Below are 72,089 nucleotides of genomic sequence, written 5' to 3' on the forward strand. Positions count from 1 at the left end.
TTATATTTTTGAATAATTTTTAGAAAGACTCGAGGCAGCTCAAAAAGAATTTAGTGAGCTTATGCAGCTATATGAAAAAGGAGAAATACATATATTCACACATGTTGCCTCATAGACAGGTGTGAAGTGTGTTGGTATTATTTTTATAAAATTTAGTCAGTATTATTTAGTTTTTTTTTTGCATGAAGATACAGGATCTGTTGCAATGCAAACACCATCTGTGTCGCAACACTTAGACCAGGTAGCTATTTTCTGCAATTCAATTACAAGCTGTTTTTTTGCCTAATGTGTGTTTTCTATCAATTTTATTTATGTTTATATTTTCCTTGCTTTTGCAGATCTCATCTGATGCATCAGAACTTCTTCCAAAACCTAAGAGAAGGAAGATTTCCAATTCTCCTATGTGTGACACCAGTGATATCCCCAACTTCAATTTATGTTCATTTTCACTTGGTAGTACACAAGGGACTGATTCAGAAGGTAATTTTGTTGCTGTTGTTGTTCGTGAAGAGACACAAGAATGTCGTGAACAGCAGGTAGTTGGTCAAGCATCTGCCACGATGGCTGTAGTTTTTCCCCCTACTGCTGAACAACAGCAGTTAGTTGTGACAGAACAACAGGAAGAGCAAGCAAAAGAAAAATCAGATAAAAAAGGGAAAAGGATTCGTATGGAGAGTATTTGGTTGATATCTCCTTATGTAGTTTATAAAAAAAAACAAAGGGGGCAAGATTGGAAAGTAGGAAAGAATACAAGAAAGTGTCTCTTCCATTATGTTAATCAAGACGGTGGATTGATCGAAAGATTTACAGAGTGGTTGGAGATGGATGCCAGTAAATATGATTCCAATCGATTCAGATTAGCTGGATTTGATATTGCAAAATCATTCTTTACCGAGCTTATGGATCCTGACTCTGATCTTGCGGATGAAGTAAGTTATTAAGTTTGTTTTTTGAATTGGTTTTCAACTGTATTTTCCAAAACTTCAGCTTATTTTTTATAGTTATGTTTTTGCACTGTAATTTGGAAAACTTTAGCTTTATTCATAGTAAAGTACTGAAGTTTTTTAGCTTATTTGCTAAAACTTCAGCCTAACACTTCAAATTAAATATGCTTAAGTTTTTGTCATGTTGTTTGTAGTTTTGTAATGTGTTTTTTCTAAACTTCATAGTGGTAATTTCACATGTTATCATTTGTTGTTGTTCATTTGCAGCATATTGATGTGTCCATATATTACTTGCGCAAAAAATATTGATATCACCTTCCACGTTATCCAAAATCAAGTTGTGCAGTAACAGATTAACTTTTCGATCAATATATGACTAAGCTGGATGGTATTCATTCTTCGGAAGAAAAGATGAAGATAATTAACAAAAGGAAGCAAAAGAGAATGCAGGATCAAAAAAAGAGCAAACCAAAGAGAAAGAGGATATCCAAACAACAGGCTGAAGAAGAAGAAGAAGAAGAAGAAGAAGAAGAAGAAGAAGAAGAAGAAGAAGAAGCGGTTATTCAGCCACTTACGGACTTTAGTTGGTTTGAGGAAGAATCAACGAATGAAAAGGTGGCCAACTACGTAAAAGGCCTCGACCTTTCCTATGGTATCTCATGGGCATCTGCTAGAAAAGTATTTTTTCCATTTCGACTTAAGCCAAGGACGGGCCAGACATCTACGCACTACTTTTTTAGAATTTTGAACTTTAAAGATAAATTTATATATGTGTATGATTCCATGGGCAGTGTAACATACGATCGTGCGCTTGAACATGTCAGAATTTATGCCAGGTTGATCCTACACTGTCTCAAATGCTTGGATTTTGGGGCACACAATAAATTTTATGGGGAAAGTCCTGTGGAAAAATTTCAAATTATGTGGATGAATACACCGCAATGGACTAACATGTACGTGTTTCGCATATGTTTTACCATGCATCTTATGTTTATTATTTTTAGCCCTTGTGTTAACTATTCTTCAATTTCTTTTTCATGTGTTTTTTGTAGTGTTGATTGTGGTATATTTGCTCTTAAGTTTATTGATATGCAGTTGAAGAAAGAAGATGTCTTCAATTTCGATCAAAGTCAATCATTGACATTCAGGAGAGAATTGACTGTCAATCTTTGGGCTCATGGAAAGTGGAAAAAAGATAGCAGCTATGAAACTCTAGAAGAACAAAAAGTACATGATTATGGAGATTTTTAAGAGACTTTGTGTGAATTTTTTGATTAGAGGATTGGTTGAACATAATTTGGATTTTGTGAATATACATTAATTATTTTTTTAGTTCACTTTTGTGTCATACAAATATGTTTGTGTCTTTTATCATGAATTTTAAGTACATTTTTGTTTGAAAAAACTTAAGCATGAAGTAAATGACTTCTGCTTTTTGAGCTGAAGTTTTGGTTAAAAGTCATAACAAAACTATTGAATCCAACACAAAAACTTCAGCTTATCGGGTGCTGAAGTTTTTAGAAATATACTAAAAAACTTTAGCACATTGGGCCGAAGATTTTTGAAAAAGCTTTACGACAAAAACTATTGAATCCAACACAAAAACTTCAGCTTATCAGGTGTTGAAGTCTTTAGAAATATACTAAAAAACTTCAGGACATTGGGCCGAAGTTTTTTGAAAAAGTTTTACGACAAAAACAATTGAATCCAACAGAAAAACTTCAGCTTATCAGGTGTTGAAGTCTTTACAAATATACTAAAAAACTTCAGGACATTTGGCCGAAGTTTTTTGAAAAAGCTTTACGACAAAAACTATTGAATCCAACACAAAAACTTCAGCTTATCGGGTGCTGAAGTCCTTAGAAATATACTAAAAAACTGCAGGACATTGGACCGAAGTTTTTTGAAAAAGCTTTACGACAAAAACTATGGGATCCAACATAAAAACTTCAGCTTATCGGGTGCTAAAGTGTTTAGAAATATACTAAAAACTTCAGCACATTGGGCCGAAGATTTTTGAAAAAGCTTTACGACAAAAACTTTAGCATGTTTTGGTATTTCTTTTAACTTGATACTTATCTTTTTTGCATTTTCTAGCTACTTTTTGTCATTTATCACCTATATCACCTACTTTTTGTGGCCTTATTTTTTACTATTTGTTTTATTGCATTTATCAACTACTAGCATTTAGCATTTATTTGTTTTGCCAACTACTTATCTTGTTACATTCAATTTCTGTGAACAAAAAATAGTTAACAATCTCTTCAGCATTTATAGATATTAAATTGATTAGTTGCACTCTTTGGCTATATTAACAATCTCTTCACTTGAAAATTTCATAGTCATCCGTAGACTTCGATCATATTTCCTTAAATTTGTATTCAAAGAAAAATAAGAAAATGTTGGCTAAGACATGCTTATTGGGTGTAGCAGGGAGTTCTTGGGGAGCAAAGATAGTGAAGGAGAAGTCGAAATACTTCATATGTGAAGGAGAGTTGCCAGAACAAAAACTCGAGCTCCAGGACAATTTGCTCTTTTTACTAGTTGATAAATTTAACTTTTAGGAAAAAGAGCAAATTTCTTGGGGCTCGAGTTTTTGATGTGGCCACTCTCCGTCACATATGAAGTATATTGGACTTCTCCTTCACTATCTTTGCTTCCCACGAATTCCCAGATGCACACCAGTAAGCATGTCTTTGGCCAATATTTTCTTGTTTTTTTCTTATGAAAGAAGACGATAGTTGCTAAAAAAAATTATAGTACTAAACTTCGTCAACCTGTGTCAGGTGCTCGTATTGCCGATCCTGTGAATCAGTTGAAGACATAGTGAAGGTTCATGGAATGTGGTTAAGAAAACCAAGAAGAGCAACTAGGACATGACTATGGAGAATATGAAGACACTCTGTGAATTTTTTGAATAGAGAATAACTTGTAAGCAAAAAACTAATTTTTTCTTTTTTTCCAAGGATGTAAGTGAAAACAAAATTGAATTTTGTGAATATACATTATTTTGTGTGAATTATGTGACTTGGATTGATTCAAATATGTTTGTGTGTTTTTCCATGAATTTCAAGTATATTTTTGTTGAAATTCAGCATGCTAAACTTGAGCATGAAGTAAATAACTTTTTGCTTTTTAAGCTGAAGTTTTGGTTAAAAGTCACAACAAAAGTGTCAAATATACGACAAAAACTTCAGCTCATCACTAAATACACTAAAGCAGTTTCTACGTAAGTTATTTGAAAAAGCTTTACGACAAAAATTATCGAGTCCAGGACAATAACTTTAGCTTATCAGGTGCTGAAGTTTTTATAAATGCACTAAATAACTTCAGCACATTGGGCTGAAGTTATTGAAAAAGCTTTACGACAAAACTATTGAATCCATGATAAAAAGCTTCAGCTTATGATGTGCTGAAGTTTTTAGAAATGAACTAAATAACTTCAGCACATTGGGCTGAAGATTTTGAAAAAGCTTATGACAAAAACTTCGGCATGTTTTGGTATTTTTTTAAGTTGATACTTATCTTTTTTGCATTTACTATCTACTTTTTGTCTTTTGTCACCTATTTTATCTTTCATTTAACTTTTTTTCACTATATAGTAAATGATCCGAAAAGATATTTTTCAGGCTGAAGTTATTTTTTTACTATAGAAAAACTGTGGGTTTTATTAGGGCTGAAGTTACATTTTTTTTTTTGCATTTACCACATACTTGTTTTTACCACCTACTTATCTTGTTTCATTCAATTTCTCTGAACGTAAAGTAGTAAAAACAGCTAAAAAGTTACTTTTACATTTATAGATATTAAATTGATTAGGTGAACTCTTTGTCTATATTAACAATCTCTTCACTTGAAAATTTAATAGTCATTCATAGACTTCCATCATATTTCTTTAAATTTATATTCAACCTTAGTCTTTCAGCTTTTGTTAAAGAAAAAATGTCTGGTGCAAGCAGAAGTAGGAAGCCTAATATGGATGAAATTATGCAGAAGTGGGAGAGTTTGAAGTGTGAGTGGTACAATAACAAAGCGATGGCTAATCTTATGCTTTTGTGGGATCAAATAAAGGCTGATTGGGAGAGAATCAGACCAAAGCTCTTTGCAAATGAATCATCCAAGAACAGGCTTAACCTGGAACATAGTTGTGGAGGTTATTCAACCTCGTTCGACAAGGTTGTGTAGCAGTTTGATAGTTTTCAGTTTCCCAGCTGGAACGACTATTCCAAGCTGCAAAACAACCTGAAGACTCTTCTAACTCTTACGGACAGAGTAATCGTCGAACAAAGTCAGCTGCGTGATGAATTCAATAAGTTGAAGATTGATCTTCTTGGATTCAGTGGTCTTTTGCCCGACTACCCTATAGTTATCTCCGATACTGATGATGATGAGATATTTAGAGAAATTGAGGAGTACTGTGATGATGATGATGATGATAATGGTGATGATTGTTAGTGTTTGTAATCCTTTTTTATGTTTTAATTCTATGCTTTTTTGTTTACTTCAGCCCATAGAGCTGAAGTTTTTAGGTTCATTTTGTATAATTTCAGCCTAGAGAGCTGAAGTTTTGTTTGTACTTTGTTTGTTGTTCTTATCTATTTTTATATCAATGTAGTTGTCATCCTCTTTGTTATTAGCTTTCTATTGCATTATCCTTGTTATTTGTTGGTATTTGCTTTATATTTCTTAGTTGCAGTATGGTTCTTAGTTTTTATTATGTTCTTTTTCTATAACTTCAGCTTAGAGATGTTGCAGCTTTTGTTTGTACATGCATTTCTTTTTGTGTGTTGTACGTGTATGTGTGTGTAAGTGTGTGTGTATGTGTGTGTGTGTGTTTAAGGGTATGTATTTCACATACTGTAAGCTGATGTTTTTTGTCGTAGAAGTCATTGCGTACTTTTTTAAAATGCAACCAAACATGTAAGCATGCGCAACAAAAATGAGTGATTTGTACTTTAGCAGTATATAAAATAGTCCAAGAGCTTATTTTTTTTATTCCTATGAAAAAAATCACATTTCAATTATGTCATACAATAAAGAAAGTCTAAATTTAGACCAAGGATTATTGAAGGTTGGAGTATTTTTCAGTGTGTTTCTTGGAATATGGATGAGGTGTTGGAGAAGACAAGCAAGTTATTTTTTTATGCCCAGCTTGTTTACATCGACTGCATTTGGTAGACTTGAATAGTACTGATTCAGTCGCAGGTATATGCCTCTTCTTTTGTCTTCTTCCTTGTAAAATCTCTACATCGGGAGGTTTTGTGATCTCAGATTGTACATTTTGTGGTATATCCCATGATTTTTGATCTCCCACGGTATTCACATGTCCTTCATATGTTTTCAACCATGTTTCCCTTGAATACTAATTTGAGCAGTAATCAGATTTCTGCAAATATCTCTTATTTATAGCAGCAATTGCATGTGACAGGGCAGTTCATCAAGTTGGAATTCCAGGCAGTCACAAGTTCTCTTCTTTAAGTCCACAATGAATTCGATTCCTTCACTATTTATTCTAAACAACATTGATTCAAGGTTGAACACCTAACAAGGAATAAAAAATTAAGACAAACTATATTAGTATATTTTTGCTTCAAAATGAAAAAGTATGAAATTTTTTAAATGTAAGCAGTAAATACTGCAACAAATATAAAAAGCTGAAGTTAATAAATATACTCACAAATATTTTTCAAGCCAAGTCCATCTTCTTAGTCATCTCTTCTTCTGCCCATATTGATACTCTGTGAAAAGTTTCATTTGCCTTTTTTCTTCGTTCGTAAAACCACTCTCCCAACTTTTCTTGGATGAAATCTAACATTCTTAAAATAGGCATTTCTCTCCCTTCTAGTAAAACGGAATTCATTGATTCTATCATGTTTATTGTTAGCATATCATAACGTCGCCGTGGGAACCACGATCGAGCCCATCTCTCAGGAGGCTCTTCCATTATGTAATTGTATGTTTTCTTGTCAATACTTTTGAGTTGGGACATTAACTGATTAAAATCTTCACGTTTGTATGACCTTGTAGCACTTTGAAAACGATTTATTACCGTGGCTTTTGCATGTCTTTGCTTTAACTTTTTCTCAAAGTGATAGAGGCAGATACCATAGTGAGCTTCAGGAAAAACTTTTCTAATCCCATTTGCGATCGATTGGTTTCTATCTGACAAGAAAACCAGTTCACGATGGACTTGAATTGTTTTTTTCATTTCCCCGAAGAACCAAATGTATGCCTCATTGTTTTCTGAATCTGCTACACCAAAACATAGAGGAAAGATTTGATTGTTTGCATCCTTTGATACAGCAACAAATAGAATACCACGATATTTTGACTTTAAAAACGTTGCATCTACTGCAATAACAGGTCTACAGTAGGACCAACTAGCTATTGATGCCGCAGGAGCAAAGAACATGTAAGCAAATCTGTACAGTGAAACACAAAAAAAAAACAAATCATAAGATGCGAAGTTTTTCAAATAGGAACATTTGAAACTTCAGGCTGATGGTTAGTATTGTTTTGCTTACCTATTCTGCGCATCTCTTTTTATGCTTGTGTATGTTCTTGGGTTTTTACCCACCATCATGTGTAGGTATGAAGGAAGAATCTGGTAGTTCTCTTCAGGTGTTCCCCTTATGCAAGCAATAGCTTTTTGAATAGCACGCCATGACTTGTGATAACCAATGTCAATTCCAAATTTTTTTTTCATTTTATTTTCTACAAAGGCTGGTGTAACCTCTATCTTTTTGTCTCGAACATGTTCTATAATTTGTTCACTTAAAAAATTTGATGTAGCATGCTTCTGATCTGATTTTCTTGCATCAACCGAGCATTCATGGATGTTATGATATTTTATCACCCTGAATAGTGTGAAATTTTTTATTCTGGTAGCACGTACATTCCAACCACATTTGTCCACGATGCATTTCATCTTGTATCTCTTTGAACATGATCTAACAGCAGTGAATTCAACTTTCTGGTTTATCTCGAAGCTGCAGAAAAATTTAGTCATGTTTTGTTTGTTCTCAAAAATTGATCCAACTCTTACTTCCTCAGGCAACGCATCGTGCCTAAGTATTTTACATGGTGGAGATTCTTTCAGCTTTCTCCTCACTCTTTTTCTTGATTTCTGAGAAGCACAAGAACTTTCAACAATTTCTTCAATTCTATCTGATGTTATCGGTATAAGCTCCATGTTTACTTCATCTTAGTTGTTGCTTATCATTGCAGAAGGTAACAAAAAGCTTTGTTGGATTGTGTGTTGGTTGTTAATTTGCATTATTAGTTGTCCTTCTTCTTGGTCATTGACAAACTGGTATGAATTTATTGGAGGAGGGGGTAATTGTTGCAGCATTATATATTCTGAAGTAGCTGTAATTTTAGAAGGTTGTTGCTCGTTGTCTACTTCCATTATTGGTTGTCCTACTTCATGTTGATAATCAGCAAAAGGTTCTGAATCTATCGCATATGCAAGCGATTGTTTGAATGCTGCAGATTTTGAAGGATGTATTTTTTCAATGATGAAATGGCAATTCTTGTAAGGTGAATCAGTTGTAAGCAAATGTATACAGTACTGAGTTCTTCATCTGAAGTTACAAGAATTCTTTTGCTTGTATTTAGTTTGATATCAAACCATACTTTTAGTGCATATCTGGTTGAATCAATATTTGCAACTTCACTAATTTTCTTCAGGAAAGTATTGAATGATATGTGCTTATTAAGTAGAATAAGTTTTGTATCATGATCCAAGTATTTGAAATCAGGAGTCCAACTCGCATTGAAAGTTATAACAACGCAAATCGAACTCATCCTGCAGATTCATGTTAGTGGAAAGTATTAGGAAAGTGAACAGAAGAATTTTTAGGTTGTTTGTGCTGAAGTTTTTACAAATGAACTAAATCACTTAGGCATTTTCTGCTGAAATTTTTTGGAAAAAGATGTATGACATAATTAATGAATGCTGCACAGAAAACTTTAGCTTATTAAGTGCAGAAGTTTTTAGAAATAAGCTTAATAACTTCAGCATATCAGCTGAAGTTTTTTTGAAAAAACTGTATGACAGGGATTCATGAATGCAGGGAAAACAACTTCAGCTCATTAGGTGCTGAAGATTTTAGAAATGAACTAAAGAACTTCAGCACATTGGACTGAAGTTTTAGCAAATGAATTCAACAAACTTTAGCATGTTTCAGCATTAATTGCATAGAATACAGGAGTAACCTACACAATTAAAGTAATAATTATATTGCGTTGGGGGTATGTGTTAGTGTAATAATTACATTCCTATCACATTCATGCACGTTTTTCATTAGACAATGTTTAAAATTCTTCTTTGCCTTTTCATATACCTTGCAGAAGTTTTTTCCCCTATATAAGCACGCTATTCCTTGTGAGTTTATTCACTCAAACATATATATTTTAGCATACATAATAAAATACAAAAAGGAAAAAATGGATGTTGTCATCAGGCAAATAGTGGAAGAAATCAAGCAAGACATTATAGAGGCTTTTGAGCTGAAACTGGATGACCTCATACACAAGTACGACAGGGAGCTAGAAGAAATTAACAACAAGCTTGATATGTTTGTGATGTATGCAAGATTTGATAATCTTGCTGATGAAGATGCTCGTCCATCTGGTAGTGACGACGACGATGATGATATGGACGATTAGTTTTTCTTTTTGTTATTTATATAGTTTAATTTATCTTTTTTAATATTTAATGAAATATTCAATTTTTGTTTTAAGTTTTTTTTTGCGTTTTTTAATATTAATTCTATTCAAAGTCGAAAAATAGCAAAGGAAATGAACTATATAAGTTCAACAGGAATTAACAAAAACTAATCCGAATATTAAGCATTTTTTGGTATGAAGTTTTTTCAAAAAATCATAATAAAATACACAGTGATTGATGAAAACTTCAAGCATGAACTAAAAATTCTTTTTAAACTTAGAAAATAACAGAACAATTAACAAAAACTTATCCGAAAATTACATATTGCACGACAAAATATTAAGCATTTTTAGCAGATGAACTAAAAAAACTTCAGCATACAAAAAATTATATGAAAAATGTTTTACATATTCCTGAAAACATAAGCATTTTTTGGTATGAAGTTTTTCCAAAAAATGATAATAAAATACATAGTGCAGGAGGAAAACTTCAGTTCCATTAGCCGAAGTTTTTACAGATTAACTAAAAAACTTCAGCACATGTGCTGAAGTTTTTTGTGCAATATGAAATTTTAATTTATGTTTTATTTTTTTTTTACAGAGTGTAATAGAAAAACTTCAGCTCCTCCTGCTGAAGTTTGTAAATATTAACTAAAAAACTTCAGCACATATGCCGAAGTTTTTTGTGCAATATGAACTTTTAATTGATGTTTTATTTTTTTTTACAGAGTGTAATAGGAAAACTTCAGCTCCTCCTGCTGAAGTTTGTAAATATTAACTAAAAAACTTCAGCACCTATGCCGAAGTTTTTTGTGCAATATGAAATTTTATTGATGTTTTATTTGTTTTTACCCGGTGTAATAGGAAAACTTCAGCTCCTCCTGTTGAAATTTTTAAATATTAACTAAAAAACTTCGGCACTTATGCCGAAGTTTTTTGCGCATAGGTGTTTTAAATATTAAAACACTCATATAATGTTTTAATATAATTTTTTCTTCGTTGTGTTATTTGCCAGCTCGTTTTGCTTAATTTTTTAGATATGTACTAAATAACTTCAGCTTGTTTTAGCATATTTGTCGGATTAGAATGTTAGAATTCATCGTCAAATAGATTTAGAATGCAAATTCAGCATATCAGTGAAGTTCGTCAAACAACTTCAATCAATCAATCAGAAAACATGTAATTCAAAAACTATTTTGAATTCTGAAGATGAATTTGAACACTTACAATGTATTTTGGAATTTGGAATTTGGAATTTGAATCTGGTTCAAATTTGGTTTGCGAGAGGCGATCTCAGGAGAGACGGACTGATGGAGGAGATACGAAGAAGATCTGGAATTTAATTCTAGGTATGATTGATGCATCTTTTATATGTTTTGGAAGGGGTATAATGATCATATTATTACGGATTTTTTGTTAGTTGGTTACAAAATCAATAGTTTTTAAAAATAAGGTATAAGTTAAAAGGTGGCATAAAAATAGAATACGGCTGCAAATCGCCCCATGTGATATGAGAAAAGGGTCAAAGCTTATTAAATTAGGATTTTTTTTTATAATATAAGCTGTCAAAAAGATTTCATTTTGCACGGCTTTGATTCTTCGTTTTCATTTTTTTCCCTAAACCTAAACGATTAATTCTTCTTTCTTCAATCCAATTTTACATTAACTAGATGTGCATTGCCCGTGCTCAACAAATATTTGTATACATACTATATTCTCCCCGAGATTTACGAAGAAATGAGAAGATTAGGCCTACAGAATACTAACTTTAAGAAGCTTGCGTAAACCGACACTCTCAATTGATTGGAAATCAAGTGGGTGCACCTTGGAGCAATTTCGTTGGTATATGGCTAATAAGATGTTGTTTTGAGGTAGTAATGATAAGAACGCAGTAAAAAACTTAAAACTATGGACTGAACTATATATAGCTAAAATTATTAACCGAACCATATGTTCTGATACTCATAGAAAACCTCCCCTTAATAAAATCAAAATAAATTATTGCCCAAAACTTTGTACTATAGGCAGAACATGATACTTTTCTATACAAATTCCAAACAAACATCATTGGCATAATAGGATAGGTTTATCTACAATATGTGCAAAAATCACAAGTATACCAAAAACCATAAAGAAATATTTACATCTACAAAGACATCACAAGCACGTCAGACTTCATCATTTTCTATGATCAAGAGCGGTAGTCCAAAGCTTCGTAGCCAGACTTTGCCAAAAATCATGGAATATAAAGTAGCTTTGCAGTACCTTCATGAAATAAGTAAACATTAATAACCAAAAGAAATAAGAATGACAGGTGTGTAGAGTGTAGATATTGGTGAGTTATAAAGTAGAAGGTATGTTTGCAGCGTCTCAATTGGTTGTCTGTGATCCAGCTGAACTGAAGTGCTTTAGTGCCTCACTGTGACTGTTATAGCAACTACATTTCAAAAGCAAAAGATAAGGACAGATTACCAAATACTCTTAACACTTTTTTTGGGGTAACACATACTCTAACTCAATATTACCGCTGGAACATGAAGTTCCATTCCAGCTATTCAACTTTTAATTAAAGAAATAGTCCTACGTTACTTAATCCTTTTTTCACTTACCAAATTATCATATACAAAGATTTATAACACTTAAAAGAGTCATGCATCTATGAGAGGCATAGAAAAAAAGGCAACCAACACAGATATCACCATCATCCAGCAGGGTGCTGACACTAAACATTTTGCAACTAGGAGCCATAGTTAACCATGTGACATACTCTGACATTATTTTTTCTTCTCACTTTTGAGCTGATTATGCTGATACTACAATTATGTGAATTTGAATGTCAAATGTATGTTAATTACAGTACGTGTCTTACACATGGCGCAGTAATGAATATCTCTAATTAACACATTTTCCCTCACAGAAATAAGTATATTTTAAACAATCAGTAAATTTAAGATATTACATTTTATTCTAGTGTTTAACTGTTGTAGTAGCAGTATGTGTTGCAATTGATAAATGGTCTTTTCTTCTTTCTTTTCCGTATTGGAAAGAAAATATAGTGAAGGAGGGTTACAGTACTCCTAATATACCAATAGAGCAAGATGACAGAATATGGTGCAAACAGAATAATTAGTATTGACATGCTACCTCCACTAAGTAAGATTTAGAATGAGTAAAGATTGTTCTTTGTTTATGGCAAAAACTGTTGAAACAACTTCAAGAAAATGACACATTGCATAAATCTAAAACATTGAGGGCAATGCAAAATTGCTAAAATCAGCATAACCATCCTCCTAACTTCTTAATGACTGATTACCACCAGTATAAAATATCTTTGTACTCTGCTTCAAGTTATTCTTAAGAACAGGGAATATGCCACAACCAAAAAGAATAATCTAGCCTATTGAAACTAAGGCACTTTAAAAAGTTATCTAGAAAGTGCAGAACAGAGTAAAAAGAAGATTTTCTTTTTTTATATTCCTACATAATAAACCAATAGAGCAAGTCACACTTGATTTTGCATGCTGCAAAAGATTATGTAAAAGAGGTAGGAGTTATTCAATTAACAGGGCTGAAAAATTATATATATGTGTGTGTGTGGATACGGTAGATGAAAATTTAAAGATTTCATGAGCTTACAACTTCTAGACAATGCTGCAGAGCAAGTTTTTGGGCCTTCTCATCCTCTAACAATGCTTTTTAAACCATGGCAGCTCTTGTACATGCTCTAGCTCACCGCGAAATGATAGTTTGTGGTTTCTCCATATTGACAGATGACATAGAACTCCTTTTAGAGCTGAAAATCCAAAGTCCCCCAATTTATATCACACAATAAGCTGGATAATATCAAGATTCAATTTCAAAAGTAAGAGTGTAAGACTACAAAAGATAGCTCTTTGAAACCAGGCAGTGTTCATGGCTGAAACGAACACAACAATGAGAACCAAAGACGGTTAAGGGATTGATTGTGTGACTTATGGTTGTCTAGGTATACACTAAAGTTCGACGGTTCAAAGATATCAAATCTACCGATTGACCGAGTATATCCGACATAAGTTCACTACGGAAAGTTCAAAGGGAAACCTACTTATCCAGATGCAATTAATTCTTGTTTGCAAATCACACAAGTTTTTCATGCATACTTCCATGATATAGCCATTCCCCATTCATGTGGGGGATTGTTGAGTTTTTGTTTAAGATGAAATAGTCTTAAAATTAGAGTGAATGGGAAATGGGATTTGGATTCGGATTTGGTCAAATGATCGATCGATTGATTAATTTTTTGGACCAAATTTATTTGTTAATAGTGAATATTAACGTGATATAATCCGTGTTTGTAACGGATGTTTTCCAATCCGTGTATTGTGTTGCAACACTAAGCAACAATGCAGCCTAGTGCACCTCCCACAATGGTGCAAGTGTTCCTCCCACCAAGCAAGTGTATATACCACCATGTAAGTGCTTTCTCCATGATCTAGTGCTTGTTGCACCATGGAAGGGGCGGATTTCTCTCAAATAACTGCTATAAATAGAGCATAAGTTGGAGAGAAAGAAGAACACATCGGAAAAAACACTTGAAACACTCTGTATACACTTAATATACACTCTGTATACACTGGATATACACTCTGCATATACTGGATATACACTCTGTATACACTGCGTATACACTGGAAAAACGAATTGCAATTTGATATTCTCTTCAGTAAGAATTCAACATTGGCTATACTTTGCATTCCTTCCTCTCAGAATTTCCATTCGACTTCTGAGTTGTCCTCCTTATTCTGCATTGTTTTTAACTACAAACAAAGCATCCATAAGTGTGATTTGTTGCCGAACTTTGTGTTCGTTGAAACACTGGGGTTTGAAGTACCGCTACACCAGTGTGTAATTCGTTCTATCCTGGGAGGAAATAATCTATAACCTTGGGTACTAGGAGGGGATTAAATTCCTTAAGGAAACACTGTGAATTCAGTGGGCTCGAATTAATTTCTGTTTTTTATTTATATTTACGTTTATAAGCTAACGTTCTAATTTTCAGAATCATTATTTACAAGTACAGAGGAACAACACTAACAAACTACCAAGCAAGAGATTCATAGAACTCACAAATATTGGTATAGTTACAACTGTCAGACTTGTGAAAGCCATCGATGTATGCATTTACCCATCTCTCTCACCATAGAACTGCACGATATACATTTAAAAAAAAATGCACTACTTTAGAAATGCAATTTCTAAGCTCAATCCACGCACTGAATGTTTAAATAGCAAATATTAACCAAGCACAAGAACATAGGAAATTTTAAAAAAGGTATTGGGCAAGCAATAAAGGCCTAGAGAAAGAAAGCTCGGTAACTTAAACTCAGTTGGGGAAGGAAAAAGCTTGGTGGAATTCTAGGGATTTCAACTTCAATAATAAGCAGTTCCCCCTCCCGGAGCTACAAAAAAATTTCATCTAGGTTTCGTTTCATCGGAATCAAACCACATGCCAGCACAAAGCTGGTAAACTGAAGTTATGTTACCTTGCTCATAAACCTGTCAAATCATGACTTCATAACTGGAATATGCTTAAGAGAATCCACTTCTAGAGCTTTTATATATGGTTGCGGCATGACATAGTGTAGAATTTCCAGCTTCCACCATTTGTCCAGTAATGTAAAGACTTCCCTTTAAATAAAGCATATAATATATATACACTATAAAATATATTCTATACTTCTTACTAATTATTTCTTAATCTTTTTAACATGTCGAGATTAAGAGTTGAATTTTGAAACGTCTATCTATCTGCTATTCAGAAAAAATTAGTTATGTTGGAATTCTCCCTTGTGATACTATGTAGAATAATCTTGAATTTCTTACATTACCTAAAAGTGAACATAGAGAGTTGACAGTGATATGCAGTTCCGCGAAGGAGATCTGGTATGTCTCTGTATTATTTTACTCGTTTCTTTTGAAATTCATTCTGATTTGTTCTATCAAGAATGTGGATAGCTGAAAAGAGGCTTATAATTTCATTGGATAATAATTTGGTATTGTCATTAGAAATCTGAAAAAATAGCCACTATGTATCTTAAACAATGATCCTTCATTTTTTAAACCAACTATGCAAGCATACCTACACACAAAACGTCAACAAAAGTTAACCAAGCCACACCAAAGACCAAATAAAAGAATAAAAAGGTTCTCTAGGTGGACTTTGTGCAAATTACTATTTCTTTTATTTCATTTTCTTTTCTTTTCTTAGTTAGATTTGTAATATATTTCAATACCAGATCTCATTAGATTCCAATGTCAACTTCTAAATCCTCTATCACAGATTCCTTAATCAGATAAAGAAAAAAATTCAATATCGAATTAGATCCTAATGGAAAATACCAATCCTTTATCCAACTTTTCTTAATCAAATACTCTTTAGACTCCAAAGCACTATACTGTATTCACAATTCTTCATTCCCAAACCTAAAACAAAGGAGAAAATACTGAGAGAGCATGGAATAACATATTATATCCTTCCCAACAATAGGATAAAATCTAAGTTCAGTTGATTTAGGCATATTATCAAACACATCTGGTCCATCAGTGTACAAATAAAACATACATCTGAAGGTCCAAGACGAAAATATCCAAGGGAACAGAGAACCTAGAAGACAGTGCTACCTCCTCTGGATGAATGAGACTGGAGGGGGAGATTGATGATGTCCATCTCATTGAAGAAGTATTAGGCATGTGCCTAATAAGAGTTTTCTTTGGTTTGGTAGCCAACCTTGTTGACTTGGTTTGGTTGGTAGCCAACCTTGTTGAATTTCTTTGGTTTGGTAGCCAACTTTGTTGAATTGTGAAAAGTGTGTGTAAATTGTCAAATATTGTAGGCTTTAGAGGGTGAAGCTTTGGCTATAAAAGGAGAGCTTCAACTCTCATTTCTTCACACCAACAAAGAGAGAAAGAAAGAGTGAGGTTTCACAGACAAGGTATAAGAAAATAGTCTGTGAGGAAAATAGAGAGTGAGCGATATTGTAGTGAGGTGAGAATATCAAAAGAGGGTTATTTCTTTTGAGTGTTGTAGTGGTCTTTGGAGTATTTACCTCCGACCTACAAAGTGTAAAATTCCTTACTATAGTGATATCAGTTGCTCCTCTCGGGGTCGTGGTTTTTTCCCTTATTCAGAAGGGTTTTCCACGTAAAAATTTTGGTGTCATTGTTACTCTTTTATTCTTGTTAATTACCGTATCTCGGTGCTACATTATTATTCCGCTTTATTACCGTGAATATTATTTTGGTAAGGGGTTTATTCCCAACAACTGGTATCAGAGCACAGGTTCTGCTCGTTCACTGAAATACTATTCACTGTCGGTAGTACTATACTTGGTGAAAAATAAAAATGTCCGGAGTAAAGTACGAGGTAGCAAAATTCAACGGAGATAACGGTTTCTCAACATGGCAAAGAAGGATGAGAGATCTGCTCATCCAACAAGGATTACACAAGGTTCTAGATGTTGATTCCAAAAAGCCTGATACCATGAAAGCTGAGGATTGGGCTGACTTGGATGAAAGAGCTGCTAGTGCAATTAGGTTGCACTTATCAGATGATGTGGTAAATAACATCATTGATGAAGACACTGCACGAGGAATTTGGACAAGGTTGGAAAGCCTATACATGTCCAAAACGCTGACAAATAAATTGTACCTGAAGAAGCAGTTATACGCCCTACACATGAGTGAAGGTACGAATTTTTTGTCACATTTAAATGTGTTTAACGGACTAATCACACAGCTTGCCAACCTCGGAGTGAAAATCGAGGAAGAAGATAAAGCCATCTTGCTATTGAACTCGTTGCCATCTTCGTACGATAATTTGGCAACAACCATCCTGCATGGTAAGACTACTATTGAGTTGAAAGATGTCACATCGGCTCTTCTACTCAATGAGAAGATGAGAAAGAAGCCTGAAAATCAAGGACAGGCTCTCATCACAGAAGGTAGAGGCAGGAGTTATCAAAGGAGTTCGAACAACTATGGTAGATCCGGAGCTCGTGGGAAGTCAAAGAACCGATCCAAATCAAGAGTCAGAAATTGCTACAACTGTAATCAACCAGGTCACTTCAAAAGAGATTGCCCAAATCCAAGGAAGGGCAAAGGTGAAACCAGTGGCCAGAAGAATGACGACAACACAGCCGCCATGGTGCAAAATAATGATAATGTTGTCCTCTTTATAAATGAGGAAGAGGAATGCATGCACCTGTCAGGTTCAGAGTCGGAATGGGTGGTTGACACAGCGGCATCTCACCATGCCACACCGGTAAGAGATCTTTTTTGCAGATATGTAGCAGGTGATTTCGGCACAGTGAAAATGGGTAACACAAGTTACTCAAAGATTGCGGGGATTGGTGACATTTGTATCAAGACAAATGTCGGATGCACATTGGTTCTAAAGGATGTGCGGCATGTACCTGATTTACGGATGAACTTGATCTCGGGAATTGCTTTAGACCGAGATGGATACGAGAGCTATTTTGCAAATCAAAAGTGGAGACTCACTAAGGGATCATTGGTGATTGCAAAGGGAGTTGCTCGTGGCACGTTGTACAGGACAAATGCAGAAATATGCCAAGGTGAATTGAACGCGGCACAAGATGAGATTTCTGTAGATTTGTGGCACAAAAGAATGGGTCATATGAGCGAGAAGGGATTGCAGATTCTTGCCAAGAAATCACTCATTTCTTATGCCAAAGGTACAACGGTAAAACCTTGTGACTACTGTTTATTTGGTAAGCAGCATAGAGTCTCATTTCAGACATCGTCTGAAAGAAAATTGAATATACTTGATTTAGTATATTCTGATGTTTGCGGCCCAATGGAAATTGAATCAATGGGCGGTAACAAATATTTTGTTACTTTTATTGATGATGCTTCACGAAAATTATGGGTTTATATTTTGAAAACCAAAGATCAGGTGTTTCAAGTTTTCCAGAAGTTTCATGCTCTAGTAGAAAGGGAGACGGGTCGAAAGCTAAAGCGTCTCCGAAGTGACAATGGAGGTGAGTACACTTCAAGGGAATTTGAAGAGTATTGTTCAAGTCATGGGATCAGACATGAAAAGACAGTTCCTGGAACCCCACAGCACAATGGCGTAGCCGAGAGGATGAACCGCACCATTGTGGAGAAGGTGAGAAGCATGCTCAGAATGGCTAAACTGCCTAAGTCATTCTGGGGTGAAGCAGTTCAGACAGCCTGTTACCTGATCAATAGGAGTCCATCAGTTCCGTTGGCGTTTGAAATCCCAGAGAGAGTCTGGACCAACAAGGAGGTGTCCTACTCGCATCTGAAGGTGTTCGGTTGCAGAGCTTTTGCACATGTACCAAAAGAGCAGAGAACAAAGCTGGATGATAAATCTGTTCCCTGCATATTTATCGGATATGGAGATGAAGAGTTCGGGTACAGACTGTGGGATCCTGTAAAGAAGAAGGTCATCAGAAGCAGAGATGTAGTCTTCCGAGAAAGTGAAGTTGGAACTGCTGCTGATATGTCAGAAAAGGCGAAGAATGGTATAATTCCTAACTTTGTTACTATTCCTTCTACTTCTAACAATCCCACAAGTGCAGAAAGTACGACCGACGAGGTTGCCGAGCAGGGGGAGCAACCTGGTGAGGTTATTGAGCAGGGGGAGCAACTTGATGAAGGTGTCGAGGAAGTGGAGCACCCCACTCAGGGAGAAGAACAACCTCAACCTCTGAGGAGATCAGAGAGGCCAAGGGTAGAGTCACGCAGGTACCCTTCCACAGAGTATGTCCTCATCAGTGATGAGGGGGAGCCAGAAAGTCTTAAGGAGGTGTTGTCCCATCCAGAAAAGAACCAGTGGATGAAAGCTATGCAAGAAGAGATGGAATCTCTACAGAAAAATGGCACATACAAGCTGGTTGAACTTCCAAAGGGTAAAAGACCACTCAAATGCAAATGGGTCTTTAAACTCAAGAAAGATGGAGATGGCAAGCTGGTCAGATACAAAGCTCGATTGGTGGTTAAAGGCTTCGAACAGAAGAAAGGTATTGATTTTGACGAAATTTTCTCCCCCGTTGTTAAAATGACTTCTATTCGAACAATTTTGAGCTTAGCAGCTAGCCTAGATCTTGAAGTGGAGCAGTTGGATGTGAAAACTGCATTTCTTCATGGAGATTTGGAAGAGGAGATTTATATGGAGCAACCAGAAGGATTTGAAGTAGCTGGAAAGAAACACATGGTGTGCAAATTGAATAAGAGTCTTTATGGATTGAAGCAGGCACCAAGGCAGTGGTACATGAAGTTTGATTCATTCATGAAAAGTCAAACATACCTAAAGACCTATTCTGATCCATGTGTATACTTCAAAAGATTTTCTGAGAATAACTTTATTATATTGTTGTTGTATGTGGATGACATGTTAATTGTAGGAAAAGACAAGGGGTTGATAGCAAAGTTGAAAGGAGATCTGTCCAAGTCATTTGATATGAAGGACTTGGGCCCAGCACAACAAATTCTAGGGATGAAGATAGTTCGAGAGAGAACAAGTAGAAAGTTGTGGCTATCTCAGGAGAAGTACATTGAACGTGTACTAGAACGCTTCAACATGAAGAATGCTAAGCCAGTCAGCACACCTCTTGCTGGTCATCTAAAGTTGAGTAAGAAGATGTGTCCTACAACAGTGGAGGAGAAAGGGAACATGGCTAAAGTTCCTTATTCTTCAGCAGTCGGAAGCTTGATGTATGCAATGGTATGTACTAGACCTGATATTGCTCACGCAGTTGGTGTTGTCAGCAGGTTTCTTGAAAATCCTGGAAAGGAACATTGGGAAGCAGTCAAGTGGATACTCAGGTACCTGAGAGGTACCACGGGAGATTGTTTGTGCTTTGGAGGATCTGATCCAATCTTGAAGGGCTATACAGATGCTGATATGGCAGGTGACATTGACAACAGAAAATCTACTACTGGATATTTATTTACATTTTCAGGGGGAGCTATATCATGGCAGTCTAAGTTGCAGAAGTGCGTTGCACTTTCAACAACTGAAGCAGAGTACATTGCCGCTACAGAAACTGGCAAGGAGATGATATGGCTCAAGCGATTCCTTCAAGAGCTTGGATTGCATCAGAAGGAGTATGTCGTCTATTGTGACAGTCAAAGTGCAATAGACCTTAGCAAGAACTCTATGTACCATGCAAGGACCAAACACATTGATGTGAGATATCATTGGATTCGAGAAATGGTAGATGATGAATCTCTAAAAGTCTTGAAGATTTCTACAAGTGAGAATCCCGCAGATATGCTGACCAAGGTGGTACCAAGGAACAAGTTCGAGCTATGCAAAGAACTTGTCGGCATGCACTCAAACTAGAAGACAGTGCTACCTCCTCTAGATGAATGAGACTGGAGGGGGAGATTGATGATGTCCATCTCATTGAAGAAGTATTAGGCATGTGCCTAATAAGAGTTTTCTTTGGTTTGGTAGCCAACCTTGTTGACTTGGTTTGGTTGGTAGCCAACCTTGTTGAATTTCTTTGGTTTGGTAGCCAACTTTGTTGAATTGTGAAAAGTGTGTGTAAATTGTCAAATATTGTAGGCTTTAGAGGGTGAAGCTTTGGCTATAAAAGGAGAGCTTCAACTCTCATTTCTTCACACCAACAAAGAGAGAAAGAAAGAGTGAGGTTTCACAGACAAGGTATAAGAAAATAGTCTGTGAGGAAAATAGAGAGTGAGCGATATTGTAGTGAGGTGAGAATATCAAAAGAGGGTTATTTCTTTTGAGTGTTGTAGTGGTCTTTGGAGTATTTACCTCCGACCTACAAAGTGTAAAATTCCTTACTATAGTGATATCAGTTGCTCCTCTCGGGGTCGTGGTTTTTTCCCTTATTCAGAAGGGTTTTCCACGTAAAAATTTTGGTGTCATTGTTACTCTTTTATTCTTGTTAATTACCGTATCTCGGTGCTACATTATTATTCCGCTTTATTACCGTGAATATTATTTTGGTAAGGGATTTATTCCCAACAAAAAAAAGTAGGAATCGAGAAAAACTCACCAGAACAGAATAAAATAACACAGCAGAGATAAAATTGAGCTCAAATTGAGAAATATAGAAGTTTGAAATTAAAATGATTGATTAAAGGGATATGCATGAATTTTCGTGTACAAATTGGAAGCAGGAAGCCCCCAACCTACCTTTTTCAAACTATATAGCAAAGAGTCATGCCATAAAATACCATCTCAGACCATCAACAGAAAAATTTTACTTTTGAAAGAGTAAAGAACAGCGAGAAGTAACTAAGCAAAACACAAGGATTCGACACTAAAAGAATGAAGAAAGAGAAACGCCGATAAAAATTAGGAAACTCACCCAAAAAGAGATACATATTTAATCAGTGAGTGAGTAGGAAACTCACCCAAGAAGGAGACGGTAATTGTAGAGTAGATAGCAGCGAATCTATCTATATAGAATAACAAAGGCAAAACTATAATAGGGTGCCAAGTGGAATACCCACAATTCAACACATGTCAAACTTTAAGACAAATCTCCAAAATAGTTGGAGTTCAAAATTAATTTAAACTACAAATCAGGAAAATAAACTTGCAACCTACGAATTTCAGATAGATTGTATACTTCCTCCAATATTTTGGCAGTTAATGTATTATACTTGGAAATTACAAAAAGAAAAAAACAACTCCCACTTTTATTGTTGGCCGTTTTCTAATAAAAACTACCCACTCAAATTTGCCAATTATTTTTATAAAGAAAAAAGAAAAATTAAAACAAAGAAAACAGTATCCTAAACCTCACGACTGATCGTGTCCCACGATTGAGTTTTTGAGTTATTCTATTCATTTATTTATTATTTATTATTTATTATTTATTATTTATTATTACACTTACCTATTAAAAATAGAACTCCTCCCCTTTTTTGATTGGCTTTTATAAAAAAAATAAAACCCTCACACTTTCTTAGTTTTTGTTTTTTAATCAGCAACTGCCCATCACTGAGAAAAAACGCAAGAAAGCAGTCAGTTAAAAACCCACGATTGATCGTGCTCCCAAACGTGGGCTTCCAACCAAAACTCCCTATTCTATCTACATCTCCATAACTGATTGATTTGTGCACTTTATATTTTTGAATCCTTTTCAACTTCCTATTTTATCTACTCAGTCTGATTAAAATTGCTTTGCAATTATGGATACACAACTTCATGATATCAAACAAATTTCAGGCAACTCGATGCAATGGAATCTCAAAGTTAGAGTCGTTCAAATGTGAATAATCCCGGATCGATTTAAGCCGGAAATACCGCTTTCAATTGAATTGGTTTTACAGGATTCGAAGGTAACATGTTATTTTTGCCTCATTCTTTTACTTACTTTATGCATATTAGTGAACGGTGTCTTAATATGAAAAAAAAAAATAATGGTCTTGAGATTTGGAAATACAATATTGAGGATGAGACGGAGAGAACATCACTAACTTACAAAAGTGGATGCTCCTCGAGAAGGGTAAAGAATGGCTTAATTCAACCTGAGAAGAGAAGTCAAATGAAAGTTGCAACAGAGAGGATGGTTGTCTAACAAAGTTTGAATGTAAGATGAGATGCTTTAGGAAAATAGATTTTTTTAAGCAATTATCAAAAAATACAATTGTTTTCTCTTATGAGATTAGATAACTGGAAGTGACCCAATTATTCCCTATAATGAAGAAGGCTTTCTTCCTTTAATTGGTACTAATAGTTCCAACTTTTGTTATACATTTACCGAAATTCAACATGCTCTAAATGACTAAGACAACTTTAAAATCTTTACGGGACATTTAAAACTATATCAACTTGGAATTTTGGAAAGTATCTAAGAAGATGAATTTAACAAAGTGCGAAAATCTTTATGGGACATTTAAAACTATATCAACTGGCATATATATTACATATTGGTTGCTTTGCTTAGACTATCATCGGATGAACATACATAAACTACGCTTATATGTGAAATATGTGTACTACAGGTATTCATCTTTCTGTCTCTTAATGTTGGCTTCATAATTATGCACTAATAAGGAATATGATTTTGTAGGGTGATCGTATACATGCTTCAATCGAAAAGTATGTTGTTAAGTTTTTTAGGAACAAGATACAGGAACTTCGCTTATATCGTATGAGCTACTTTGTTGTCGGACTAAATAATTTGAAGTTGAGGACTACGACACACAACTTGAGGCTGACATTTACACAAAAGACATTTGTTGAGGAAACAACTGATCCTGGATTTCATATGAACATCTTTAACTTGCGTCCTTTTGACCAACTAACAAATCAACATGATGTCGATGAGACAGAATTATTCGATAAGTCTTCTTTTCCTTTTTATTTAAATGGTAGGTTTTGTAAAACTATGTTACTAACTATTATATTTATAGATGTTGTTGGCCAGGTTGTGACCTATGAAGATGTTAAGACCTACAAACAAGGAGACGACCAAAGTGTCTTTATTAATGTTGTACTCGAGGATGATCAGTAAGTCATTCGCAAATAAAAAATAATACTTTACAATAAAACTACATATATTGTTGTTGATTAAGTTTTACCATAAAACGTATAAGAGGAACAGGATTTTGGCAACCTTATGGAGTGAACTTGTGGATCAAATTCAACATCACTTGACTGAATCTACAGATAAACCTTTGATTGTTGTTTTCCAACATATGAAAGCTCAAAAATTTCGAGGTTTACCATTAATTACATGTATTTTTCAATTTTAGTTTATAAATATTATATAATTTCAGATTTATAATTATAGTAAATCTGCTTCACAGGTAATTACTCAGTGCGTAGCTGTTGGTATCAGACAAAGATATGGATTAATCCTACGCTGCCGCAATCAACTGAGTTTAAATCCAGGTTTGTCAAGTGTACAATTCTTTTCTATATTTACAAAAAATATAAAAACAGTATTGACAAATAACAATTTTCGACTTATGTAGATTCCTGGCAGTACGTCAATCAAACTTTGAGCGGATCACTCAGACAAGTTCACAACAAAGTTACTCTGTTAGAGATGAGTTAGACAAAGGAATTATACTGTTTAAAACTATTAGGGATTTAGTTCAGTGTACGCATGTGAGTTTAATTTAGTGTTACAATTTTATTTACCTTATGTTTTCTGTTTTGCATTTACAATGACAAAGGAATTGTACTGTTTAAATAATTATTTAGTTAAGTGCATGCAAATGAGTTTAATTTACTATAATATTATATGTACCTTATGTTTTGTTTTGCATTTACAATAATTTTTTCTTTATCTTAAATAGGAATGTAGCTATTGGATTGCGGCAAAATTGGTGAATTTGGAACTTGACCGAGGATGGTCATACTTGGCATGCAACAAGTGTACTAAAAAGGTTGACAAAGTTGGTACTACATACTTTTGCAAGAAATGCAATGAAGAAGCATGTTATATTACTCATAGGTAATTACTTATATATATATATATAATTTTTATAAAAAAAATATGCATAAAGTTAATCAAAATTGAGTTGCAGGTATAGGCTTCAAGTTCGTGTTATGGATGGAACCGCTTTTATCTCATTATTGCTTTGGAATCGCGACGCTATGCAGCTTATAGGGAAGTCCGCAAAAGAACTTAAAGAAGGATTAGTTGAGGTACAATACTAAACTTAATTTAGTTGTCAATTATAATATTTCTAACCTCGGAAATTTGGTGTAGACCTCAATTGGGGATGCTGATTGGTCTTATCCAACTGAACTGGACGATATTCTTTATAAAAAATTCATGTTCAAGGTTATTGTTAAGAAAAAGAATATTGCGAAGGTGAATTTTTTTACCTTTTCTTAAATAGTCAAAGTACCTCAGTCATGTTCAGAAGTAGTAAACACATTAGTCTACAAATTGCTATTTTGGAGGATACTCATTAAAGTGGGAAGATACTGTTATTTTTTAACATGTCTGAGTATGAGTCATGAAGATAGAATTTAGGTGCCAATTGTACAACTGTTATTGAGGAGTAGGAAAGAAATGCTTTTATTATAAAATGCAACGTCAATATATGAAAAGAAAGGAAACTGACTGAATCCATTCTCGGCGAGGAAATTGAAAGTGTGGTTTAATTTGTCTTTTGGTTTATTTTTTTATTTTTTTTAATACGGTCGATAAATTTAGTCTGCAATATATATACGTTTCTAATATTTCTTCCGCATTACTCAAATGTCTAAGATGTTTTCATATACTCATATTTTGAGTGCTAATCGATCTACTCATTTTTTTTGTTTGTCTTTTACTGTTGTGATACAACAAGATTCTTTCTCAATATGCTAACTCCTAAGTTCTACTACTTAATTATTTGATTCTGTTCTATTTTACTTTGATAGGAAATGTATGATCAAAGTCACTAATACATTGTTGATGACTTCTCCAATTAATGTTCGAATTGTTAATTTGTTCTCACGGCTGGGAAAATTTGTTATTTGGTTATCTGATCGAAATGAGGAGCAAGGGAGAAAAGATTATTCATCATGTAGCTCTGCAGTTTGGTGGTAGTGTAATTACTTGTTATCAAATATTGTTATTTTCATATCAACAAAAGTAATTACCTGTGTCATTATCTCTTTAGTATTGGCATTTTTATTTTTGCGTTAAACCATTGATTAGAGGTGCAATATTTTTGTTGATTATTACTTGGTTACTTAAGAGAATTGTAGTGTCCTATTATGGACTTGAGTATTTCTCGAGGGATGATTTTTTCAGGCTATTGTTTAGCCATTATATTTGCTATTGCACATGTTCTATTTGTTGCGTGTGGCCTACTTTGAAGGATGAGAATTTATCAAGATTAAAACCACTATGTGGTTTCTGTTGGAGCTACTTAAAATAATATTTTGTGCAAGTTGGTGCACCCATATTAACCTTCGTTCGAGACAGGAGCTGAAATAAGATTTTAACCAAATGTGATGTCCTTTGTGTTTCTACTTGAGTCAAAAGTTTATGCATTTTCATGTGGACTAATCCTTTTAAAGCCAAATATTGACGTATCATTTCTCAGGTATGTTAAAATAGCTTTTGAGGATTGATGGTCCCTAACAACAAATTCATAGACATAACCCGATAGAATTCACCTATTTTTCTTTTCATTTAATTTTTTTTATTGCAGTCACTAAATATAGTCTGTAATATATATTTCTTTTTAATATTTTTCTATGCTCTTTTTTGTTTAAAATGATCCGCGCATCAAGCGGGTAAATATACTAGTGAGAGAGAATCTGAATAACCAAGAGTTTCTGAACTTGAAGGAGTCTTGTTACTGTTGTATGTAGCTGGAGAGCTACACGTGTATTACACGTGTTTAATCAGGAAGGAGAAGGGCCAAACATTATAGTACACTTTATTTTGATTTTGGTACAACTCTTAATTGCAGTGTTCGTACACCCTCTTCTCATGTTCGGTTCAGTAAACTTATTTATTATTCAAGCTCATTTGAGACACTTAGGTGTGTCCAAGTCCAATAATGAAGCATCAACTGTTTAATATTGAAGTTGTCAACCAAAAACAAATATGAATTTTTACCTCCTATAGCAAAGGTTAACACCTTATTTATTTTAAATAAATACCATTTAAAAAAATTATATTCTATAGATACCTTTTAATGTTTATAGCAAAATATCTAATTTTGATTACCTCTTATCCCTAAGCCACTAAATACGCTATTCAGTTACACTATTTTCTTTCTCTCTCTACTTTGATACATGTCATTCTCTTCCCTCATTCCCTAAAAACACAACTGAGGGCTCCGCTCGCCGCCATCTTCCTCTGTTTCTGTTTGTCAAGTCTCCACAATGCTCTCTCGTTTCATCTCCAAATCCTCACACCTCCGACTCTTAACCCTGCTTCCTTCCAAAACCCACTTATTAAACCCTAAACCCATTTCCACTATATCCTCTTTACCCATTCCCAAGCCATGTTTCTTCTCCAACAACTCCCATTTCCTCTCCACAGGTAACAACAACAATGGCAAAGATTCAGAGCCATCATCTTCTGATTTGTGGAAACTTTCTTCTGAAACTGATCAATCACTGTTCAATGAAGACATAGAAAGTGTTGAGGGTATACAAACGCATGTTCTTGATGATGGGTCTTGGGCTAAACAAGAACAAAAAGAGAGTGGTGATGTGTTTAAAGAAAATAAGGGTGTTGGTGGAGGTGGGGAGGATGAGATTCGTCGGAAATTAGGGTTTGTTCTTGAACAAAGACGACGGAGTTTGGGGCTGAGCAACTTGATTTTCTGTTAATATATTTCAGTGTATTTTCAACGTATCACGCTGTATTTTCATATATTTCATTGTCTTTTTTTAAGTAATTCAATGTATCTCGCTGTATTCCATGTATTTCATTGTATGCACTGTCTTTTTTTCATTGTATTTCAATGTATCCCGCTGTATTCTATGTATTTCATTGTATTCACTGTCTCGCTATATGCCGTGAATGTATTCATATATTTTTTTAATTAATATAATTTATGTATTCAGATGTATTATATAATTTCTCTGAAGATTGCTATGTTTTTGGGGTATTTTTCGGTTGAGAATCTTTTTTATACAAGGAAATACAAAATTTATGTGTTATAATTGAGTTTGTTGAGTTATATTAGGAGTCTATTATGTTAATTGATTCACTTTCCGTTCAAAAACAGTGTAATCCCCTGTTTCACGCTGTGAATACAGTCGAATACAATAATCTGTCCAGCTGTAATCCCATATTTCACGCCATGAATACAGTCGAATACACTCGAATACAATAAATGATTAGCTGGACTTCCCTGATTCACGCCTATTTTGCTATTGTATTCATGAATACATTAGCTTAAATACATCTAATACATCTTATAACAAGAGAAAACGTATCTACAATCCGTAATATAGCAAATAGTATCTATAGATGGCTAATTACTACTAAAAGATAGTGCTTTACGAAAATTTCTCAAAAAAAATGAGGCAAACCAAGCGTCGGCTTATAGCCTGTTTGGCGAAGATGCAAAAATCAGCTTATTTTGATAAGTACTTTTTTTTTAAAGTATTTTTCTCAAAAGTATTTTGGTGAGAAGCAGTTTGTATTTGGCTAATTAATTTGACAAGCACTTCCGAGCAGCAATTAGTATTTGACCAAGCTTTTAAAAACTACTTCTAAGTGTATTTTTCTGAAAAGTGCTTTTGAAGAGAAGCTATTTTTTTTTTGCTTCTCCAAAACTGTTTCTGCTTTTTCTCAAAAACACTTTTTTTTTCTTCCAAAAGCTTGGTCAAACACATTAATTTTAGAAAAAAAATACTTTTTAAAAAATAAAGTACTTTTAGAATTGGAAAAGTTTGGCAAACAGGCTATTAGTTGGAAATTGGGACAAGATTAGTTTGGCTTCATCCATTGACAATTTCAGTATTACTTATGATTTACGAAGGATAATTAAATATACCAACCTTTATTGCAAGATCAACTATATCTAATAGGAGTAGTTTTTAATCCAAAATTCATGGCACGTTATTCTGATTGACCAAAAACAATATACATCACAATATCAAATGGCAAAACTAAGAAGTTAGATAGAATTGTCTGATTACAATAAATGCTGATTTTTGAACGATTCCAAGCTCAAAATCGGAGTAGATGAAACTTAGCTGGAGTTGATGTTAATCATGTAGAGAGAAAACTCAGTTTTTACCTAATATATACAAGCACTTGTGTCATCATGTATTTTCTATAACAAGCAAGTTTTTAGTGGAACCGATTTTCTATGATATTATTTTTTGTAATAATTTTTTATTTATAACAGCAATACTCATCATTATAACTGTATACTCTTTGTAAAATTATATCTTTATGATAACTCTACTCAAATATTTGTATATTTATTATTTTCTAACCAAAAAACAATGTAATAATTATATTTTATTGGAAACATAACTTTTATAAATTTCAATGACGATGTGGAACGTCAAAAACTCTTGTGAACTTAGAACACGAGAAAGTAAAAGATGAAGGTGGGGAGTTTTTGTGTTCTGCCATTAAAATATATGCTTTAGAATTTGAATCTTTGTACATATGACTAGTTATGAATATATTAATATTGTATTATCTTTTTTTAAAAAAAATAATTAATAAAATATGAATATATTTTGAAATATATAAGAGCAGAACATTAATTATTGCGAATTATTAAAAGTTCAAAAAATTCGAGGGATGTCTAAATGGTTGAGTCCATTACTCAAATGGTTACTCAACTATCCCAAATTATCTACTAAAGTTATTTCTCTTTCGTTTGTAACAGCAAAGTCACTTAACTATGTCTATAGCACTGAGTAGATTACTCAACTAGATTTCGCAAACTTTGGAATGCCCAATTCCTATTTTACCCTCTAAATTATAAACATTTGCCTTTCTTTTTAACTTTTTAATATTATTATTTTTTCTTTTTTAATTTATATTATGGACTTGCCTATAGAATAAATAAATTTTATTTATAAATTAAAAAAATAAAAAGTATTTAAGCATATATAATGCTGGAATAATAAAATATTGAGCATAGTAAACAAATTAATTAGAATAATTTGTTTGTAATAATAATTTTGATATTAACAACAAATATTAAATAATTTATTTTACACAATTAAGAACGAAAGGAAATAAAAGTTGTAAAATATACATTCCATTCACGTAATATAAAAATATTTATTTAAATAAAGATTTTTTTATAATATACACTATATATTCTTAAAAATTATGCTCAATTATATTATTATTCTGACATTATATAAGATAGAAAACTAATTTTTATTTTTTATTTTATAAATAAAATATATTTATTCTATTGGTAAGTCCATAATGTAGATTAAAAAGAGAAATAATGATTATATTTAAAAAGTAAAAAAAGAAGAAGATAAAACTTGATAATTTAGAGGGTAAAATAGGTACTTGACAATCAAAAGTTTGAGAAATCTAGTTAAGTGATCTTCTGAGTGATATAGCATAGTTAAATGACTTTGAAATTACAAACGAAAGAAAGATGACTTTAGTAGATAATTTGGAATAGTTGAGTGATCATTTAAGTAATAGACTGCTACTTGGTCACTAATTATGATAGAAGAACTTTCCGCGCCCAGCCACCATTTTCAATGGTGAAAGTTATGATCTGATCCATTAAAAGTGGGGCTTTCCGATGTCAAATAAATCAGATTCGAAAAAACATCAAGAAGAAAGAAAAAAATAATCAGAGTTCAATCCTGAAACTCAATGTCAAAATAAAAGAAAAATCACTACAACTTCAAGAAAAATTACTCTTCTCTTCAAAGCATTTGCTAGCATTTTGTAAAACCAGAAACAATGGGTGTGATTGGACCCCATAAATGTAATGAAATTAACTGTCCCTTTTGCCTTTTTGTTTTGTTTGGCTGACGAAAGTTACGCTCAAATTCATATTTGGATGTGATATATTTTGACCTGGATTGTTGACAATTTTATTCTCTCTCTTAAATTAGAAGGAACATACACAAGAAAAAAAATAGTGAAGAAAAAATAAAAGAAGCTTAACTTCATTAATGGAGTAGAACAGAGGGAGGAGGGCAAGGGGAATGGAACAGTAAAATGGAAATAGAACTAATTAGGAAGAAGAAAAGGAAAAATTGGTTGGACGGGAATAATGAGAAAAGAAAGGGGGAATGGGAAGAACGACAGGGGGGGGGGGGGCAGGTTAAAAGTGATAAGTTTTTTTTTCTTTCTTTCCTTGTAGTTTGTATTTTTTTTTTTATTTTACAATCTTCTTAATGAAAATTAATAGATTTACGCACTATATGAATGTGACTTCCACACACTTTATCCACGTAAGATAAGTTATCGCCACATAAGTATAGTCAATGATCAAAGGTGCTAATTAATAATTATTCGGTCAAGTGGGAGTGTTCAAATAGAAAAATGGAGAGTTCATATATGGACTTTAAAATTAGGTGCAAGTTTAAGGAACTAGGAGGCTATTTGGCCTTAAGTATATAACTAACAAGTCATGCCAAGTTTAAGAGGTATCTAAGGATTTGGCCATTTTGGAAACTTCAGTGCACATCATACAAATGGGCTAACTTAATCAGTGGAGGTACCAAAAATCTAGGGGAGTTTCTAATTTTTCTTTTCTCAAGGGTAATCCAGGTTTAAGATGAAGCTGAGAAACAAAATGACGCAAAACCAGCATTGGCACCCTCCAATTTGTATTATTTTATTAATTTTTTTTTATCAATTAACAATTTAAAATTTACTTTTTCATTGCTATATCAATTATTTCTTAAAATGAAATTTTATCTAAGACTAGTGAATTTGTCCGCGCTTCGTGCGGTTTAAAATATGATAAAATAATTAATGTTAAATTTTATGAAAAGTTAATCTTTACTAATTAATTAAATGCGTTATTACATGAGGTGAGGAAGAACACTTCTCTTGTTTCTCTTGACAAAATTTGATCAATGATAAATTAAACAAACCTACAAGAGAAAGCTACAATTTACAAACTCATGGTCCAGAGCTAGGTCATGCAGCAAAGTTTGCCTAAGAGATATATTATTAATCAATATGACTTAAAAATTCATGTCTCATCCCTTGTATTCACAAGATAAAGGTACATGTTCTATAAAAGTGAAAGCAAATATTGAAATTACTTTCGTGTAAAGACGATTAAAGTTATATTAATATTTGATCCTCCACCTTTCATTGGGAAAAAAAAAAATTCTATCGCCTATACTAATGTTGGCAATAGAATAAAAAAGGCAACTATTTTTCTATATATTTTCAAGCTTCAATACCTCGATTACAAGTATGGCATCATCACTATCATTAGAACTTGAAAGATCAAGCAATTCAACACTACCAAAAGCTATATTGTAATTAAACACGATCTTCTCTATCTAACTTAGACAACAAATATAAAAAAAAATATTGTAATAAATCCTAAAAAAAAAAAAGTGATCTCATCTTAATTGTTACGCCAGTACTTTAAGAATTGATAATATATCTAAAACATATATAACAAACTAATGAATTAAAGGAAAAAAGTTAGTTTAAGAAGCCTAAATCGGAGAAAATAAATATATTAGGATGTCCCTGACTTTGCTTGATATGCTTAGTGCATATTCATGAACCGTTAAACTCTTAAGTCTCTAGCCACTTGTTGCTCCTAATGTGATCACCAATTGGATTGGTTTCTCAGAACAAAGTAATTAAGTTTGGTCTAATATCTTAAAAAAAAAGAGTACTTTCAACATATTCAACATATTCACTACAAACATAGAACCTAATTCAACAATTAGATTGTGAAAGCCATTTATAATACACCATCCCCCGAATACTCTCTATTACTCCCTGAATATTTCAATGGCAAATCCATATTTGATTTAGAGAAAAAATAAAGATTATTAATAGTTTATGTAAACTACTTTCGTGAGAATAATTGATGTAGAATTGACATTCATAAGTCATCAAATCCCTTCAAGTTCTAAATTGCAATTACAATTCAGGGAGAGTAATACTAACTACAAAAATGTCCATTAAGATTTCATTATATAAAATAAAACGAGTGAGTAATACCTTATACTGATTATTCCAAGTTTCATGTGACATCTTCTCAATTAACTTCCTTTATCTTATCGCATTTCAAATATTTTTTAAATTAAATTCAATCTAATAATCAATTCAAGTAGGGGGGGAAATGTGGTATATGAACCGGGTTAATCAAGACGATATCTAAATATAGTTAGTATAATTTAACAATGTAATTTCAAAAATCGATAAAAATATATAATTACCTGAAAATAACACAAGATATCCCACAAATTATAACTTTTTTTTAACAGAGAAAGCATTCCTTAAAAATAAGAGCTCTCACTGTAAACTAACAGAGTGAGATAAAAATTTCAACAACAACGTAGGTATATGATGTCAAGAAAAGAGATATGATATTACAGCCAGCTGTAATATCTTTATCATTGTACATATAAGCATGCAAAGTCTTATCATTTATTTCTGATATGGCCTCACAAGTTGTTGTCGTCGGGAGTTTATAGGCTATGTTGAAAGATATATTCCTCAAGATGTGAGGCTCGTGCTTTTTGATCAACTTTATATCCTTTCAGGAGTGAGGAATGGCATGCTACTCAGATTTGAGTGGCCTTCTACCCCTACAGTTTCTCTATAGGGTTACATGGTAAACAAACTTTCTCCGCAGCTTGTTCAGAAATTTTTCAGCAGATAGACTACACGTTGGACTTACAACTTATTTATGATGATTTTTAATTTCACTTAGTAATATTATTATTTATATTATCAAGGTTTAATTCAAGTTAATAAGATGTTAGCTATATGTTTGCTATACATTACCTTGGATCTTATTGTAAGAAATTTAATTTGTTAATATGAAGATTCGAGTAGTTTAATTCAAAGTTGTAAAATATTTCTTATGTTAAAAAGTAGACATTCTTTGTTGTTTTTTTTTCTTCTGTTTTACACTACTTTCCTACCAATTTCAATATTGTCTAAATAAAAAATTTTGGGGCCTAAAGCAAAGGCTTTAATAATGAACCTTCAAATTTATTTATGCAACATGTTTTTGGTATGATATAAGCCGTAGCTGTCCTACCGTGGACTAAAATACATGTACTAATTAGTGCTATCAGGATATACACTATTTCTAAGATTTTTGGATCGTCAATTCCATTCTCAGGCCTCAGCAGATGGATTTACAAACACCCAAATCTTACTTAACAAACTATCTCCCCTGTTTTCTTTGAAAATAAGGAAAAGAAAGAATCCCACCCAAGATCTTAACACCACCATTTAACCCCTCTACACCAGCTCTAAGAATCACGTTATGAGCTATGTTGCCGCCGGCACTGTCGCCGCCGACGAAGATTTTCCTGAAATCTGCGTGGTCAATTAACCATGGTTCTTTTTTAAGTCCTGGGTTTTCAAGAACATGAGCAGTGACCCATTGAAGAGCTGTCCAAGAATCATCGTAAATTACATGCAAAGGATGCTCTGGAGCAAGACTGTACTCTGCAGACACGGTAATAATGTTAGCTTCAGAAACTAAGAGGTTAAGGTAACGCTGGGAGAGGAAAGAGAAAGTGGACCCAACACAAAAGCCGCCGCCGTGATAATACACTAAGATTGGGAGCTTCTGATTAATAGCAGTGGTAATTGAGAGCTTTGGGTGATAAATTCTGGCTTTGAGGTTTGATGAAATGGTGAGGTCTTTGGAGGAAACACCGGTAACGGAGTGTTCCGGTGACGGCGGAACATAGAGCCCGTTTGGCTTAGCTGATTTAGAGTAGCTGATAAATATTAGGTGTTGAAAAATACTTTTAAGTACTGAAACTGATTTAAAAAATAAGCAGTTATGTGTTTGGATAAAAGTGCTGAAATAAATAATATGCACCTGAAGAACTGGGTATACGAAGAGTTTTGTTTTAAAAAGAAGTATTTTAGGGATAAAATAGTAAATATTTTGGTCATACTTAAAGTGTTTATGAGCTGAAATTGATAAGTTGGGGGAGACCAACTTATGACTTTTGACTTATTTTTGGCTTATAAGCACTTAACTTATAAGAACTTTTAATTTTACCAAACACGTAGATAAGCCAAAAAGTGCTTATAAGCCAGTTTGACCAGCTTATAAGCTTAGCCAAACACTCTCATAAAGTGAAACAAAGAGCAGGGGTGGCCCTATCCCTAAAGCATGTAAAGCAACTGCTTTAGGCCCACATTTGTGGGGCCCCATTTTTTGTTACACCAAATATATTATATACTCCATATGTTTCAATTTACATGAGGTTGTTTGACTCTCCACAAAGTATAAGGAAAAAAAAATTTAAAACTTGTGGTCTTAAAAGCTTAAGAGATAAAAATATTTGCAACTAGTGTGATTTCTGCCAAGGAAATTGCATTTGAAACGAAAATCAAACCCAAACTTCGTAAGAAACGTGTGATATTAAGAAAAAAAATAATTTGACGAGAATATTGATATTAAAATCTTAAAATCTCTCGAAGAGTACTTCAGAGTTTATTACTATATAAACTCCATCTTATTTTAACTTCTGGACACAAACAATAGTTCAGAAACTACCATTTTTATACTCTAAAAAGGCTCTCTCTGCTACTTGTGATCTCTGTTATTCTAGCTGGCTGCAAGCAAGGTTGGCAATTGCACAATACCTCTCTCACATCTTGTGTTTTATTTCTTTAACTAGGTATGCTTCTAATTAATTTTAAGAATCCAAACCAATGTGTTTATTTACTGCCTTAGTTCATGTGGCTTGAGTCCATTCTTGCTTTTGTTTACTGCTTACCCAGCATGTCTAATACTGCCTATTTAAATCTGTAATTAGCATGTTTCCACTTTACTTGCTTGTTTGTCATCTTGTTTAACATGTCTACATATGAAACTAAGCTTGTTTGACTGACTACTTTTTATCTCGCATGCCTAAACTCTGTTTCTACGTAATTAGCATGCCTTCACTTGTTAATACTTGACCAACATGCTCATTTAAGTCCTTGCCTGATCTGCTAAGTTAGTTAATCTCCCTAGAGTGGCCCTAGTTGTGTTGTCCTCAACCTATCTTTGTTGTGGTCCTTTGCTGCATGACCTGCTTCTACCTAACCTACTAGTTCTACAAAACCCCCTCAAAAATCTATGTATCCTGTTGTTTATGTGCCCCCTCAAGGTGTACTCTTTATGTTCCCAATCCCCCTTCCCTTGTGTGAAAGTTGTTTGCCAAAGTATTTCCTAAAGCTTGTTTGTTCTATGATTTGTGTTCTGATTGCAAATTATTTCTTACACTTTCCTCAAACTGTTTTTATCACTAAATTAGTATTGGTTTTCATAAATTCTTTTTCAATCCTAAGACCTTTATTTATAATGTCCATTAAACTCTTACAAACCCTTATGCACTTTCACTTACTTCTAGATTATTAAGTCTCGCCCCTCTGGAATGTGTACTACTTAGAGACCCTTGAGATCTCTCTGAACTCTGGCATATCAGGGCTGACACTTCCATACTGCACATAAATCAGTTATTATTTGAGAAAGGTCTAGGTGTGAGCACTGCTCGGGATCCTTGAGGTTCTTAGGGAACTCTAACACACCTAGACATGAAATTGACCATGGAACTTTGGGAATTTGAGACTAATGAAAGCTTTGGAAACTACTTTGGGCCTACTTCAGGCTCCCTATAGATTAATGTATTTGTACTTATGTAATTTATGTAATTTTTGGTCTGTAATAATTAATTGTAAACAAACAGTGGGGTGACTAGTAAAAAGGGAGGGTAGTTATATGATGTGGGTAAAGTTGGGTAGATATCATGCTTATAGAGTCCATGTTGATTCAAATGCGTTTGTTAGATAATATAGGTATAGGATCTACTTTGGTTTAAATAAATTCTGCATGCTTTACTTTCATACAATTAGAAGTCATGCCTATAGGATCCAAATCAACTTTATAATTAGATGTCATGTCTATAGGGTGTAAAGTATTGAAGTTCAGTTTCCATTACAACATGCATTCAAATTCGTTTCCTTAGAAATCATGCCTATAGGATTAAAATCAGCTTTAATAGAAATCATGCCTATAGGGGTTTCACTTTGGTCAAATGAATTCTGCTTGCTTCACATTATGTTTGATTAGAAATAATGCCTATAGGACTTAAAACCAGTTTGGTTAGAAAATCAGTTTAATTCATGTTTATTCTGAATCGATTTAGTTAATTAATCTGTCCGCTCCTTTAATAAGTTTTCAACGCCGCATTAATTAATATTACTAGAGAACATGCCTATAGGATCCAAATTACCCGTTTAAAATTGTTTACTGTTTTACTGCATTCCTAATCAATAATAGATACCACGTTCATAGGATATCACTATTATATGTCTAGGCAAGCCTATAGAGAGCTTAAAATCCTGTAACTGTAAAACTATGTTCTGTTATCTGTTAATGCTCACATTCAAACAGGTCTAAAATCAGTAGGCAAGCTGAATAGGTCTTTGACACTTTGGTCCTAATTCAATATTGTATAATCTCCGCTCACCTAGATATCATGTTCTAAGGTGTTCTCCTAAATACTTGAAACTATTGTTTGAGACGTGCACTTACTTGTTATGTTTGTGGAGGTAAATATGAGCTTTTAATTGTTCTCCTTAATGCAGTCCTAACTATTTTGATTGACGCCTAGATTTTTCTCCTTTAAGTACCTTAGGATGGTCTAGAACTACCTAAATTAGAGGTCCTAAATACCTCCAGTGTCACAAGGAAGGGACGGGTAGTGCACGCATAGGATATCTTTCAAGGTTGCTAGAACGCTTTAGGCTATGACCAAGGGGATGGAACTGGGTAGTAAGGATATGATGACTATGCACTAATGTCACGTATAGCCCCTCATTGAGGAGTGATTACCGGGCATTGTGTGGGTATGATCCTGTAGGCTAAACAACCTAGGACCCCTTTTCCCAACTCCTGTTGTTTAAATAAATTTACTTGTCTTTATATATGTGCAACTTGTTTAAGCCTTTTCCCTTGTTTCATTACTTGAATCATACATGTGCTTAGAATGTCAAAACATACCTTTACTTGCAAGTACGTGTTACAACTGTCTATTTGTTAAAATAACTAATTCACATAGTTTAAGTTCGGCTGGGACACACCGTTGTGGACCGCGAGGGGTGCCTAACACCTTTCCCTCAAGGTTATTTCGAGCCCTTAACCTAAATCTCTGGTAATACAAACTAGTCCATGAGTTAATTGCTCAAGGTGCCCTAACACACCATAATCCGTTAGATGACGACTCTTCAAGACACCTACGTATCATGACGCCGCATGAATCAGATCTTTGCGTAGTTCGGAAAAATTAGGAATAAAGTAAATAAAGGAAGATTAGGAATAAAGTAAAAAAACTAACTTTTTTTTTGGGGTTTTGGACTTTTTCGAAAGAAAAACTTAAAAAGAAGAAACAAAATATTTTTGGATTGCGATTTGTTTGTTTGTTTGTTTTTTAAATTTTGAAAAGAATGACTTTTAAAGAAGAAAGAAAATATTTTTTTTGAATTTCGACTTTTTTTTGTCCTTTTTTTGGAATTTCGAAAGAAAAACTTCTAAAGAAGAAAGGAAATATTTTTGGATTTTTGGAACTTTATTTTGAATTTATGAAAGAAATGCTTCTAAAGAGAAACAAAATATTTTTAAATCTTAAATTTTCTTTTCAATTTTTGAAAGAAGAATGAAAATATTTTTGGATTTTGAGAAGAAATTAAAAGAAAATATTTTTGTATTTTTTGAAAATTGGGGTCTAAAAGAAAGACTTTCTAAAGAAGCAAGTAATGAAAAATATATTTGGATTTATTTTTAAATTGTGGGTCGGAACCGATGAGTTTTGCCTACGTATCTCACATTCGGTGAGAATCAGACCCGCGTAGCTCAGCCAGTTTTAACATAATTGAAAAAAATATAATATTGACTCACTTTTATTTTTTGAAATACATTTTCTTTTCATTTTTTTTCAAAAAATTTGGCAGAGTTTCGAGGCATTTTCAGATACCGAGATTTTCATAACCGGGTGAATTCTCTATCCTAACCTCACTCTCAGATTTTCTGTTATTTTTCTTTCCTTAGCCGGTCTGCATACAAGCCGAAGCAAATAAATATACAAATAACACGTAAGATGCATTAGGATGGTCTTTCATTTCGGGTACACCTATCCAAGACAGACCTAACCCTTGTGTTGAGTCCCCAAAGTCAAATGCACGTGATGCAAACAAACGTTCCTACTAGGGATCCGGCATGAGTTTATGGTATTCTAGGTTTAAACCTGGGGTTGTGTTCTAGACCTGGCTTACCCAAGCGGACAACTTGAGTCGAGGTGTGAGCGACATACCGGGAACACGAAAGTCTACCTGGCCTAGTGGCTGATCCATCCTCGTTCTATTTGGTACGACCTTTACAGAAAAGCGGGCCACACGAACGTGTGCACCATTTTTAGAAGACTCAGAAGGGAGACATAAGAAGACAGTTTGATACCGTTCAAATAATATTAAAGCAGTAAATAAGCGGCAATTAGCACGTTAGGCCACAAAAATACAGTAATATCAACAATAAATAAAGCCAAGTAAAAATCACAATAACAAACTCGAATTCTTGAACCCTGAACCAGAGATTTTGAGTTCTATTCCCCAGCGGAGTCGCCAGAGCTGTCACACCTCCTTTTTACCCGAAAATGGTATAAGAAATTTTTCCAATTAACGTGACAAAATCGAAATGTGATTATTTGTTTTAAATTTAGAGTCACCACTTGGGATAGTTTATGGTGTCCCAAGTCACCGATTTATTTTATATCCCAAATCGAGAAAATTGACTCTATTTATGGTCTGTGAACACAGAAGATCGGGTAAGAAATTTTGTTAGCTCGGGAGAAGGTGTTAGGCATTTCCGGGTTCTGTGGTTTTAGCATGGCCGCTTTAATCATACCTGGCTTAATTAAATCGTTTTAATTACGTATTAGAATCTATGTGCATTTACCCTTCTAAACTATTTTAAATGCTTGATTATTAGTAATACGGAATTATCTTAAAACGAGTCACGCGTACGTGTACTCATTTTGTTCGGCGCGTTAGAATTATGTCACACGTACATGTACACAATTAATCACATTTTGTTAATATTAAAAATATTTGGCCGAAGTTGCACGAACGCATACCTCGATTTATTTTGAAAATAAAGAGAAAATGAATGTGCACCTCTGGATAACAAAAGATCGTATCAAACTTTGACAAAAAAAAGGTTAGCATGAGATACCGACAAAAACATGTGGCTAAAGCAAAATTAGAAGATAATGTTCTATCATTTCTCTTCAAAAGTGCGCAACTTTTCATATTCGTCCATCGAGATGTATGAAAATAGAGCTCCTAATAGTCAAAGGTAAGGTTCATCGGGAACAAAAAAGCAACGTACTTGTCCTGGATAGTAAAACAGGAGTTAATACATTCCATCTTGGTAATCCTTTCCCCTCTTATATTTATTTAATTATTTATTTATTATTCTAGTTTATTTCCATCAAAAACTTTTCAGTTTTTGCTACTGTTATACACCAAATCTATTTTCTTCTTTTCATTTAAGACAAATACACCTCTCAAAGCTTCTCACTCTCGTGCACACACACACACGAAAACTCAACGTGAGTATGATTGACAATTTGACATGGAAAATTAGCAAGAAATAGGATACCTAGAAGGAATATAACCAGGTATGAACACTCAAAAGAACACTAGTTTCTGTATTAACAAAAAAAATAATATCAATTCCAAGAAATGTACTGACCTGAAACTTTGAAACCTTTCAATATATAAAGATTTCCAACTTGTTTACAAGAAAATATAGCAACCTCAACTGCATAGGAGTTCAGTGACTCTTTTTATATATGGGAGTACGAAGATGGAAACTTGGCGAGAAATCTCGAGTAAATATGGACCGGGAACGGAGAACTCGTTGGCAACCTCGAAACTCAAATGTCGACCTCGACTCTCAGATCTGAAGGTTTCCAATTAAAACCAAACAGTTCCGGCGAATAACAGTGGCCAGCAGAGGGGGAAGAAAGGACAGAAACAACAGCAAGATGCTGCAACAACAGTTATGGCCGTCGCCAGTCATCACCTCCGGCAGCAGCAACCATGGAAAGGGCGAGAGCTGGCTGGTTATTGCTAACTAAAAGTGATGGTTCAATGGTGAAGCTAGGGAGTTTCTTTCATGTATGGAGGTGATAAGCTATGGAGGATTCACATGGTGTTGAAACTTTGTGTTTTAGTGTTTGGAGGAAAGAAGAGAGCTGTATTTTTCACTTATAGGAATAAATTGGTGGCCAAGAAAGAAGAGTGTGTATGTATACGTCAGTTTTGAGGGAGAGCATGTGAGTTTGTTACAAAAGATAAGTAAGAATTTTACCACATGGAAATGATTCATTGGCTCTTGCTTTAATTAATATTTTTTTTTCTTTTAAGAGTGTAAAATAAAAATACTAGCTAAATATTTTAAAATCAAGAACATATATTTTTTTTATTGTTAATTTTCTTAAATAAAACCTACTAAAAATGAAATAAAATTTAAAATATGTAGATTAAACTTAAAATTATTTACATACTAAAAGTGTTAAAAAATTCTAAGTATGGTCAAAAATTAGGTGTTCACAGCTGCCCCTATTTGCTCGGAAACACGAAGAGTTTTCGGGCAAATATAAAGTGAGTCATGTGACTAATTTTTGACCATATCGTTATTCAAAAGAGGAAGAAAATAAAAGAAAAAGGCGCAACCGAGTCCTAGTTTTAGACAACCTACATATCCCAGGTTATAAGAGAATCAGGTTGCGTGTAGTTCAAGGAGCTTTAGTAGAATGATGAGTTCGAGAGTCGAGTAAGGTTCCGTCGAGGCTCCGGTCTGTGGTCCTGTTATTACATCAAAATCAAAATTAAAAAGACTAAGTATATCAGCTACGAGTTACAAGATTCCTATCTATGAGTCTTCCGAAACTTGATCTTGATTCTTGGTTGGTTCTTCATGCGGACTCTGATCAGAATCTGGATGCTCGTTAGTTGCAGGTACTGGTTCATTCCTTTTTCAGTTTTTTCACATCAAGACAGGACATGTTGAACTTGTGATTTCAATTATGTCTTGAGCAGTCCACATCTTTTCTCCGCTTCTGCACTTTGAGTTCACTTCTTTTTTTTTTCTTTTTTTTTTTACTCTGGATTGAGACTCCTTATTTTGGTTATCTTGGACCCTTGTCGACCCACATTCTTGAGGCGAGCTTCTGCTACTTCTAACTTGAATTGACAATAGGACTGGAGGTCGCCCCTATTCTTCAGGAGGGATCATGCTGTCTCTGACTGGAACTTGAAATGAATTTCCTCATTCTCCAAGTAGGTGCCTGCTATTGACTTGAAACTTCAATTGACTCTGAAATGAGTTCCCTTGTTCTCTAGGTGAGCACCTGCTACCGTCTTAAAACTTGAAACTCTTGAAATAAATACCCTCATTCTCCAGGTGGCGCCTGATACTACAGCAAGACAGATAAAACTTTTCTGCCCCAGTTTGCACTAGGAAAATTTGTGAGTTATTAGTAGAACTATAAATCACCTATGCTATTGATAAAGGATACAATGATGAGAGTAAAATTGAAGACTCGACTAGGATGTGCGTCTCTTGTGAGTAAAATCAAGAAAATTTCGACTTGCAAATGCGTCTGCTAAAACTGACCTGAATGACAGGAAGTGCGTCTCATAGATTTAAGATTGAGCTTGCGGAAAACTATAAACTAAGTTTGACTAAAGTAAAAACTGACCCTATTCTTCAGGCGGGACCCCTGATATCAAGAAAACTAAAGATTGATAACTTAAGAAAACTAAAAATTGACCCTTTTTTTTCAAATGCAAACTTCCCTTTTTTTAAATTATCCTAGGAGAAAATTCATCAGACTAGGTTTTTATATCTTAGGAGAAATATTTATCAGACTAAGACATCTATCCTAGGAGAAAGTTCATCAGATTAAGACTTTGTATCCTTGGAGTAAATTCATTAGACTAGGTTTTCTAATTTATTATTTTAGGAGAAAGATTCATCAGACTAAGATTTTGATCCTAGGAGAAAAGTTCATCAGACTAGGTTTTCTTATTATCTTAGGAGAAAGATTCATTAGACTAAGATTTCTTGTCCTAGGAGAAAATTCATCAGACTAGGGCTCTTATCTTAGGAGAAAAATTCATCATACTAAGATTTCTATCCTAGGAGAAAATTCATCAGACTAGGTTTTCTATCTTAGGAGAAAGATTCATCAGACTAAGATTTTGATCCTAGGAGAAAGTTCATCAGACTAGGTCTTTTTTTTTTGTATCTTAGGAGAAAGATTCATCAGACTAAGATTTCTATCCTAGGAGAAAGTTTATCAGACTAAGATTTCGATCCTAGGAGAAAATTCATCAGACTAGTTTTTCTATCTTAGGAAAAAAATTCATCAGACTAAGATTTTGATACTAGGAGAAAGTTCATCATATTAGGTCCTCTTTTTTTTGTTATCTTAGGAGAAAGATTCATCAGACTAGGTTTTCTTTCTTAGTTGAAAAATTCATCAAACTAAGATTTTGATTGGAAGAAAAATCCATCAGACTAGGACTTTTTATCCTAAGAGGAAAAATGTGAAGAGCAATGGCAAAATTTTATGCACACTAGCAAGAGAAATAAAGGCAAAGAGTTGAGAAACTTCCCTTTGTCGACTCCTCTTCTCTTCTTTTTCTCTTTCTCTTTTTCTTCTTTTTTTGAACCACTTTCCTTGCACTGCCTTGTTCCTATTTCAAACAAAGAAAACTTTGTCAATTTTGAAAGTGGTGGTCGGTTTGTGGCCTTGAGTCTTGAGCAGCTTGGCTTTTGTTCGATCAGCTTGAGTCGGTCTCAAGAGACTTTAATTTTGCACCAACTCTGATTGTTTCACACACAATACCATTTGTATTTACGGCTCAATCAGCCTTATCCCAACTGGAGATCTTTGCTTAGGTGACCTTTATGATATCTTGAATGACTTCCTACTTTTGAGCAATTTATTTGTCAGAGAGAATCACAAGTTATCTTTGTTTGCGCTAAGTTGGCTGACAAGAGTCTTTTGGGGGAGCCTTTGCATGAATCCTCAAGGCAAGTTGAAAGTAACAACTGAGTGTGATGGCCAAATTTACTTTATGCAATTGAAAAGTTGGTAGTAGATTTTGAAATCTTTTCTTTCTTGTTTTGACAAGGACTGACTCAGAGTGAAAGACACAATGATGCAAAGAAACAAGTATTAACAAGAAATTCCCCTGTCGGAAGGACAGAAGGAAGAGTGTTTTTTCTTTTTCTTTTTTTTTCTTTTTTTTCTTTTTCTTTCAATTACTAGCCTTAATGATCATGCATTTTGAAATCACTAGCCTAATCAATCAAACTAGTCCAATCTTCTCTTTTACCATTCTTATGACCTTTGAAGTTGGGCTTGTTCGTGTCGATCCTTTGCATCGGCTTCATGACTCACTTTTGACTAGTAGTGTCCCGAGGGATTTTGATCTCTGCCAACTCCGCACTACTACAAAGTAGGAAGAGAGGGTCGCAATATCTTTTACCCGATATGAGGGTCGGGATCGAATTCCTCGAGGAGCTAGGAAGGGAGTTGAGTATCTGTCTAGACTAGAGTTGTGTAATTGTTCCAAATGTCACTTCCAAACATCTTTTGACTTTTCTTTAACAAACTAATATTATCAACTACTAATTAGAACTAAATTATGCTAATGAGAAAATTGCTAGGGTTGTATCTAATGGGTAGAAAGGCACTAGGGTAGTGACTTTCACCTAAGTGGCTAATTGACGGGTAAATGCTTCTAAGGTTCGATTGACATGATTGGGGAAATATACTATAACCGTTGCACAATTTTACCCACTCTCACACCTCTCGGTAGAGAGAGTGATTTTGCCCAATTGACCCTCTCGAGACCAAATGGGTAGGCAAATTAGCTCAAACAACTAGGGTTCAAGTCGGGTAATTACTCTTTCGAGGTTTAACCCTTTAATTGGGACTATCAATTCTCTTAAGTCCATCCCAATTCTTTGCTGGGTCAATTTTGGAGACTTAGGCTCTCTTTCTCAAGAAGAGCCAAGTCAACTTAGCACAAACTAGTGTTTTCAACCACCAATTCATAGATTAAACCATAAAATTGACTCAAATAGCAAACACCCATAGTCAATCTAACCCTAGATGGCAACACCCATCAATTACCCACACTAGGGTTGAGCCACAACCCTAATTAATGGGTTTAGCTACTCATGCTTGAAGAAGAAAATAGAGAAATAGATAAAGAACAAGACATATTAATTAAAAACTAATGTAAATACAGAGAATCTATTGTTAAATCTAAGTTAAGATGGCAAAAATGGCTACACAATAGCTTCTCACTAGCGCAGCTTTGTTCTGGAAATAACTGATACCGTAAAAATGAAAAAATATTATATTTATACTAAGCTGGAAAAATTGGACAAAAATGCCCCTGCGGGGTCAGTGCGGACCGCACAAAATGGACCGAGGCCGCACTAGGCTCTTGGACTTGAAGCCTTGGCTCTCTGCGAACGGCGCAGAATGGACCGCAGCCGCGGAGGCAACTAGCGCGGTCCACACAAACATGATCGCAGACCGCGTGGGTTTGAAGTTGGCACTGGACATCTCTATGATCTTCTCCTCCGCGGACCGCACAAAATGGTAGTGCGGTCGTGGAGCCTTCAGTGCGGGCCGCGCAAGATCGATTGCGGTCGCACTGCCTTAAAGCTTTATTTGCCAGTTCTCTGAATCCCCTAGTGCGGACCGCACAAAGTGTAGTGCGGTTGCACTAGGCCTATTTGTCCTTAGTTTGCCTTGTCTTTGGTACTTGAGGAGGTTTCACTCCTTTTGAGTCGATTTTTGACATTTCGTCACTTTATCGATCAAACCTGCAATTAAGCATAACTTATGAGCCTTTTGGGACTATTTTGTAAGAATTTATAATCAAAGCGTAAGCAAGAAAGAGCATGAAACACGTCAAAATCCCTCGTTATCAACTCCCCCAAACTTAAGCTATTGCTTGTCCTCAAGCAAACAAAATAAGACCCATCCCTTAAGGGAAAATCCAAGCATTTTCAGCTATCCTAAAGCAGCCTCAGCTAGTATCATTTGGGAGTAACAATTTTCCTCAATAAAAATGGATCATTAACAACATTTAACCTTTGAAAAACCATGGATAAAGTGCGATACAAGAGCATCAAGAATTGACTCATTACATCAAAGAGCTCTCTCAATTACTTTGGTCATTGTGGAATCCAAACTCACACATCCTCAACTATCCCTAAGCAAACTTCACTTTTTAGAGTATTGGCACACAAACCGAGGTTAATAGGAATTCACTCCTCTCTCTCAAGAAAAGGTCTCAAGTCCGACTTTAATTACCATATGCTTGCCCCTTATGTAAGTATCCACTAATGTAAGCTTCATTCAACTCAAGATCATATAGGGCTTTTGTTGAGTCATTGTGAAGGCTTTTGGTTCAGGGTAAGAAATGTTTTGTTCAAGTGGGTTCCATCTTCCCTTAATCACTTCTTTTGATTGATTTGGCATAGTTTTCTTGACTCGTTGAGTCTTCTCACTTCTTTCTAAGGGGTTAGAGAGACATAGTGTCGCTCTTTCTTATGCAATTCAAAACGTTTTTCCTTTTTCAACTTTCCACACCTTTCTTTCTTTTGCTTATCTTGAATCCCTTTTTATTCTTTTTCACATTGAGTTTTCTTTTTCATTGCCTTTCCTTTTCTTCACTTTTGTACATTTTGCCACTTTGTTCCCTTCCCCTTCTCTCCCCCCAAACTTATACTTTTGTCATGTGCTCAAGGAAAGATCGGGTGCCAAGAGAGGGTATCTTTTAGAATGGGTATAGGCTTGTATCATGGTTTCTGAAAGAAAAAGGTTTAAGGCTCAAAAGCGTTTACTAGGGATCATATCATTGGTAGGCTATGGAATTGTTCGACTATCATTTGGATCAAGGAGAGCCTATAATCACTTCTCAAGTCAAATTTCACCTATGATTTCGACTCAACAAACATTCAGGGCAAGTTCTAGATCAATGACTCGGGACTTGGACTCGCAATTCGATTTCTCACCACACAAGCTAAAGGATTTCTAAAGACATAGAGTCGGGGGCCCACAACAACCTTAGACATGATTTGAGCGCACAATGGTCCCGAAAGACCACTTGATGATTGTTGGTCAGCGCAAGAGTCTCAAAGTCACGACTTTCACCATCCTAAACACAACATTTTTGTCTTTGACCATGGGATCAAAGGCAAATGTGCTAGGCCCAAGTGAAGCTTTGCTTGAGGTACCCTTAACTACAACTACCAAAAACAAAAACAAAAATGGACTCAAACCCTTAAGAAGGTTGTCACGCCATCCATATCAGGAAGAGTCACCCGGTTCACACAATACTCCACCTCTGTAAAGAACCGTGGCATTAAGAAAACCAAAGGTTTATTGAAAGCGCCAAAAACGAAACAAAAAAAACTACGAACATAAATAAGAAGCTAAAAACGAAAAAATTTGCGAAAATAGAAAGAATATATACAATTGGGGATTTGAATATTCAATGGAGAATGAATATATATAATGATGTAACTTTATATACAGACCAAATGAAAGATAAAAAGTGCGATAAAAATAACTAAGTGTAAGATTATATACAGACCAAATGAAAATCAAGAAAGTATAAACTAAATCAGTATATATACAGTCATCCAAAGATAAAAGGCGCACCCCCTCAAATAAAAGCTGGCATTGTCCCCAATGCCAACTAAATCAAATAAGCACCAAAAATAAATTAGAGGAAGGATATGAAAACTCCCTAAGTCGTGTCCGTCTGCATCAGATCATGGGCAGTCCCTGGGTCCTCTATATGCTCGAAAACCTCAGACTGGTTCCCGGTATCCTGCTGCTCAGTTGCTGGGACCTGGGCCTGGACCTGGACAGGCTGTGTATTAGATACATCCTATGGCTGACTAGAGGAAGCCCCTTGTGGGTCCGCCAACTAGATGATGACATCATCTGCTCTCAGGATCATCCTCCTCCTCTTCGGAGGTCGCTGTGACTGCTCCTGTTGTGGCTCTGCTGCTGGCACTGCTGTTGGAACTGGGTCCTCAAACAATAAGTCTAAAGGCAGCTGGCCTGCCTTCAGTCTATCCACATCCTCCCTCAGCTCTTTCACGGACTCCTTGGAAGCCCGTGTCTTGCGCAACTTCTTGTGCTCCTTGGCAAGCTCCTTCAGAGCCTTGCCATGTGAATCCATTGCCTTTGCCAAATTAGCCTGGGTACTGAGGATCTTCTCCTAGTTTTCAATTATCTTCTTCAAGGCATCATCTATAGACTGTGGGACATGTGCTGGCTGAGGGGCCGACTGAGCTGCAATGGTGGAGGTCAAGGTAGACAACTTGGATGATGCAGTATACATCCAATTGTTTAAACTCTGAAGCATCTGGTTCAGCCGGTGGGCAGTAATAGGATGGGCTCGAGTAGATGGAATCTCTAAGCCCACTGATGTGGAAGGGCTTGGAGGAATATCTGAAGTGGAGGGTCCGGGAGGCATCTCAGTAGAGGTGGAGGCAGGCTCAATGGGGGCTTCTACCACAACTGGCTCTTAAGACTGGCCAGTTGGGGCAGAAGTGGGTGCCTTGTAGCTCTTGTACTTGGGGTTGTCTGGTCCCCTTAGACTATACCATAAGAATGGGGCTGTAGCCTTTACCTTGATGTCAAACCACCTCTTTTCTACCTTCAAATCTCTGAAGTACATGGTCAGGATGTTGGGGAAAGGGTAGTTCCTGTCAGTCTTAGTACCCACAAGAGAGATGATGCGGGACATCACATTCCCCACATTGATGTGGTACCCTGACATGATGGAAGCCACTAGGACAGCCCGATGGAGAGGTAGAGTCTGATCATGGGAAGTGGGGTCTAATCGGCTACTTACAAACGTCTCCCAACCCCTCGCCTCAAAGTTAAGAGTCCTCCGTAGTATCTTTACCCCAACAGTCAACCACTCCGGAACGATACTTGGGATTCTCAGGTACTGAGCTAACCATGGACGGACTCCTTGCTCATTTCCAGCTTTGCCATATTCAGGGTCTCATCCTCTTCATTGAACCCCAAATACTCATTTAGCGACTTCCCATCGAACAACACCTTTTTGTTTCGAACCTTGGTCACTTTGGAACCCTTGACGATGTGGGTTACATTATAGTAAAACTCTTTGACCAAGTGTTCATTTGCCTCCACGCAGTCATCTATAAAGTGCTCCCACCCCACTCTTGTTCAAAGCTGTGTATGCACATTGGGGTTTAGGGGTAGAAGATCTCTATCTACGAAACTCCTCTCCAAAATCAGTTTTTGCACCGGCCACCACTCCCTGAATTTGTGGTATGATACTTGGCTTACAAACCTATCCTCCCAGACTTCGGGTTTCCTAGTACTGGCAATCCTCCCAACCTGAGGCTCCCCCCCTCAGGTACCTCCTCATCTCCCTCATCACCTCCGCCTGCACTCTCCCCGGATAATGAAGCTATGGGGGAGGTGGAGTACTCGCCCCTGCTGGCTGCTGAGCCCTCAGACGACTCAGAAGGTATATGCTCTAGAGCTTGGGAAATAGGTGATTTTGGAGGAGAATCATCAGTCAATCCGAAGTTGGAGACGAAATGAGTTGGAACTGAGTCGGAGGAGATGTCTTGGGAAGACATGTACTTACTCCCCGATAGATCACAGGCTCTGTCAGCTGCCTTGATTGCTTTCCTCGTGTTCTTTATGTTTTTTCTAGCCTGGGGAGTGAGGTTTACCAACATTTGCTTCCCTCCCTGGGAGGAATCCCATCGGCTGGGTTGTTTTGAGCCTTTACCTCATTGTTTAACCATTTATCTACAAACACAACATCTAACGTTGTTAGTATCAGCAGAGACAGTGAGACATTAGTGCAATAAGAATTGCAGAATAGAAACAAATAGTTGCAGAACAGTCCAGTGCGAACCGCACAAAAATGAGTGCGGCCGCACTGGTGCCATCGCGAACCGCACAAAAGCAATCGCGGTCCGCATAGGGGTGGGGTTCAGAATACCCACCCTCTGAATCTGAGCACCGCGGACCGCACAAAATGGTACCGCGGTGGGCCAGTGCGGACCACACAAAATGCAGTGCGGCCGCACTGGGCTTAAGGTCACCTTGCACAAGTTCATCACCGCGGTCCACGCAAAGTGGTACTGCGGACCGCACTAAGGCACCGCGGACTGCACAAAATTGACCGCGGTCTGCAAAGGGTGCCCAGATATGGTACTGAGTTAGGGTTCCTAATTTTTGATTTATTCGTTCAAATTTCACCTAATTAAAGTCCCTACTCAATCACCCAATTCATTACACTCATCAAGCACCCAAAAATTAACATTTAAACTAACTAACCTAAAAACTGAAGAAATACGGGAGGAGAAAAACTACCAGCTAATAGAAATGAAACTAAAAATGAAATTAAACAATTAAACTAAGAAGAGTTGGGTGAAATGTTACCAGATATTGAGTAGGAAAGAATCAATACAAAGCAAACAAGTAATTATGAGCAAGGAAGAAGGATGAACAGTGATTAGTCTCTTCTGAGTGTAAAATTTGCGAAAAGTGTAAATAGGGGTCCCTGAGGTCTATTTATAGAACAACCACTGGGACCCATACTAACCTACCAGCGCAGCTGCACAAAATGGACCGCGGTCCGTTCTCGGTTTATTTAGAAGATGTTTGAGAAGGCAACCTCTGCGGTTCGCACAAAACAGACCGCGGCCGCAGAGGTCCACTGTGGTCCGCACAAAATGCAATGCGGCCGCGGTGGCAGACTTCAGAGAGTCCTCACATTGGTCACACCAGTGCGGACCGCACAAAGTGTAGTGCGGCCGCACTGGAAACTTCAGAGACTTGTTCAATTTTTCCATCATGTTTTGCACTACATCAATACAATCCCTGCACATCTCACAACCAATTAGCACAAAAATCAATCCTACACTACAAAGAAAATCAAAGAAAACAAGAAGAAAAAGACATGGATTGCCTCCCAAGAAGTGCCTGATTTAACGTCGCGGCACGATGTATGTTACCACCACATCTCTTGGGATGAAGGAACACCACCACATGGCTGTCATCAAACTTTCCAAGTTATGCTTGACCCGATGCCCATTAACTCTGAAGACTTCACCATTTTTGTTTTTCAAATCAAGAGCACCAAAAGGGGTTACAAACACAACTTCAAACGGTCCACTCCATTTGGATTTGAGTTTTCCCGGAAACAGACGTAAGCAGGAGTTGAATAAGAGAACCAAATCACCTACATTGAACTCCTTTCCACGAGCATATTTGTCATGAAGGTACTTCATCTTGTCCTTATACAAGGACGAACTGGAGTAGGCATGGAATCTAAATTCATCGAGTTCATTGAGTTGTTCAACACGAAGATTAGCTGCAACATCCCATTTAAGATTCAACTTTCTCAAAGCCCACATGGCCTTGTTCTCTAACTTAATCGGAAGATGGAATGCTTTCCCAAACACCAACCGATACGGAGACATCCCAATTGGAGTTTTGTAAGCCGTCCGATAAGCCCATAGAGCGCCATCCAACTTCTTCGACCAATCGGTCCTATTTGCATTGACCGTCTTTGACAAGATACTTTTGATTTCTCTATTGGAGACTTCCACTTGACCACTAGCTTGAGGATGATAAGGGGCCGAAACCTTATGATTGACACCATACTTGGAAAGCAATGTGTCGAAAGCTTTATTGCAAAAGTGAGACCCCCCATCACTAATAATCGCACGAGGAGTGCCAAACCTTGTAAAAATGCTCTTTTTAAGAAATGCAACAACACTCCGGGCTTCATTGTTAGGCAAAGTCACGGCTTCAACCCATTTTGAGACATAGTTAACTGCCACGAGAATGTAAGTATTCCCATAAGAGCTAACAAATGGACCCATGAAATCGATGTCCCAAACATCAAAGATATCCACTTCAAGAATCGTATTGAGAGGCATCTCATCCCTTTTTGAAATTCCGCCCGCTCTTTGGCAATCATCACACCTCTTCACAAAATCACCCGCATCTTTGAACAAGGTGGGCCAATAGAATCCACAATTAAGGACTGTCGAGGTGGTCCTCACCCCACCATGATGACCGCCATAAGGTGAAGAATAGCAAGCCTCTAAGATACCCAATTGTTCCTCCTCCAGGACACATCTACGAATCATACCATCCATGCAAATCTTAAACAAATATGGCTTATCCTAATAAAAATCCAAGCTATCCCGCTTGAGCTTCTTCCTTTGGTTAGAAGAGAGCTTATACGAGATTATTCCAGTCATAAGGTAATTGCCAACATCGGCAAACCATGGCATATCATTCATTGACACCGCAAGGAGTTGTTCGTCGGGAAATGAATCATTTATCTCAAGGCCATCTCAAGGCCTCCGCTCCTCCTCCAAATGGGACAAGTGGTCCGCCACTTGATTCTCACTACCTTTCCAGTCCACAATTTCTAGATCAAACTCTTGAATTAGTATCACCCATCTCGTCTATCTAGCCTTGGAGTCTTTCTTTGTCATCAAATACCTAAGGGCGGCATGATCGATGTGCACTATAACTTTGGCCCCCATAAGATAAGGTCCAAACTTTTCTATAGCAAATACTATAGCCAACAACTCTTTCTCGGTGACTGTATAGTTCCTTTGAGTTTCATTCATGGTCTTGCTTGCGTAGTACACTAGATGAAATATCTTGTTGATCCTTTGGCCCAAAACAGTCACAACCGCAACGTCACTAGCATCACACATGACCTCGAAAGGCAAGCTCCAATTTGGTGCGGTAATGATAGGGGTAGAGGTCAACTTGAGCTTGAGAAGATCGAATGCTTTCATACAACACTCGTCGAACACAAACTTTGCATCTTTTTTCTAGCAACTTGCACAAAGGGTGTACCACTTTTGAAAAATCCTTTATAAATCTCCGATAAAAACCCGCGTGCCCAAGGAAACTCCTCACCCCTTTGACAGATGTAGGGAGAGGAAGTTTTGAAATCACTTCTATCTTTGCTTTATCCACTTCAATTCCTCGCTTTGAGATTTAGTGACCCAACACTATACCCTCTTCAACCATGAAATGACACTTTTCCCAATTGAGTACAAGGTTAGTGTCTTCACACCGGGCCAACACTCTATCCAAATTTCCCAAACACTCATCAAAGGAATCCCCAACCACACTGAAATCATCCATTAAAACCTCCAAGATAACTTCCACCATGTTGGTGAAAATAGCCATCATGCATCGTTGGAAGGTCGCCGGAGCATTACACAATCCGAACGGCATTCGAGAGAAAGCGAATGTGCCATACGGACAGGTAAAAGTTGTCTTCTCTTGATCCTCCGGGGCAATTAAAATTTGATTGTACCCAGAGTAACCATCCAAAAAGTAATAAAAAGCACGCCCCGCAAAACGATTTAGCATTTGGTCGAGGAATGGCAATGGGAAATGATCTTTTTAGGTCACCTTGTTTAGCTTCCGGTAATCCATACATACTCTCCACCCGGTGACCGTCCGAGTAGGAATAAGTTCATTGTTGTCATTGGTCACCACAGTCATACCACCCTTCTTCGGCATACATTTCACCGGAGAAGTCCACGAGCTATCAGAAATGGAGTACACAACCCTAGTATCCAACCATTTGATCACCTCTTTCTTCACAACTTCTTGTATAGCCTCGTTCAATCTTCTTTGATGCTCCAAAGAAGGCTTTGCATCCTCATCCAAGATAATTTTGTGCATGAAAAATGCGGGGCTTATTCCCCGAATGTCGGCTAGAGTCCATCCAATTGCCCTTTTCCACTTTTGAAGAACCACCAAAGTGGCTTCAACCTACATGTTAGTAAGGCCAGAAGAAAGAATAACTGGTAAAGTAGAATTTGAGCCCAAGAATTCATACCTGAGGAGCGGAGGAAGTGGTTTCAACTCTAACACTGGTGGCTCCTCAATTGATGGCTTTGTTGGTGGAGTTTTCCGATTTTCAAGATCCAAAGATAATTTCCTCGGCTCATAAGAATAAGAGCCCATCCCATGTAGGGCATTCACGCACTCCACTCTACTAGCATCATCATTGACATCCATGTTTAAGAGCACTGCTTCAAGAGGATCCTCCACGTTAATCATAGCACCGGTATCATCCACAATCACAGCTATGACAAGATCTACAAATGAGCACACTTCTGTGCTATTGGGTTGCTTCATGGATTTGCAAACATAGAAGATGACCTTTTCATCAACCACTCAGAAAGTGAGTTCACCCGCTTCAACATCAACCAATGCTTTACCCGTTGCAAGGAAAGGTCTTCCCAAGATAATAGGAACCTCGTAGTCCACTTCACAATCCAAAATGACAAAGTCAGCCGGCATTATGAATTTGTCCACCTGGACAAGCACATCATCAATAATGCCCAAAGGTCGCTTCTTCGATCGATCCGCCATTTGAAGTCTCATTGAAGTTGGCATAGGTTGTCCGATACCCAAAGTTTTGAAAACCGAGTAGGGCATTAAATTGATACTAGCTCCCAAGTCACATAGAGTCTTGGCAAAATCCGCACTCCCAATGGTGCAAGGAATGGTGAAAGCACCAGGATCTTCAAGCTTCGGGGCCATTGAATGCACTATAGCACTAACTTGGTGAGTCATCTTTATAGTTTCACAATCCATAGAATGCTTCTTTGTAACAAAGTCTTTCATGAATTTTGCATAACCCGGCAATTGTTCAAGTGCCTCCACCAAAGGCGCATTAATAGATAAGCTCTTCATCATGTCAATGAACTTTTTTAACTGATTATCATTCTTTTGCTTCGCGAGCCTTTGAGGATAAGGTGGAGGTGCCCGTGGCAAAGGAGCCTTGGCTTTTGGCACAACCGGCTCCGGCATGTCAATTATGTGTTCCCTAGACGGGTTAACATCATTTTGGGTTTCCATCTCGACTTCTTGAATATCAATCCTCACTTCATTGTTCAAATTTTCATCAACCACATCCTTAATTACCAAAGGGACTTCGTCATCTTGCAACTCAACAACATCATGCACGACTTGGTTTCATCACCGCCTCTCCCACTTCTTGTTGTGACCATCATAACATGATTGTTCCCATCCTTTGGGTTCACTACCGTATCACTTGGTAGAGCCTTTTCGGGCAAGTATTCAATGACTGAGAGATTTGGCCTAATTGCACCTCCAAGTTTCGGATAGAGGTGTTGTGAGAAGCTAACTATGCATCCGAATCTGCATTCCTCTTCATCATCTGCTCGAACATCATTTCAATTATGCTCATATCATTACCAGAAGAACTAGGACCTTGAGAAGGGAAAGGGGGTGGATTATTCGGTTGTTGGTACATTGGGGGCCTTTGAAAGCCTTGCCCCCGGTTGCCTTGGTTTCCATTGTTGTTCCACCCGCCTTGATTGTTGTTGTTGCCTCCGATTGTTGTTATTTCCATTCTAATTGCCTTGGTTGTTGTTTTTATTACCCCAATTATTGTTTTGGTTGTTGTTGTTCCAATTGCCACCACTTTGTTGTTGATTGTCCCAATTTCCTTGGGGTCGCCATTGTTGGTTTGAAGAGTTGCCTCTATTGCCTTGATAGTTGTTGACATATTGTACCTCTTCACTTTGGTCATCATAACCATCATTTTGACACCCATCATATTCATCAACAAATTGCTCAGAATTTCCTTGATTTTGTTGCCTCCTTTGCCTTCTCTTGTTGACAAGCATACTAACACCCTCCATGGCATTCACTTGGTGAGGATTCTGAACTTGTTGCAATTGTGCCTTAGCCAATTGATTCATCGTAGTAGTAAACTCAGCTATCGTTTGCCCGTGATCATGTAATTCCTTGTGCAAATGGATAACCGTAGGGTCACCTTGAGGCACATTTGCTCTACTCTGCCATGCTGAAGAAATGTCCGCCATTTCATCAATTACATCACATGCCTCCTCATAAGAAAGCTTCATAAAATTGCCCCCGGCCAATTGGTTAACAATGTATTGATTTGTAGTATTTATGCCCCGGTAGAAGGTTTGTTGGATCATGGCCTCGGTCATATCATTATTTGGGCATTCCTTCACCATCGTCCTATACCACTCCCAAATCTCATGCAAAGGTTCCGTTGGTTCTTGCTTGAAGGCTAATATTTCATCTCGAAGTGCCGCCATATGACTAGGAGAGAAGAATTTGGCAATAAACTTATCCGCCAACTCATCCCAAGTTGTGATGGAATGGTTGGGGAGTCTCTCGAGCCAATCCAATGCCTTTCCCCGAAGTGAGAACGGGAAAAGTCTCAATCTCAACGCATCCTCGGACACATTCGTCTGTTTGCTCCCCCAGCATGTATCTACGAACCCCTTGAGATGTTTGTAGGCATTTTGATTTGCAGCGCCCATGAAGTACCCACGTTGCTCAAGTAAGGTCAACATCACATTGGTTATCTGAAAGTTGCCCGCCCAGATTCGGGGTGGGACAATAGCACTTGCGTAGCCCTGGTTCGATAATACTCGGGGAGCCACTCTTGGAGGAACCGGGGGAGGGTCTGGAATATTGTCATTTGGGTTAGCATTGGCATTCCGGCCTCTCCGTTGACCTTGAGGTGCAAGAGGCACCTCATCTTGCTCAAGATCATCTACCTCCTCCCCCACTATCACGTTTCCAAGAGTGTCATTAGCGTTGTTTAAAGCCATGTTGGTACCTGAGTAATGACACAAACAAGTAAGTAACAAAGAAGGAAAGAAGAACAATACACAAAACTAACTACATAGATAGCCAAAACCGTTAGCTCCCCGGCAACAGCGCCAAAAAAGTGATCGCTGCCAACTCCGCACTACTACAAAATAGGAAGAGAGGGTCGCAATAGCTTTTACCCAATATGAGGGTCGTAATCGAATTCCTCGGGGAGCTAGGAAGGGAGTTGAGTATCTGTCTAGACTAGAGTTGTGTAATTGTTCCAAATGTCACTTCCAAACATCTTTTGACTTTTCTTTAACAAACTAATATTATCAACTACTAATTAGAACTAAATTATGCTAATGAGAAAATTGCTAGAGTTGTATCTAATGGGTAGAAAGGCACTAGGGTAGTGACTTTCACCTAGGTGGCTAATTGACGGGTAAATGCTTCTAAGGTTCGATTGACATGATTGGGGAAATATGCTATAACCGTTGCACAATTTTACCCACTCTCACACCTCTCGGTAGAGAGAGTGGTTTTGCCCAATTGACTCTCTCGAGACCAAATAGGTAGGCAAATTAACTCAAGCAACTAGGGTTCAAGTCGGGTAATTACTCTCTCGAGGTTTAACCCTTTAATTGGGACTATCAATTCTCTTGAGTCCATCCCAATTCCTTGATAGGTCAATTTTGGAGACTTAGGCTCTCTTTCTCAAGAAGAGCCAAGTCAACTTAGCACAAAGCAGTGTTTGTAACCACCAATTCATAGATTAAACCATAAAATTGACCCAAATAGCAAACACTCATAGTCAATCTAACCCTAGATGGCAACACCCATCAATTACCCACACTAGGGTTGACCCACAACCCTAGCTAATAGGTTTAGCTACTCATGCTTGAAAAAGAAAATAGAGAAATAGATGAAGAACAAGACATATTAATTAAAAGCTAATATAAATATAGAGAATCTATCGTTAAATCTAAATTAAGATTCCAAAAATGGCTACACAATAGCTTCTCAGGAGCGCAGCTTTGTTCTGGAAATAACTGATACCCTAAAAATGGAAAAATATTCTATTTATACTAAGCTGGAAAAACTGGACAAAAATACCCCTGCGGAGTTAGTGCAGACCGCATAAAATGGATCGTGGCCGCACTAGGCTCTTGGACTTGAAGACTTGGTTCTCTAAACTCAGGCTCCGTGGACCGCGTAGAACGGACCGCGGCCGCGGAGGCAACTAGCGCGGTCTGCACAAACATGATCGCGGACTGCGTGGGTTTGAAGTTGGCACTGGACATCTCTCTGATCTTCTCCTCCGCGGACCGCATAAAATGGTAGTGCAGTCGCGGAGCCTTCAGTGCGGACCATGCAAGATCGATTGCAGCCGAACTACCTTAAAGCTTGATTTGCCAGTTCTCTGAATCCCCTAGTGCGGACCGCACAAAGTGTAGTGTGGCCGCACTAGGCCTATTTGTCCTTAGTTTGCCTTGTCTTTGGTACTTGAGCAGGTTTCACTCCTTTTGAGCCGATCTTTGACATTTCATCACTTTGTCGATAAACCTACAATCAAGCACAACTTATGAGCCTTTTGGGACTATTTTGTAAGAATTTATAATCAAAGCGTAAGCAAGAAGGAGCATGAAACACGTCAAAATCCCTCGTTATCAGATTTTCACAAACAAGTCTCTCTCATTTATTCATCTCTACTTGAGGTCGTCTTACAGTGCCCGTCAGAGTTTTCACTAGTAAGACTGTCTCATTTTTTCTTCTTTATTTTTCTTTTTGTTTTGCTTTCTTGTGTGAGCAACTGACAGTGTTCTATGTCATGTGAAAACTGTTGTTCATTGCATGCATATCTTGACATTCTTGAAGGTTGATCAGGAGGTCTTATTTGGGAGGCTTTTGGATATGGGTAGGAAGAAAGGCTGGCATGAAGGCTCAAAACAGACTAAAGATGATGGGGTTGTATACTTACAATTCTTGGAATCGACTCGTTTAAAAATCAAAACAAACTCATGCCCCTTTTTCAGATACTGGGATTTTTTTTGGAATTTTTTTTCTTTTTTTTGTTGCAACTTTTATTTAGTTGGACCGAACCGTGTAAGGTTGCCTACGTATCCTTTTTTTAAGGAATCAGGTCTAACGTAGTTCAAACATCTGACCTAACCATATTTTTTCGTGTTTCTTCTTTTCCTTTGTCTTTTTTTTTCTTTTTTCGTTTTTTTTTTCAAAATAAGTTGGCCCATCTTTTATTTTCTGGGGGCATGGACCTTTGACTGTTCTTTTCTTCTTCTTTTCTTTTTTCATTTGAACTTTCTAAGGGTTGCCCCAATTTGTACTCTTGGGGCATGAACTTTTCTTTTTATTTTTTTTATATTTCTTTTCTTGTTTTTTGGGAGTTTTGACTCTAAACTTGATTCCAAAAGAGGGTGGTCAAAGAAAATAATACATGCTCAAAAGGGGTAACAAAGGGTATAAAGTATTTGGGTAGCAGAAAAAGGGCCTCCTAGCCTTGAGAATGCCCATCATGTTAGCCCTTCACAAACACGATATTGATGGACATGTTGCTTTCTGAGTCTTTTTTAGTGTAAAGTTGTATGAGCAATATTTTCCTCGCAGTGAATGACCCTTGTCAATTTGGGTGACTTTTTCTGGAATTTTGTCTTGATGTAGAAGATGCATTTTGCCACTAAACTGATCCATTTCAAGTTGACTGGGACACACCTTCTTTTGGAAAACACTTTCTATCTCTTAGTGCTAAACAGACTTCAACCCATTCGATCATCCTTAAGCCCGATCTTCTCAATGATTCAAAAGGTAGAGATTCTTAACTTCTATGAGCATAACTGCTTTGGTTCTATATAAACTTGGCTCATGCTTATTTTTTCAAATGTTTCATTGTCTCTATTCATCTTCAAAAGTGTCTCTTTCTCACTTATACAATTCAAGACTAAATCAATTTTCTAAGATCTGGCCAAAAATTCCGCATGCATGTCATGTCAATAGAACTAGCGTGAAAAGAACCATGCACAAAATGGACACAAAATGACTGGCTATATTTTATTTTATTTTATTTTATTGAATAAAGGAAAGCAGGGTCCGATAACACAAAAAGAAGAAAAGACGACAAAATAAGCTATCATTGCTAAAATAGGAGTGACTTTCCAGTTGCTAAGCGACATCTTAGCCAAAAATTTGCACATCAGCACTGCTACGGCATTCAACCCTTTTATTCTTTCTGATTCAGAACTCAAATTTTGACTTTTTGATCAAAACATTCCCAATATTGACTGTCGGATTTCAGGACTGACGACATGAGAAATTTCAAAGCAACTAATTTACTAAAGGATTGGAATAACTCTCATGTCTTCCCATCATCAAATAATCCCGAGCATGCCATGTACTATTGCTCAAATCTGGTAAAGCCAACCCCACATTTGCCCCCATTTTTATCACCAGCTTGTCTACATTGCCTTTTCGTGACCTTGGGTCAACAACAGTGGTGTTTATTCCATTGGTTGAGAAGATGCTTTTATTTCCGAGAGATCTTGGATTATTTTTGTGACTTTCCATTGCAAACCGACCACCTTTGACTAGCTTTTATTTCAAAACAACAAGCATGTTAGAATAAACACTCTCTTTCTTTTTTTCCTTTTCTTTTCTTTTCTTTTTTTCTTCTTTTTTTAAAACCATTTGATCGAACCTGATGTGGGTTGCCTACGTATCATGACGCTGCATGAATCAGATCTTTGCGTAGTTCGGTAAGATTAGCAATAAAGTAAATAAACTAAGTCTTTTTTTTGGGTTTTGGACTTTTTCGAAAGAAAGACTTAAAAAGAAGAAACAAAATATTTTTGGATTGCGATTTGTTTGTTTTTTTTTAAAATTTTTGAAAAGAAAGACTTCTAAAGAAGAAAGAAAATATTTTTTTTGAATTTCGACTTTTTTTTATCCTTTTTTTTGGAATTTTGAAAGAAAAACTTATAAAGAAGAAAGGAAATATTTTTGGATTTTTGGAACTTTATTTTGAATTTATGAAAGAAATGCTTCTAAAGAGAAAGAAAATATTTTTAAATCTTGATTTTTCTTTTCAATTTTTGAAAGAAGAATGAAAAATATTTGGATTTTGAGAAGAAATTAAAAGAAAATATTTTTTTATTTTTTGAAAATTGTGGTCTAAAATAAAGACTTTCTAAAGAAGCAAGTAGTCGAAAATAATTTTGGATTTACTTTTTTTTTAAATTGTGGGCCGGAACCGATGAGGTTTGTATATGTATCTCACATCCGGTGAGAATCAGACCCGCATAGTTCAGCCAGTTTTGACATAATTGAAAAAATATGATATTGACTCACTTTCATTTTTTGAAATTCATTTTCTTTTCATCTTTTTTCAAAAAATTTGGCAGAGTTTCGAGGTATTTTAAAATACCGAGATTTTCAGAATCGGGTGAATTCTCTATCCTACATCACTCTCGGATTTTCAATTGTTTTTCTTTCCTTAGCCGGTCAACATACAAGCTGAAGCAAATAAATGTACAAATATCACGTAAGTTGCATCGGGATGGTCTTTCATTTCGGGTACACCTGTCCTAGACAGACCCAACCCTTGTGTTGAGTCTCCAAAGTCAAATGCACGTGATGCAAACAAACGTTTCTACTAGGGATCCTGCATGAGTTTATGTTATTCTAGGTTTAAACCTGGGGTTGTGTTCTAGACCTGGCTTGAGAGACATACCGAGAGCACGAAAGTCTACCTGGCCTAATGGCTGATCCATCCTCGTTCTATTTGGTACGACCTTTAACAGAAAAGCAGGCCACTCGAACGTGTGCACCATTTTTAGAAGACTTAGAAGGGAGGCGTAAGAAGACAATTTAATACAGTTCAAATAATATTAAAGCAGAAAATAAGCGGCAATTAGCACGTTAGGCCACAAAAATACAGTAATATTAATAATAAATAAAGCCAAGTAAAAATTACAATAACAAGCTCGAATTCTTGAACCAGAAATTTTGAGTTCTATTCCCCAGCAGAGTCGCCTGAGCTGTCACACCTTCTTTTTACCCGAAAGGCGTATAAGGAGTTTTTCCAATTATAGTGACAAAATCGAAATGGGATTATTTGTTTTAAATTCAGATTCGCCACTTGCGATAGTTTATGGTGTCCCAAGTCATTGATTTATTTTAAATCCCAAATCGAGGAAATTGACTCTATTTATGGTCTGCGAACACAGAAGATCGGGTAAGGAATTCTGTTAACTCGGGAGAAGATGTTAGACATTCCCGGGTTCTGTGGTTTTAGCACGGTCGCTTTAATCATAGCTGACTTAATTAAATCATTTTAATTACGTATTAGAATCTATGTGCATTTACTCTTCTAACCGCTTTTAAATACTTGATTATTAGTAATACAGAATTATCTTAAAATGAGTCACGCGTACGTGTACTCATTTTGTTTGGCTCATTAAAAATCATGTCACGCGTACGTGTACACAATTAATCACGCTTTGTTAATATTAAAAATGTTTGGCCGAAGTTGCGCGAACGCATACCTCAATTTATTTTGAAAATAAAGAGAAAATAAATGTGCACCTCCAGATAATAAAAGATCGTATCAAACTTTGTCAAAAAAAAGGTTAGCATGGGATACTGGCAAATACATGTGGCTAAAGCAAAATTAGAAGATAATGTTCTATCATTTCTCTTCAAAAGTGCACAATTAAAATGTTCTATCATATTCGTCCATCGAGGTATGCGTTCTAATAGTGATGTATGAAAATTAAAATTAGAAGAATATGTTCTATCATATTCGTCCATCGAGATGTATGAAAACAGAGTTCCTAATAGTGAAAGGAAAGGTTCACGATATTATCACCAGAGAAAGGGAACAAAAAAGCAACTTACTTGTCCTGTGTAGTAAAACAGGAGTTAATACATTCCATCTTGGTAATCCTTTCCCCTCTTATGTTTATTTAATTATTTATTTATTGTTCTAGTTTATTTCCATCAAAAACTTTTCAGTTTCTGCTACTGTTATATACCAAATCTATTTTCTTCTTCTTTTCATTTAAGACAAACACACGTCTCAAAGCATCTCACTCTCGTGCACACACAACCATACGAAAACTCAACTTGAGTATGATCGACAATTTGACATGGAAAATTAACAAGAAACAGGATACCTAGAAGGAATATAATCAGATATGAACACTCAAAAGAACACTAGTTTCTGTATTAACAAAAAAAAAATATCAATTCCAAGAGATGTATTGACCTGAAACTTTGAAACCTTTCAATATATAGAGATTTCCAACTTGTTTACAAGGAAATATGGCAACCTCAACTGCATAGGAGCTCAATGACTCTTTTTATATATGAGAGTACGAAGATGGAAACTTGGCGAGAAATCTCGAGTAAATATGGATCGGGAATGGAGAACTCGCCGGCGACCTCGAAACTCAAATGGCGACCTCAACTATCAGATCTGAAGGTTTCCAATTAAAACCAAACAGTTCCGGCGAATAACAGTGGCCAGCAAAGGGGGGAGAAAGGACAGAAACAACAGCAAGATGCTGCAACAACAGTTATGGCCGTCGCCGGTCATCACCTCCGGTAGCGACAACCATGGAAAGGGCAAGAGCTGGCTGGTTATTGCTAACTAAAAGTGATGGTTCAGTGGTGAAGCTATGGAGTTTCTTTCATAGATTGAGGTGATAAGCTGTGGAGGATTCACATGGTGTTGAAACTTTGTGTTTTAGTGTTTGGAGGAAAGAAGAGAGCTGTATTTTTCACTAGCCAAGACCTCGTTGAAGAAGATGACCCCGTTTGTTAGCTGCTGCTTCAAGAAGAAGAAGGAGCTAGCCCCCTCCCTCGTCACTCTCTATCTCTCGTGTTCTCTCTATCTATCCCCTGTCTCTCTCTAGTTTTTTTAGTTTAGGATCAGAGATCAGAGCTCGATTCGACCTTCTTTATTGAGAAGAAGATAGGAAAAGGTTTTCCAAAAAAGGTGATCCATCTCTTTTTTTTTATTTTTTGGTGTATGTCCTTTAATTGTGTGTGAGGGAAAGATATATATAGGTGTATAGTATAGGGATTAATTGATGGTTAAGAAAAAAGAGTGTGTATTTGCTTGTGAGTTTTGAGGGAGGGCATGTGAATTTGTTACAAAAGATAAGGAAGAATCTTGCCATATGGAAATGACTCTCATTGGCTCTTGCTTTAATTAATTTTTTTTCTTTTCTTTTAAGAGTGTAAAATAAAAACACTAGCTAAATATTTTAAAATCAAGAACATATATTTTTTTTGAATTTTAAATTTCTTAAATAAAACCTACTAAAAATGAAATAAAATTTAAAATATGTAGATTAAACTTAAAATTATTTACATACTAAAAGTGTTGAAAAATTCCAAGTACGGTCAAAAATTAGGTTCTCACATAAGTGTTATAAGTGTGGAAAGTTTGGTCATATTTCTCCAAATTGCAAGCTTCAAAAGCTGAAAACCTTAGAACTCGATGATGAGTTACGCGATAAGGTTTATGGCTTGTTATACACTTCAGGATCAGAATCTGATTATTACTCTGAGACCGAATCTGAAAACGAAGTTGAGTTAATTGATTTTTCTGATAATGATAAAAATGTTGATGCTTCTTGCACTGCTTGCAAAGGTGATATTTGTACTTGTGATAGTGACGAATTTTATAAATTGCAATCACAATTTCATAACCTAAATATGAAAACCATTACCTCTGATAGTGTAATAGAACTTTTAAAAGAAGTAACAGATGAAAAACTTCGTGAAAAAATTATTAATTTAGCAGCAAGCTCTAGTTCTAGTAGTTCAAAACCTTCTGAAAAATACAAGAACGAATTTGAACATTTTGCACCTTATTCTTTATCTGATCAGGGTAGGCGGGCGGTAGTCCGCACGGCCATCCAGATCTAGCTGCTTTAATACCTTTGAAGGTTGGCGGTAGTCCGCACGACCAATAAAGATTCGAAATATACGGAAATTCTATTATAATTTAATGACTGTATGGAAGGATCTATATCCTTTTACCCAAGCAAGGAGCCTGTCTAGGTCCGATACATACTCTTATTGAGCCCATGTGTCTAGCAGTTCTAACTGTGAAAGGGATAGCCCTTTTGACAACTTCAGCGGGCTTTAATGTCACAGCTGGCTAGACGTAGCCACTAAGGCAAAGCCAATAAGAGTAGTACCAGAGTCGACTGTACCACCATCTTGGAACCAAGCCAAGAAACTATATTAAAATTTCTTTATATTTTGAAAGAGTCTGGATTCTTCATGGTTAATATGCAAGAGAAATTAGTTCTTCAACATAGATATGAATCCGTTTAGCCGGACATAGTCACGGCTGGTGAGAGAAACTAAGTATGTAGAATACTAAAAAGAAATAGAATAAATACCTTTAAGGCCGAGAAGCAAGGCCCTGAAGATGAACTGAACTTCAAAACTTCTATTAATCTTCAACTGATTTACAAACTAATAAGCTAAATCTTTACAAAGAGAGTTGAGAGAGAGAGAGTTGAGAGAGAGGGGGTTTCGACTCCATTTTCTTCAAATGAAGAAGTCTTCTATATAAAGAAAAAAAAGAATCTAAAATAGTAAATTGGGTCCCACATCTGGGTCCCTACACAGTGTTTCTACTGTTGTTGAACAGTGTTTCTATTGTGGATGAACAGTGAATCTACTGTTGAGTGGGTCCTGGCGGCTGGTAGCTGTCAAGTCTTTTTCTTGTCCAAATTTTGCATTTGTTGGAGGAAATCTTCCACCTTTTCTATATCTCTGTCAGATAGTATCATCTCTGGTTGTATTGGTTGTGAATCCTCTACGATGTCATCACCACTTGTTTCACTTCGCATTGAAGTGTCTGATTTTTCGCACTGATCTAGTGTCTGAAGCAATTTTCTTTTTACTTCTTCCAAGTATTGATTTATCAAATCAATTTTATATCCTTCTTGAATTGAGATTCTTCGAGCAATATGTTTAACTGTGCTATCCTCTATTATCTTCTTTTGAGGGGTCGCTGAATATATTTGGATTTGTGTTTTAATAGAATCCAATAATTCTTGTCCATATAATGTTTTTGTTTTGGGATCAGTCTTCATCAATTTGTCCCAAAAATTGTTGTAAAATACCCTATATAAGCAAGGGATTTGTTCTTCCGTAAAACCTAATTCAGGAGTCCATTTATGAATCAATGGGATAGAGAATTCAATAAAGAAACAAATTTTATCAATTTTTTCTAGGTAACAGATATGATCTGCGAGATATAACTCGGTTAGGAACGGTGAAATTTTTGCCCATTCTTTGTATAACTTAAGGAATGGTTCAGGCAGAATTTTTGTTGTGGGACCGTAGTATGACCACCAATTTAAAAACCAGTTAGGGATTGGTCCTGTAAATATCTTTGCATATACTTTAATAAACCAAGTATGTTTATGCCTCTCATTATTATAATAAAGCACCCTATCAAATGCTTGGATATAATCCCAATAAATAAAATTCATAGGTGATTTATTAAGGCTTATCTGCCTTTTTTCATTGTTGAAATCCCCCATTCTTCAACAGATATAATCTGTTTAATAATGACTTTTGAAAAGTTATAAACGTTTTCATTTGTGTTATAACCCGAAAAGTGTTGGAATTCTGCACTACCTGTATTGATTAGGATAGTCTCATAATAAGTGCGGGTTTTATATGATTTACCCGGGTAGTATAATCCATTAATCAGATATCTCTGGAATATTTTTCATGGTTCTTCTTTTCTCTGAATCTCAGAATTTTCAAGGAGAAATATCATTTCTTTCTTTGGTAATTTTCCGTATGACTTGATATCATCGTTGTCTTCTTCTTTAGCAATTGAAGCAAAAATATCACTTTGCTTTTTGGATGCCAAATAAGCTTGCAGATGTCCATATAAAGGACTATCTTCTGGAATATCTTCCAGATGTATAGAATGTCCTGATGATTCACCTGTATGAGGTACCTGCGAGTTTATCAAACTCCTTTTTCCTCTTTGTATTACTGGAGAATTTGATGAGGATCCGTATGACGATCCTTGAGAATAAGACTTACTAGGGGAAGATCTTCCCCTACCTCTGCCCCTGATGGCCCATGAAGGGTCCATTCTGCATAAATAGCAAGTCATTAGTAATTTAAAAAGATATCATAATTCTATTGCTGATATAATCCTGGCTGGGGAATTCATTTTCAATTTTTTGAAGAATATCAGTAATAACTTTAAGACTAGAGCATTCTTCTTCAATATCTTTAATAATGTCAGCCATAATTTTATCAAGTATGAGACCCTTTAAGTCTCTGTTTAAATTAATCACTTTAAGAATAGTGAATAATACCTTATCACCTAAAGTCATGGTATAATAACTCATACTTTATTCTAAATATTCCCGGGATAGGAAATCCGAAAGGGAATTATCAATTCTTTTTTTGTATTGTATTTCAAAATCGAAAGGCGCCAGCTGAGCCTGCCATTTAGCAAATATTAGTTTAGAAGCGTCGTGCTTAAAATCTTTGTCAAACATATATTTAACAGATTGAGCATCAGTTTTTATCAAAAACTTTTGGTTATACAAGTCGTCTTGAAATTTCAGAACACATTTAACAATTGTTAGCATTTCATGAGCCACAGTAGCATATTTCTTCTGGGCTTCGGTCCATTTACTAGAGTGAAATCTTATCAGGTATTCACTCTTATTGTTGGGATTCACTTGTTTTAAAATCCCTCCATAGCCAACGTTAGACGCACCTGTCTCGATAACTTTTTGCCAAGTAGGATTAGCAAGGGTTAAACAAGGTAAAGATTTAACACGCTATTTAATACTTTTGACTAACGCAGTATGCTGGTCAGTCCAAGGCTGCCTATGATCCTTTTTCAGCCTATCGTATAGAGGAGCTAGATCTCGTGATAAACTTTTGTAGAAAGGGGATATATAATTCAAACTTCCTAAAAATCTTTGCAATTGAGTCCTGTCAGTAATAACATCAGGAAATTTTGAGGCAAAATCAATTGATCTTTGTATTGGGGTAATTTTTCCCTGGCAAATATTATGACCTAAAAAACGAACATTGGTTTGGAATAGACTCATCTTTGGTTTTGAAATTACTAAACCGTTTTGTATTACAATTTTCTTAAAAATATCAAGATGCTTAATATGCATCTCCAATGTTTTAGAAAATACTAATATGTCGTCAATATAAACGATGATAAAATCTAGATATGGGTTAAAAATATCATTCATAATTTTCTGAAATTCAGAAGGGGCATTCTTTAAACCAAATGGCATAACATTCCATTCATATTTCCCAAATGGAACATTAAAAACAGTTCAATAAGTATGCTCTTTAAAAATTTGAATTTGCCAATATCCAGATTTTAAATCAAATTTTGAAAATATATTGGCGTCATATAATCTAGATAGCAAGTCCCTTTTATTGGGGATAGGATATCTAATCCATTTTAGATGTTTATTTAATGGTTTATAATTTATAACTAATCGAGGGATACCTCGTTCCTTTTCTGCAGCATTATTAACATAAAAGGCAGAACATGACCAAGGAGATTTTGAGGGTTTTATCAAACCCTTTTGTAACAAACTATCAATCTCGTTTTTTGCAGAATTCAACTAGTTCAGCATTCATTTGGCAAGGTCGAGATTTAGTAGGAATATCATCCTCAGAGAAGTTTTCTTCGTAAGGAAGAGTTACAATATGCCTTTTCCGGTTCCAAAAGGCACTAGGGTGATCGGCGCAAACATCAACAGCCATCTTTTCAGCAATCAATTTAATCTTTTGCTGAACTTTAGCAGATTGTAAAGTATCGAATATATTCATGCTTAATATTTCTAATTGTAATGAATCAACATGCCTTTGTTTCATACTAATCAAGGCGATTAATATCTCTAGTTATGGGATCTGTAACAAAAGAATAACTTATCTTTTTATCTTGATAAGTAGCAGAAAAACCATGTTCATCTATATTATTAAACGGATAAATAGCATTAATAAAAAGGGTTCCAAGTGTAATTGGAGGGTATAACTGGTTCTTTACCAAAAAGAAGAAATGAGGAATACAGACTTTATTTTGGCAAATATGGGCATTTGGTAGTTTGTACTCTATATCTAAAGCATGACCAGAAGCGGATTTAACCAAATGAGTGGTCTTTTGAAAATATTTAGTTGGAATTAATCCTTCCTGAATACAGCTTACATCAGCACCACTATCAATCATAGCTATATTAGTTATAGAAAAATTATTATCGATCAAAATAGTACATTTAATATACCATTTATGTGCAGTAATAATTTGCATCATACCTAAAAACAGATCGGATTTTTCTTCAGTTAGATCAGAAATTTCTTTTCCTTTATCATTAGAAAATTCAGAAATTTCTTTAGTCGAAAATTCAGGTAGAGAATTATTTTTCTCAATTTGAGTAATTCGGTGATCGCAAATCATTTGATTTTGCTTAAGAGACTTAATATCCCTTTTCAAATTCTCAATTTCTTCTTTTAAATCATCAAAAGAAGTATCTCTGCTAGGCGTACTGAACTTTTGAAGTCGTCTATTAATTTCAGATAAAGAATAAGGTGCAAAATGTTCAAATTCGTTCTTGTATTTTTCAAAAGGTTTTGAACTACTAGAACTAGAGCTTGCTGCTAAATTAATAATTTTTTCACGAAGTTTTTCATCTGTTACCTCTTTTAAAAGTTCTATTACATTATCAGATGTAATGGTTTTCATATTTAGGTTATGAAATTGTGATTGCAATTTATAAAATTCGTCACTATCACAAGTACAAATATCACCTTTGCAAGCAGTGCAAGAAGCATCAACATTTTTATCATTATCAGAAAAATCAATTAACTCAACTTCGTTTTCAGATTCGGTCTCAGAGTAATAATCAGATTCTATCCTGAAGTGTATAACAAGTCATAAACCTTATCGCGTAACTCATGATCGAGTTCTAAGGTTTTCAGCTTTTGAAGCTTGCAATTTGGAGAAATATGACCAAACTTTCCACACTTATAACACTTAATATCAGCGAGATCTCTTTTAGATCTATTCTTCGTAAATCGAGTAGATTTCCGATGCGCTTTTCTAGTATCACGTTCTTTCTTAGGCCTATATCTAGACCTCTTTTTCTTATACAGGCTATCCGGGTAAGGACACCTATGATATCTGTTTTTCTTCTTCCTACTTTGAGTAGAAGTTCCGGGTAAACCGAACTGGGTACAGAAGTCCCCTAATTGGGATTTCTCTTTAAGCTTATCAATCTTAAGCTGTCTAGAAAGCCTTAGCTCATTACACAATTTCAATCCTTCTTGTGTACATACTCCTATAAGTTTACCATAGGTATAATTACCATATTGAATCTCACCGTAACTACCCCTTAACACATCCCTTACTCTTTCGGCAAATAAGGAAGGGAGGCCGTCTATAAACTTGGCTTTCCAATGCTCATATTTATTCTCGGGTAGTTCCATAACCCTACTCATAAAAGTATCTTTATACCATCTAAATTCACTAAGGGTCTTACATCTAAGCCCATTAAGTAAAGTTCGGATGGTCTCATGATTTGAGGTAAATCTACCATTGAAATGCTCTAAGATTGTAAGGATAAGGGTATAAACTGCATCTTCTCTACCCTTAACTAGAGCCATACCTATATTATCAACACCTTAGTCGATGGCCGTAGCATTAATAACAAAAGCCTTTTCTTCTACAGATAAATGATTATCCCACCAGCCACGAAGTTGGCCAGTAAATCCTGCAATAATTATTTTGCAAATAGTTCTATCCGTATTTTTAACACTTTTACAGATAGTCGAATACATAAGCATTCTGTGTACAAGAATGGTTAATTGTCTATCAGTTAAACCATCAAGATTCCATTCATAAATTTCGAAACCGCTATAAGACGTATTAGTCTGATTCCAATCTCGTTCCTCAATCAACACATCTTGAGGAGTAGGACGGGGATAATAGTAAGTTTGCATCCTTGGTCTGTCAGCATACCTACTATTTGGTTTAACTATACCTTTGAGTTTATTAAACTCTGACCATGTCTCGGTTTTATAATCAGAAACGGTCTCAATTTTATCAGCAATTATTTTTGATAAATCAATAGGTCTAATATTTAAACCAGAAAGCTTTTTATCTAGAAGCTGAGCTAAGTCATCAAGAGATTTAAATTTAAAATCCTGAATCTCAGGAGGTCTTTGAATATGAGTAAGAATAGCTTGATCAACTGTTTTACTTCCTGAAGTGGAGACAATATCAGTTGGTCCTTTCTTAGTACTCATTTCTTTTATTAAAATAGTCAAATCATCAAGTTTTTTATCAAGAGAACCAATATGTTCTCCTAAAATTTTTACATACAAACCCAGATAATTGTTTTGAGAAATCAATTTATTAATTTCTGCGATACTAATAGCTGCCACATTATCATCAATGAATTTTTGAAAGGCAGTGAAAGTAATACCAGTATTATTAGGTAAAATAAAGGGAGTCTGAGGAGGATAAATTGCTTTAGTAATATTACCACTCCCATCTTTATAAGATCTTTCCAATACTTTTATATAAAGAGGCAAATAAGTTGTTATAAACCAAGGGACAAAATACATAATTTGATTATGCAGGGCACAAGTTTCATAAAATTCTTGAGATATATTGTTCAAATCATCTTTACTATAAGTATCAATAAACCATGTTTTAAACTGGTTCCATTTATTACTAAAAAATTCCTTTTGAATATAATTACGTGCCCGAGATCCGGGGCTAAAATCAATTTGGTGTGGAATCATTAAATACTATTGGGGTCGAAATCCATCTCGGATATAGAAGGAATATCCTTATCTGAAATATTGTCATTGTCTTGAACAATATTTGTTTGAGGGTTAATCTTAACCCTTTTAACCACCTTAACCTTTTGATCAGGCTTATTACTAATTTGACTAGCAATGGTGTGTAAAGAGGCTGCACGATTGCGAGCTGGACCGTAGACTGGTTCAACAGGGGAAATATG

At 35.8% G+C, this 72,089-nt stretch overlaps 3 protein-coding genes across 5 annotated transcripts; 1 reads left to right on the forward strand and 2 right to left on the reverse strand.

Annotated features, from left to right (window-relative positions):
* Positions 1 to 6,630: 6,630 nt before the first annotated feature.
* LOC138871425 (uncharacterized) lies at positions 6,631 to 8,136 on the reverse strand. The gene is made up of 2 exons (XM_070149303.1): positions 7,469 to 8,136; positions 6,631 to 7,366 (listed from the first exon to the last, which is right to left on the reverse strand). The coding sequence occupies exons 1-2, from the start codon at positions 8,134 to 8,136 to the stop codon at positions 6,631 to 6,633; spliced, it is 1,404 nt and encodes a 467-aa protein (XP_070005404.1).
* A 14,614-nt stretch (positions 8,137 to 22,750) lies between these two features.
* On the forward strand, positions 22,751 to 26,305 carry LOC138872127 (replication protein A 70 kDa DNA-binding subunit B-like). 3 transcript variants are annotated; one of them, XM_070150176.1, is made up of 9 exons: positions 22,751 to 22,958; positions 23,693 to 24,132; positions 24,221 to 24,342; positions 24,432 to 24,516; positions 24,600 to 24,735; positions 24,927 to 25,084; positions 25,158 to 25,278; positions 25,343 to 25,447; positions 26,005 to 26,305. In XM_070150176.1, exons 2-9 carry the CDS (start codon positions 23,774 to 23,776, stop codon positions 26,026 to 26,028), a joined length of 1,110 nt encoding a protein of 369 aa, XP_070006277.1. In that variant the 5' UTR covers positions 22,751 to 22,958; positions 23,693 to 23,773; the 3' UTR covers positions 26,029 to 26,305. The 3 variants fall into 3 exon arrangements, with proteins under 3 accessions (XP_070006277.1, XP_070006279.1, XP_070006278.1); XM_070150178.1 differs by lacking the exon at positions 25,343 to 25,447; XM_070150177.1 differs by lacking the exon at positions 26,005 to 26,305 and having other exon boundaries at positions 24,227 to 24,342; positions 25,343 to 25,608.
* Positions 26,306 to 34,338: 8,033 nt separating this feature from the next.
* Positions 34,339 to 41,106, reverse strand: LOC104247434 (hydrolase 3-like; the record flags this gene model as incomplete). Its single annotated transcript, XM_009803458.2, has 2 exons — positions 34,339 to 34,705; positions 41,013 to 41,106. Coding segments are annotated over 2 exons (381 nt in total), but the record flags the coding sequence as incomplete, so codon positions are not given.
* Between the last annotated feature and the right edge of the window lie 30,983 nt (positions 41,107 to 72,089).

This window comes from Nicotiana sylvestris, chromosome 6 (genome assembly GCF_000393655.2).
Source record: "Nicotiana sylvestris chromosome 6, ASM39365v2, whole genome shotgun sequence".
In the NCBI taxonomy this organism is placed as follows: domain Eukaryota; kingdom Viridiplantae; phylum Streptophyta; class Magnoliopsida; order Solanales; family Solanaceae; genus Nicotiana; species Nicotiana sylvestris.

Excerpts from the sequence above, each read along its gene's own strand:
- LOC138871425 (XM_070149303.1), bottom strand. The coding sequence starts at position 8,136 with ATGGAGCTTATACCGATAACATCAGATAGAATTGAAGAAATTGTTGAA. Across the intron at positions 7,367-7,468 it reads AAAAGAGATGCGCAGAATAG|ATTTGCTTACATGTTCTTTG; the intron begins GTAAGCAAAACA and ends TTCACTGTACAG.
- LOC138872127 (XM_070150176.1), top strand. The coding sequence starts at position 23,774 with ATGAGCTACTTTGTTGTCGGACTAAATAATTTGAAGTTGAGGACTACG. Across the intron at positions 24,343-24,431 it reads GAAAGCTCAAAAATTTCGAG|GTAATTACTCAGTGCGTAGC; the intron begins GTTTACCATTAA and ends TCTGCTTCACAG. Across the intron at positions 24,736-24,926 it reads ATTTAGTTCAGTGTACGCAT|GAATGTAGCTATTGGATTGC; the intron begins GTGAGTTTAATT and ends TATCTTAAATAG.